At 34.8% G+C, this 72089-nt stretch overlaps 3 protein-coding genes across 4 annotated transcripts; 2 read left to right on the top strand and 1 right to left on the bottom strand.

The window, feature by feature from the left end:
* Positions 1 to 32416: 32416 nt before the first annotated feature.
* Positions 32417 to 40632, bottom strand: LOC100373418 (equilibrative nucleoside transporter 4-like). Of its 2 annotated transcripts, none has more exons than XM_006817625.3 (7): positions 39851 to 40632; positions 37032 to 37106; positions 35640 to 35878; positions 34050 to 34233; positions 33566 to 33753; positions 33109 to 33349; positions 32417 to 32968 (listed from the first exon to the last, which is right to left on the bottom strand). In XM_006817625.3, the coding sequence occupies exons 1-7, from the start codon at positions 40359 to 40361 to the stop codon at positions 32826 to 32828; spliced, it is 1581 nt and encodes a 526-aa protein (XP_006817688.2). In that variant the 5' UTR covers positions 40362 to 40632; the 3' UTR covers positions 32417 to 32825. The 2 variants fall into 2 exon arrangements, with proteins under 2 accessions (XP_006817688.2, XP_085359114.1); XM_085502988.1 differs by having other exon boundaries at positions 34050 to 34200.
* A 3872-nt stretch (positions 40633 to 44504) lies between these two features.
* Positions 44505 to 63644, top strand: LOC100373266 (hydroxyacylglutathione hydrolase, mitochondrial-like). The gene is made up of 9 exons (XM_002735631.3): positions 44505 to 44589; positions 51448 to 51632; positions 55968 to 56032; positions 57705 to 57822; positions 58713 to 58818; positions 60985 to 61088; positions 62386 to 62487; positions 63130 to 63209; positions 63385 to 63644. Exons 1-9 carry the CDS (start codon positions 44526 to 44528, stop codon positions 63479 to 63481), a joined length of 921 nt encoding a protein of 306 aa, XP_002735677.3. The 5' UTR covers positions 44505 to 44525; the 3' UTR covers positions 63482 to 63644.
* Positions 63645 to 66462: 2818 nt separating this feature from the next.
* On the top strand, positions 66463 to 71476 carry LOC144353779 (essential MCU regulator, mitochondrial-like). The gene is made up of 3 exons (XM_078010065.2): positions 66463 to 66558; positions 69809 to 70031; positions 70248 to 71476. The coding sequence occupies exons 1-2, from the start codon at positions 66478 to 66480 to the stop codon at positions 70007 to 70009; spliced, it is 282 nt and encodes a 93-aa protein (XP_077866191.1). The 5' UTR covers positions 66463 to 66477; the 3' UTR covers positions 70010 to 70031; positions 70248 to 71476.
* The last annotated feature ends 613 nt before the right edge of the window (positions 71477 to 72089 follow it).

Below are 72089 nucleotides of genomic sequence, written 5' to 3'. Positions count from 1 at the left end.
TCCATACGGTGTAATTTCTTTTTTGCGTCTTTCAATGTCTGGCGCAATTCTACCATATCCGCGTCGCTCACTATATCTTTCACTCCATCGTCAATTCTATCGTGCGCATTCTGGACAAATTTTTCTATTTCGGTTATAGCCTTCATCATTCCTTCCAACTTCTCAGTCATTGGGCTAATCTATGCAACTTCCGTTTTAATTTCGAGAATATTTTTCAAAATCTGCGTGATCTTCTGGTTATTTGGAAGTGCCAGTGTGTCTTCGCCGTGGTCGCCGCCATCTTGAAGTTCTCTTTCTAAGTTTCCCGATTCCTTGTTCTTCCAGTCTCGGCCATCATCTGATCCTACTTTCTGTCATTTGACCTTTTTGTAGATTTAGTTGTCGCCATTTTCAAGTCAGTTACTCTATTTCTTCCTGTGTAATGCGTAATAAATTCATTTTTTTGGCGGAGCCGAAATTTGGGTGACGTTTCGTGCATACTTTGAGGTATTCTCGTAATAACCTTATAATACGTGTTCTATGCAATATTCAAACAAGGCAGCTTACTGGCGAGACAGTGTAATAATGACGGTTGTTTTCTTTTCCCATTGTCACGTATTCATGTACTTAAATAATGAACCAATACTTCGATAATATGCTACATATACTAATTATAATGTAATGATGTAATGCATTTCACGCCGTGCCGTGTTCGTTATCCGTCAAATCCGTGTTAAGTACATTGTTTAAAACGAATTTGAACACACCGTGCGTGACAGGACGTGGATCCAAAACAGAACATGATCAATTACTTGCGCAACTAACCGGGAAAACATTATTCCTTATTGAACGTAATTGCAAAATAGCAGCCTGCCAAGGTGTACATGTGTAGAAAAAGTCGGTCGGTCAGTCAATTTGTCTGACTCATCCCTGTGACTAGTAGGGCAGACAGGTAGTATAATGGGCGGTAGTCGTCACGACGTGTTTGATATGGGTCACAGAAAAGAGCACTGTTTATTCAAAGAAAATTCACGCGCTTCAAACACATCAACCGCACACAGTGTGTAAATCACTTTGTACGTATTATTCAAAGTAGCAACAGAAGTAAAAAAAATAATAATTGATCTGCGAAACAGACATTCGCTAAACGCTCATATAATAGCCTGTACTTCACCTGGAAGCTTAGATATAGTCGAATACGATACTGCACATGACGTGTTTGGGGGATTAGCTAACTGACTGTCAACGTCAGAATCTCAGATTAATTTAATTTACATTGTTCTATATACAATTTCAGGAATAGCACAGTGCATATAATTAACTCATTTTATGGATAATTTATCAATATAATTAATCATTTCGAACAGAGTTTACTGCGTTATAACATACATTAACATATTATTGCGTACATGTCGGTACCATTACCAATAAGTGTATTATTCTTCGCACCGTGACAACGGAACACCCTGAAAAACATTAAGCTGAACATTCATATTAAAACTATGCTACACATTTGTCGTCTGCACTGTTACGTGTACCGGTTTTTTGTCCCGGGTGATAAGCCTTGTGACATCAGTAGCATGTTTACAGTTAATCACGTGATCATATTATAACCAATTACGTGTAATGTAGTATAACTGTTATGTCACAAATATGTATAATTCTGCGACGTGGAGACTGATTTTTTATTCCAAAACATATTACCTATCCATATTGTACTGACGCACCACGTCCTCAAATCGCTGGTAACCGACCGTGTGTCAACGGGGAGCACCGCGGGAAATTTCATTCCAGGATTCTGTAAATTAAATTAGTAAAACATATAATATAACATAATATAACAGTTTGATATGCTTAAAATGTATACCCCATAGCTTCTTATTATATAAGAGGTTATATATTCCGAAATCTTTTAATAATCTTCTTCAACCTGTAACCTGACTCGCAACCTGTGACCTTCGTTCATATGCTGCCGAGACTGATACATATGTTGACAAAAAAATAAAATGTGAAAGGCGATTTGATTTCTGCATTGCCTCCAGCGTAATTTGCCGCCAAACGAAGATTATTGTTATTAAATACTGAACAAATATCATGCACATCGTATCTATATCTGAAATTGGTCCAAATCAGTTTGTACAGCTGAAATCTGTATCTATAAATTCAGGTAGTCAGCACTCTAGATATTCTACTTATTATAATTTTGTGCGCTGTGGTCTCATTGGTTAAACCCTGCTGTCAGACGATAACTTGGCAGATCTTGAGGTCAATGCTCGAACATACGAACAAGACGGTGCGTGCGTACAATAATCACTACGGATTGTGTACGGATTGTTTGAAAATAACGTGCATCTACCATGATACTTCTAAGTTGAGAAATTTCGTCATTTTTTTTTCTCAATCTACTACTGCACATATATTTTTTTTACCGTTCGAGGTACATGTATTTAAATGAAGAACGCCACACTGCTCATCACATACGTAATAACGGGGCTCTAACCGAGGGGGGGGGGGTGTTCGATATTTTTGTCTTGTTATTTGGCAATAATTGGCAGCGAATCGTTCTCCATTCCCTTAGTAAATAATTTACCTTATTACCTTAAAGTAAACAATTTACCACCATAAAGCTGAGAATATATTGAAATCGATATCCACGCAAGTTAAACCGAGTTAACGACGTCATAAAATTCGTTATTTTTAGAACGTTTCATCAGTATTAGCTTGTTATAGTGCATAGGAGTGGTGCCGGGTACTTAACAACAATTAGACACAAATTAACACATAAGTGATTGTTTATATTGACTGTGGTTGAATAATGTGAACATTAGCGTAATGCGTGAAACTCACAGACTAAAAGAGTACTAGTTTTCGATGACATTAAAGGGCGGTGGTCTTCTCGCCGCATCCGTCTGCTCGATATGGGACTCATAGCGACGTACACAACGCGTGTAAAATACATTGTTTGTTTACATAAAATTCGAACGCGCGCTGCTCGACGACCACCGCGCTTTAAAAGGCTCGAGTCGAAATGTCGGTATATTTTCATACGATGAGAGACAAGAGTTCGAAATGTCATGGCAAAATAATCAAATTGGTAATTTTTACATTGGTTTTTATGGTGAGATTATTTAGTCATATCTTACAATTTTTCACAGTATAATGGGATGATAAGGTCATATATATTATGATTGATATCAACCCTAATATTGTGAAAACATTAAAATACAATACGGCGTTGTTTATAATACTAACCTAGTAGTACAGTAGTATGAGATATTTTAGTTATTTTTTATATATGAATATTATGGTGATAACGATGACGTAATTTATAACATCATTGCAATTTGATTGGCTATCCTAAGCACTAAGCAGTAATTGATAAACACGATAACCAGATAGCCAGGATCGAAGCTTCCCAGAGTCGCACCGTCACCTATGGTAGAGACACAGTCAGCTGACGACACGTGATAAATGCGAATAATTTACCGATATTTACTATATATGGGGCCGCCATCTTGAATACGGCACGAAACTAAATAATTTCAGATTCCTACAAATCAGCCAAAGGATCCGTTTGGCCAACCTAGTTACACAAAGAACATAGCACACTTTCCCGGGGTATTTGAAACCGAAGATGTCATCTAACTGTAAGGCCGTCGCTGATTGGCTCTTGAATTGCATATGATATACTCTGATTTATTTGACTATATTGAATAAATTATGATGTAGTCATTGTTAAAAAAGGAAGAAAAAATATTATATTACATAACTGAGGAAAATTCAATAAAATAAAGATTAAGTACATTGTTTATTCACACTATCGATATTAGTTATCGATTAACGACAAAATGTGTTTTAAATGCATTTAGTCAAGTATTTAAAACATATATATACAATTACATAGTCTACTTCATATACGAAAAATAATTTTAGTGACATGTTGTAAATGGAGTTGTCGGTTGGTGGCGCTAATGTGGTTTCATCTTGTCAATTCGAATTGCATGATGGTCTCAAAGTCACAGTACTCCCGTGAACCTTTGACACGTGTTGCTCTCCAAGCGTATCTACTTAAATATTTCACTTGTGGGATTTTGGTGCACTCACTCAGTATTTCTTTATTCTTACTCATCGCCCAACTCAACAGCTGACTGAACAGGAAATGGCTATTTTATGTCTCATGGTATCACAGATTTATTATAGTTTTCTTTTCAATAGATCCACTATAAATTAGTGATAATATTCAAACTGCTGGAGTTCATCTTTTGTCTAAAATTGTGTGAAATGATGTCTACCAACAACAAAAATGTCACATTTTTATACAAAATGCACGTATAATTACCAATGTGTTGTAATGTTGATTCTATAAATTCTTCAGTTGTAAGGAGACTCTGTCTAAGGGTAAATGGACCCCTATGTGCAACGAACATTGACAATTTTGTAAAAGCTTTTATCACACGACTATGGTGCATAGAATAATTCACAGTGGTGACATTTAGAGTGAAATATTACTAACTGATATTGTGTGGTTAAATCCACGGCACGCAAAGAGTATCTGACCGCGACAGAACTGTACAAAGGGATATCGTATTATCATCTATTATGGAAATGGTAACACTCAAATGTGCATATTACTTTTACTTCAATTATTACTTTTACTTCAATTAACACTTTTGATTTAACACTCTGTTTCATACTTTTATATGTGCCTTGAATTTGATTCTAAAGGTTGGCCGTTAAACTATACGACAAAGGGAATTCACTTTTACAATCAACAATTTTCCACACCTTCTCAGTTTTATCGCGTTCCAATCTTACTAAAGCTTTGGTTTTCTTTCGTTTAAGCGATTGATCTAAAGGTTTAATAGATAACGACTAGACTTAAATTTCAAAGATTTATTATAGTTAAATATAATAACACTGTTGCACAGATGATCTCATTTTACATCAATATCACTTGTCTGATGTAAACATCGGGTTTCATAGTTACATAAACCATTTTTGTCATTTATGTCTCTGAATGATATGGGGTGGGTCCTGCACGTGGAACAGGGTGTATTAATCGCAGCACCTGACTTGTGTTTACCGTAAGAACTGATTAGAATACTTCTTTTTATTTAACCTGTAGATTATTTGTCGTAAGCTTGATTGTCTGTTGATTTGTTTTGTGTTCCCGGACTCGTAAATTCGGATAAAGAATAAGTATATCGATTATGTGTGTTATGTATTATGTGTTATTTTGTTTTGTTAGACAATCTTTTGACAAACCCAGTACTTAATAATTAAAAGGGTCGAACAACGTTAATTATTTTTTATTAAATTTGTTACATAAGTAAATATGATTATTTTAGTCATATTATTACCATATATAAATAGCTGGTTATTTATTACACATAGTGTTTGTATTTGTAGTTAATCATTGTTTCACGACACTAGTAATATATCACGTACATTAAAAAAGCTTCCTTGTAATCAAACAGAATCATTCGGATAACTAAAAGTTAATGCATAGAAATTTCAATTATTGCGACGAGTGTACCATTGGATCTATTTTAGCTTGCTATTTTAGCTACTATCTGACATGTATGAAAATACAATAAATAGATTTGTTGAGTCCTTAATCCAAGACACAAACACAAACATCATCATTCTATCATATATGGCTACGATATGAAACTGTATATATTATGTCAGCCATCTTGATCGCCATTTTGAATAATAAAATCTCCCCGCCAAGCAGATTCCCAATCCGTTGGTATGTGACATAAAATCAGGAAAATTAGGTAGATAATTTTGGCTTATGGGGTTTGCTGCTGTACTTTATCACGATTGGCAATAATGTTCATTATTCAGTTATAGTGCGTGCCTAAACACATTCAGAATGGTTACCATTATATAAAGATTTATATTCACCCAAATGTATGTAATGAAATTACATACTAAATACACCAGTGAGTTTTTGCAAAACTGTCTCTAAATAACATAAAATAAGTAAAAGTATCTTCTATCAAAACATTTGTGTTTTAGTATGTTTAGATTAGTGTTTTGGGGAGTTATTAACACACTTTTTGATGAAAATTATGCACATGTGTTTATTACGTAAACACACCAAAATCCACTTTTTCAAAATAACACACTTGTTTTATGTGTCATTAAAGTGTTCGTTGATAGGACAGTTATGGACTATTACAACCATCTTTATGCAAGCAGTATCAACAAACCTGAGTGAAAAGTCTGGGAACTCATAAATACACATTATGATATATATGCCAACTAGACAGTCATCGAAAGTGACGAAATTCAACGCATAATGAGAATAACGAGTTTTATGTCAAGCACCAGGTTATGGAAGAATTAATTGTATGTCAGCTTATATGGTGTTACCATCCTACAACTACAACTCGAAATCGTACTTCGTGGCATAATGGATTTTGATACTCCGCATTTGGTGAACGGTGGCTGTAGTTCCAATCACATCTGAACTGAGTGATTTAAACATTTTTCTCAAAGACTGTTCAATTTGAAACATTTCAGAGATCATATTCGCCAACGATGTTCCAACCCAAACCACCAGACTCTAAACTGTTTTATTTTGAAGCACTTCGGAAAACAAACACATATGCAATGTTCCAAGGTACAACACCTAACTATGCATTTTTATAAGTGTTTATGTATACATGTACACAAGTTCATGAGAGTAACTAAAACACTTTTCCTCCAAACTATATTATTTTGAAGCACTTCAAAAATAAACAAACAAACGCACATGTACATGTTTCTGGTAAAAAAAAACACTTTCCAATACGTGTATTGGAAACACATTACATAATGTGTTATGTGCAAAAACATTCCTGAAATGTTACAATAAAAACACTGAATGCAAGTGTTTATCATATATACTTTTCGTAATTATGCAGATTATATGTTTTTAAAGTGGAGACAACAAGATTAGATAGATTTACAGAGTATTATCGGGGATTATCCCAGAGATACAGGAGATGAATATGAATGTAATGTCATCTACACTGCTCTCTATAAAGCTTCTGAGATAATCCGTATAATGATTGAATGTCTACAGACCTTTCCGTACAGGGAATAATTTAAAAAAGCAATGATTGACTTGCCCTGTATAACTTTTCAATTCATCTTTATCTTCTGACACTGCTCCAATAAATTCATTATTGTTAAAATACTTCTTTAAAAAATCGGCCTTTGCTGAAAATTTATCATCCAGTCTCCAACATCGTTTTGATATTATAAGCACAGTTTTACTGTGGTCCATTTACTATTTTAGAGATGTCGCCTATTCCAATACCTTGTTTGACTCTCCAGCATCAACGTCACGATCTAAATTGTTATCCGGTGTGCTACAGGGTTGCTTCCTCCACCTGATCACGCATACACTATACAATGTGCCCCTTGAGGATATGTGTACTCGTTATAATATTGATGTTTATTCCGTTGATTCTCGGCTATTTGTAGCACATAACAAAACATCTGATTCAATTTATCGCATTGAAATATGTATCAAAAATATTCGTTGTGCATGGCTGAAATCAAACATGTTATTTTCAACTTTAGTAAAACTGATGTTATTCACTTTCCATCATACTTTGAATGTTAAACACCATGAGACCAACTTTTTTAGTTTGGATTTTTAGCATTGAAAGCAATCCAGCGCTATGTCAACCAGATTTGTAATTCGCGTTTTACAGCATTGGTCAAATCGGACTGTGATAAATAAAGCAGCTACAATGAAGTTAGTTCATCGAGATTGGTCAATTGCAAACTCTCAATTGATTTTAAAGTACTAGTACTGTTGACTGTGTATACATTTCAAATAATTAACTTATTTATGTAACACTGAGATGTTGTAAACATTATGAAATTCTGTCGTTTTTATGTAGAAAAATACAGTATGTGTACGTACCAAGTAATATCATATTAAAGTTTTGTTTATACATGAGTTGTTGAACACACTACATAGTTTGTAATTTCATTCAACTTCTTTCAGTCATAATTCAAGACAAATAAAAGGCAAAAATATAAACAATATAGCAAATTATCTTTTTTCTGTAATATTCTTATGTAATCTGTAATTATGATAATTATTTATAGGTGCATGATAGGGAATATATTTCGTTATAAATTATTCTTAATATATATTTCTGAATTATCTTGTCAAAATATTTTTTTTTTCATTTTTTTTGTTTTTTTGTTTTTTAGGTAACAAAGTTGGTGTTCTGTCAGCAGCAACGACTTTTTCGAGAACATAACTTCCACTCTCCATTTGTCAGTCAGAGAATTTGTTTCGAAAAATCGTTTTTTAGACAACAGTTCAAAATTTAAATCTGGTTTGGTGTTCATGTACTGTACAACGGCAAGGGATAAAGGAAACATCGCTATAAAATCCTTGTGTGCATAATTTATCAGTTTATGTATTATTGACCATATAAGGTAGGCTAACAGGCTATAACCGGCAACAACAAATTGTATTCCTCTAATAGACAAAAATATGTGCGCAAACATAGGATAGTCTACCCAGGTGTTGCAACAAGGGTTTAAAAAAGTGAACGATAGTGTCCAACACAAAACACCATGAAATGTGTTTTTTTTAAATATAAACAAAAAATCAATTTATAAAGGTACATTGGTCACGTGTAATTGAACACACTTTTAGAAATATTTCTCGCGTAATTTTGCAAGTGTCACAGTCACAATACCAGGAACCATCATATAATTGATTATTTAGTATGTCAGCATCCCTTATTCTATGTTTTTTGTCATATTTCCTCAAACCTTGCATAAATAATCATGGAAAGAAACGGTGTGCATTGCCGTGTGATAATTGTCATACATGTGATTGACAGGTCATATATTTTTACAACCCTAAAAGAACAATTAGATCTACCAGGTGTGCTTAAGATTCACATAACAAAAGTGTTTACAATCTACTCGCGTGTCTACATGAGTGCCTTTTATGTCATCGTGAGACAGCTGCTAGCAAGACCTCATTCTTATTAGTTCATGTGGTACCCCGGGTGGTGTACCTGAAACTGGGTCATTTATGTTCTATAAATATAATAGATTGAGGACAGACGTGGTGCACCATTTCAACTAAGTACTCTGTGTGTTGTTGCTACGATACAAGACAAGTGATACAGGCTTCAATGCTTATTTTGTGAGACTTGTATGAACTGCTCTGCTATCACCAGTGCCCTCCAGAATAACAGCGTTTTCTCGCAAGTAAAACTCCTGTATCTCTTCGCTGTTGTGTTGCAAGAAGCCATTGACTGTCATCCACTAAGTGTGAGTTATTAGTGAATTTATATTCATTGTGTTATTCTGTGTTTTGTGTTTGTATCATTAAAGCCGGGAGCTGTAACTTGATATGTGTGTATTTCATTTCCAGTACTATTGTCTTGTCTACCCCATTCTAACAGTGAAAGAACCCCTTGTCCAATGTGTGTTCTGTGGGTGGCCCTCCTAATATCAATAAGCAGACCTTTCACTTTGACACAGTATTTCATTCAATAGACGATGCATTCAGGAAGTTTTAGAATATCCCAACTTTGGGCCTACAATTCCCCATGCAATAGTTGTAATCATAAAATTCAAAGCATGCGTGTGAGATATTATACTAATTCATTAAAAGTGCTGTGTATACAAACTTGTCTTGTGGCAGTATATATACTGAATCTAAGTAGTGGCATGTCTTTAAAGGCTAGCTTTAGATCTGCCATATTGGGCAGGTATAATAACACAAATATATAATAATTAAGTGTGAGAGTGTTCTCTATAATTATTGTAAAGAATAATATCAATCGCGTGTCTTCAACTTATGTGCAGCTGAATAAGTGTGTTTACTCAAATTTACTCAAACCTTTTGTGAAACTGTAGATACAATACCAAATTATGAACATTAACACTTCAAAACAGATGAGCAATGAACTGAAATAAATAATAACGTATTTAAATCTTTTCTTCATTGATATAAATGAAAGTGTCCAAACTCTTCCCATGTGGTGTTGTTGTCTTGAATGCAATCTCTCCGGGATATCAAATTCCTCGAAAAAAAAACAACATTAATTTCAGAGAAACATGCTATAGAAATTAATTTTCTCTATTGCAATCCCTTTCTCACTTCAATCTGCATATATGTACTACATCCATTTTATTTCATTTATCTTTGACTTTTCTATCCGTCAATATTAGCAATATCATCTTGTTCGCTCCGATCTTTCTCTTAAATTCTGAAAAGTATAATAATATCCAAATCCAGTGAGTAATAATTTATTAATTATCATTATTGTTTCAAGTAATGCGATAATTGAATCAGACATATGTGATGTAAAGTAACGCACATGTAATGTGAAAACGAAAGAATGACAACATAATTAACATTTCTATGATTTCAATTGAGAACTTAGATCATGTCGACAAGGAAGTTATGTAGTATGCAGTTCTTTGGTACTGTACATTCATGAACTTGAGTTTAATCAGTTATGGTAACAACCCGCACATAATGAAATGATTAGAGGCCCCTGCAAATAACAAAACAGCACACAACTGCCGACGCTGGTTCTATCAATTACTAGTACACGTTTCCCACGAGTAACAATATCATCCTACCTCCAGGTTTTTAGAATCACTTCCGGTTTCCTTCTTTGCTCGGAAAATCCAAAAAGCATTATTCACTCCAAGTTGTTGTTGCTTCTTTAATGAATATGCTACCTGTTAACATATTCCCGGCAGTATATTCCAATCGTTGAGTGATCGTGCGCGCGACACAAGTTACTAGTTACTTGAACACATAACATATAATAGAAGTGTTCATCATGAACACAGTCGTTTATGAAAGGTATTTCAAAATGTTTTCAAAGAAGTAGCAAATTAAATTATTGTTCAATATTTGTTTCCATATTGTATTAATTCAATTTCTAGATAACAATTAAATAGTTATGTATTATCAGCAACTTAGAGAAGCTCGTTTAAATTAAACGCAAATTTGCACAGGTGTATGGTAAACACCATATTAGATTGAATTCAACATTGAGATTCCGTCAATATAATAATAGCTATGAAGAAAATGAATCTAATGATTATATCACTAACTGACTCGAACATTGATAAAAGCACCGTGCTTGATCCACCTAATCTAACAGTACTTGTGATAGGTACATGGTATGCACCTTCGCAAAGTATACGAATATATATAACTATTTATTAATGAAAATAAATCGATAAATTTTTCGCTATATGCACAGTATGTCTTCTGACAATAGTGACACGTATGGGAATTGTAATAAATATACTATATACCATTGATAATAAACATTGTGTCTATTATATGGACTGTATATGAACACTTATATAAAGTGTTTTAGGAGTTGCTTCAAAATAAAACAGAAAAGTGTTTAAGTTACTCTTATGAGCTTGTGTACATGTCATGTACATAAACTTATATGAAACATACATAGTCGAGTGTTCCAGGTTGAAACTTTGCATGTATGCTTGTTTTTTTGAAGTGCTTCAAAATTGGAAGAAAAGTGTGTTAGTTACTCTCACGAACACAAATGTGTCTTATGCATTAACACTTTGCGAAACGTTTATAGTCTAGTGTTTTAGGTTGAGACATCATTGGTGATTTCTGAAGTTGTTTCAAACATTTTTCGAGAACATTTTTTACATCATATGTACCAAGTCCCAGATGTGATTGGAACTACAACCACCGTTCACCAAATGCGGGATATCAAAATCAGTGTGTGTTAATGAAAAACAAGAAAGTGCTCCCAAGATTTACAGTGTAAAGTTGTCGTACGCAATGGGGTGAGCACTGTTGGAATCATCCGTTCTCAGGACAAAACTATCAACCATAATACAGAGATACAAAATGTGTAGTGAATTCAGTGCATCTTTTAATTCTATTAAAGCAATTTGATGTTTTTGTTCCAAGAAAACTAATTTTCATTGACCTTTTCTAAAAAGGGCTTGAAGATGAGCTCGTATATCATTGGGTAACAATTTTCCAGATTAGAAACAACACCTATTTTGGTTTTAAGAGTGTCAATTTCGCTTTGTCCAACTTCTGGAAGACCTTCGCCGCCATATAACCTAAACATTCAAGTTTGAAAAAGCCAAATAGCGTTTTGTGGGTTTTACAGTTTCAAGCTCTGCCAACACAATTTCTTTATTGTTGAGGGATTTTGCCCAAGCGAGGTCCTAAAGCAAAATTTCTAATAACCTAATCAAAAGTTGCAGGGTTGTTGATGACAAGACTTGTTTGTTGTGAGAATTGCAAGGGTGCTTTAATAAAAGCAGATTTGGTAAAATACAGATTATTATAAAGTTCAAATATCTCATTAGGATTTGTATTTTGCCCTGCATCATTAACACTCTCCGAAATAAAATTGTTGTTTCTCATCTGCGCGAGACTTCGGTACTTTGATCATGATACCCCCACGAAAATGCAACTTGGGGTTGTTATGCGGCGGGCGGACAAAAAATGAAGATAAAAATATGTTTTTTTAGCAATTTTTTGCACTTTACAAGTCGGTGGGCGCGAGAAATTACGCTGAAATAAAATTTAATTATTATTTCATTTTCGGCTCCTGTTCATTCGGCAGGTTCGCGAAACAAAGGATAATAAAATTCTGGTCTAAGTGTTAATGCTTTAAATTCGTCTTAATATCTCTTGTTTTTTGGTTCGTCATCTTTTTGAATAGGCAAGGCAATTACTCAACGTTATTTCCTTTATTTCTTTTTTTTTCTTGCATACGCAAAGTAATTTCCTGATCTATTTCTTTATTGTGCAAAGTGATTTCCTGGGCACTTTTTTATGTCGTTTTCCACTTTCTAAGCTCTTCTCTAATTTATATGTTTGTTTGTTTCTCGTCGTTGCCCATAGCTAACACTTCCTCGGTAAATCTGTCTTTGCCTTGAGAAGTTGTTCATTCATCAGGTAGGCGAACATCTGTTGGAGCTTAGTCAATGAAAAGAAGAACTAATTGTTCCGAAATGTTGAAGTCAATTGGTCTAATATATGTGTTGTATTATTTAATTATATGACGGACAACTGGCTAACTCCAAACAAGAGTTTGCATTTGTAAAAAAATTGTGTAAACCAATTTTTGAAAAGGTAACAACTGTTTTTTTTCGATACTCGGTAGATATGTATGGATACTGCATAAAACATATTGAATGTTACAAAAATCACGTTTTCTTTTATCCGTAAGCCTTAACCAATTAAAGATCGGTCTTCGTGCATAATTTTCGGTATCTTCGTAATAACCTCCTACTATGCCTAACTATTGTTGTCTGAATAGTATATTTTGTTTGAAATTGAGTATCTGTTCTAAAAGCAAATTGCTGTTCATAAACAAATTAGAGGTAGAGTCCTCTCAATTGTAACTGCACATATTTGTCAATAATTACACAATTCTATTCCGCTGTTTTAAAGAGAAAAACACATACCCGATAAGGTGCATATATATATAAAGATATTCACCACTGTGTTAGATAAAAAAACAACACTGCTCCTGTCTGAGACGCCGGACGGGTATCTATGTCAGTATTACAAAGAATTAGTGGATGTAGTAAATGTAGTGTAGTTATTTAGCCATATTAAGTTTTGATGATTAAGTAAATTTTCCACCATCAGCAGCAGTAGATCTTTTACAGTGACACTATCGGAATATTTCACTTTTCAAATCTTGATTCATTTTGGTAATTGTTTTTACCAAACTACGTATATTCGTAGAGGAAAACGAATAGTATGGTTTTTCACTACACATAGGAAATTGAGAAAAGATGGGATTGCTGAGAATATCAGACAACAGGTTAGAATGTTTTGCATTGATGGAAGAACAGAAGCATATGACACCTACAAAATATCCAAAATGTCCACAACAAAACATTGGTATCACCAGTTTCAAAAAGATGAAGCCACGCAATGTGAAGAAGATATCTGAAACAAGTAAACTCACTTTGACAAGTATGCTGCAATGACCAGAAAATCTTTAAAAATGGTGAAGCAATCTAAAATCAAAGTTGTAATAAGTGTGCGCCCAACGCAATATGTCAATATTGCATACAGATCTATGATTTAAAACCAGGAATGTGATACCATTAGATGGTATAAATAGGAAACATTAATATTAAAAGCAGCATGATACTTGAGGGAATAACCTCCTGTCTAATAAAAGGAACAAGCATCACAGATTACTTTACTGAATATAAGAAAGTTCTCGACCCCCCCCCCCTGTACATCTTCTCCGAACTGCATGACAGCACCAACAGACGATTGTATTTAATTTCCACCTTAAACGGCCATTTTGAATCTCATGAGAGTTGTCAAGCGTATCGCTGGTGCCGTGACATCTACATTCTGGAACACGGCAAGGTATATAAGCAGATATGGACACGTCAGAAATGAAAACAATAAATAACAACAGATGTTGTTAATGCATAAAGTATAAAAACAGCTGGTAAAGTTTCTGTGGTTTTCAAAAGAATGTAGCCTCAATTGATCTGTTATGAGCTGAGTATATAAACTAGATTTGACCTTCATTAAATTAAGGGTAGATTTGATTCTTCTTAGACGATAAAAGACGACAAATTTTTGGTCTTCTTAAAAAGACTGCAAATGTCTGGAAAAGTAGCATTTTGCGATATTTTGTCATTTGGATGCCATGAGCTAAAAATGTAAGATACTGGTGAAAAGGGCTTTGATATAACCCGACCTGAACTGTATTTTATATGTGACTAGGTGATGTGGATGTTTTATTAGTATTTTAGCTATCACAGTAAGCTATTAAATAATATTGCATCATGAGAATATGGGATAAATCGTAGCTGGTGAAGTACCAATTTTCACGTGTTCACCCATCTTGCATATGCTGGTAATTTAAAAACTGCATAAATACACTGTATTCCTGCCAGCGTTCATGTTTATGGCAGTAGATGACATTCCTGAATTTTGTTTTGGAATAGATACTCATTCTCGTTAATGTTCCTTGCTGCTGACTCTACCCATTGTGTGAGGGAATCCATCCAGACAGCTCTCTTTGTACAAGTTGCAGATATTCACTGTAATTGTCTGGTAGCGTAGTCACCATTAGTGGTATATTCAGCTGTTTTAAAGAGAAAAAAACATACCTGTTACAGGTGCATATATATAAAGATATTCATCACAGTGGTAGCGTCTGGTAGCGTAGTCACCACTGTTTACCTGACACTCTGGGAAAATACACGGTCAACGTGCAAAGATTTGTTTTTATCGAGTTTGAGTAACTGTATGTGGGTATGCGTATGGAATAAAGTGCATTGTTTAAACCAAACTTGACGATCAATTGGAATAACTACAATACTGCAATATGTACTACGCTATCTCGTGTTTGTCGTTTGGCTTTGTGTTTATTTTTACAGATTAAGTATGAAATAATTGTATCGTTGAGTGATTCACAGCTTGATTCGATTTTGGGAAAACATATACAAGCCATCGTTTTTGTACTCAAATACTATAATTTGTACAATAATGAAAACAACATATCATTTTACTACACTTTTAATCTAACAGATATTAGAGGGCATATTATCAAAACCTGGTTCTCATTAGGCATAGAAAGAAAGGCAAAATTTGCAAAGCAATATGGGTTGAGAGTACCATTAAAGCATTTTTACATGTGGTATACTCGAAATAGAGTAAGTGAATTATCAGGGGCATTGAAGGAAAGCGTTCAGCAACATATAATCCTTGAACCATTTGGCTGTGCATGGTCCCGCATGTGTTTAAATTATGGTGTACTACTTCGAAGTCATTGCTTATTCACTGCAGATTAGGGGATTGGGGTATGATCTGACAGGCAGAAAATGGTCGGCAAAAGTGCGTCAAGCTTTTAGCTGCCATGACCAGTTTTGACTTCATTATGTCTATTGTCACAGTATATTGCATACTGCCTCACCTAGATGACGTTAGCAAATAGCTATAAAGCAGCATTAAAGATGTATTCCTAGCTGGTAAGTAGATAAGATAATATTTTCTCTCACTTACAAGACAATGCTGATATATTTACGACGTATTTTCACTAGATCTATATATTATATATCACCAATCGCTAAACTAACTATATACTTTTGTTTCTAAACTGACAGGTGGCAGAGGTCAAACAGACATACATGTGAGGGAGTATATTGAGTATCATTTTGGAAAAAGTCACGAAAGGTTGTTCGTGTTGCCGTGTGGTAAGGCGTCAGTCACAATGCTTAAATTCACCCGAAGAATATTGTAGGCTAAATAACTTTAGTTATTTCCTTTACTGTGCAGTGTCTTACATTACTTGATTTAAGCATATGCAGAGTAGAATATGTTTAATCACTGTATTTGTCTAAAAGTGATTGCACTTTCTTCCTTCCAGATTTATCAGTAAAATGTTGTCAACTATTCGATAAGTACCGTCTGTGTCGTTGGATAATAGTGTACATCCACGGTTAGCAATGATCATTAAAACATTTTTCCGAGACATACCATTAATGGAATTGTTCATCACGAGTTGTATAGATGGGAAAAGCGTTCACATGTACATAAAGTAATTTGTTCTTACATTACTTGATTTAAGAATATGCAGATTAGAATATGTCCAATCACTGCATTTGTCTAAAAGTAATACCACTTTCTTCCTTCCAGATTTATCAGCAAAATGTTGTCAACTATTGGATAAGTACCGTCTGTGTCTTGGATAATGGTGTACATCCACGATTAACAATGATCATTAAAACATTTTCCCGAGATGTACCATTAGTGGAATTGTTCGATCACGAGTTGTATAGGTGGAATAGGCGCTTGCAACACAAATTCAGTGACAACAATTTATCGCAGGGTGTTGCTTCTGCACTGGAAGTATGCGATGAATCATACTAACCCAACATATATTTTTACTACAACCTAATAGCTGCAATCGTCCAGTGATAAGCTGTGAGTGTGAGCACATTTTTTCCGCATTGAGAATGTTGAATACAAATATATATGTAAACGTTCCTGCAAGAGAGGTTGGCATCTCTAGCTTTACTCCATGTTCATTATGATAAAGAAATCGATATTGATCGTATTGTGGATATTTTCGTAAAGTTGCATCCAAGGTGGATTGACCTTCAAAATCCACATTTATTAAAATGCTTAGACAATGATCCTAAGATACGCACGTCTATCCGTTTAGTCCTTTCTAGTCCTATCCTTGGGCGTGCCATTTCCTGTGCAATAGGCGTAATAATATTATCCAATACATGCGTTTGTAAGATCTCATAATAATTAATTAAATGGGTCATCAATTCATAAACTTTCTTTGTAGCAGTATATATAATAAAGGTAATTAGGTGTATGTATTCAAATACCAGCTTAATATCTGTACCATCGGGCGAGTATAAATATGTATATGATAGTCATTTAATACTTTAGAAACTGTACATTATTACGTTATGTATGACGTGTTCTTAATCAGCCCCCAAGGAACCTCAGCCATGCACGTTTCCATGTAGACTAAAACTGTTATTTCTCTCACTTAAGCTCGGACTGGCATTTACAAACAATATGGAATTTCGATTGATACACTAAAGTCATATTTGATAGTGAAAATAACATACCTGGCCATATGATATGATGAATCGCGTAGCTTCCTTTCACTTGCAGCTTTACTAGACCTGGCATCACATTCTAATGGAGGTGATTTAATCAAAGAATAATATATCATGACCTCGCCCTGACGTTTGTGGGATATATAAGTTATTCTCATAGTATGGATACATCGCGTGTTTATTACGAATATTCCTATTTGAGACTGGAAGGGAAATGTATATGCGTTTGGAAGACATGATATATATTCGTTCTGTTAGTGAATTTGTAACATTCACCGTGTGGTATTGATGTGTAAGTAAGCCTCGACGTTATCTCCAAAAAGAAATTGTATTATATTACTTTTATATTTCACAGAGAATTGTGTATTTGTGTCACAGTCAGCTGGTGTACACGTGATAAAAAAAAGCAATTTACCAATATTTACTATATCGGGCCATCTTGAATTCGTCTTGAAAATGAATAAAGAGACAAGTTGACACGCAGCATGGCCCCGTTATGTATAATATATGAAACGTGTTTGAAAGCCGTCGAAGAAAGACAAAGATCATATTTTTCAAAAGAAAATTTAATAATTGATTCAGAATCATTTTTATTTAAAACATTGCTATTATTCAGCCATTCATTTGATAGTGACACTAGACAGTTGAATTAAGCAATGCAATTTAATTGACTGTAATTAAATCGTAATAAAATTGCATCCAGATATAAACTTGAGAAAATAGGAATCGACAATGTGATAAGTTGGTCGTAGTAGACCCTTGTATTTCGATTATGCGCAGAGCATTCACGTGCAAACAACATGCGAAAATACGTTGATAGGAAATTTTCGAGATGAAGTAATCAGGATTTTCTAATTCAAATGAATCATGGAAGGTTTATTGTACATTGTATGTTATTATAAACATATGCTCGCTGATGTTAAAGTTTCATCTGTCAACAAAGAGGACATAATAACAATTCTACATTTCTAGTGAATTCCCCCCAAACAACTTTCATTACAATGCAATTTGCAATTTGTAGTGTAATTTTGTTGAAAACGAAACTATTTGAACCTTGGTTAATGCATAAGAAATGACAGGGAGTACAATATCTTCAGTCAGCTGAGACTTCTTGCGTATCAGTCTGTCTCAAACCTTATTCGACAACCATTCATGAGAGTTAGGTAAACATATTAATAAAAAAGAATATTCCTTAACATAAATCTGAGGTCTGATCTGTTGTTGTGGCTTGATAGTATTAAAATGATTTCAGTGTGAAACCATGGATTTGCGATCACCCCACGACGGGACAAATAAATGTACCGATACAACTGTGTAATGCTATAATCCAACTATCGTAGAAAGCGTTGTTTTTTCTTTCAATTGTCAGACACGACAAACAGACCACACAAGGTAAAGTTCGTTTCCCGCCAAACCTTTTATATATTCTATATATCTTTCCCTTTTAAAGTATTCATCATCAATCAGTGTCTTCTTCAATTTGAAGCTTGACAACAAGACTGCGCAACAATTTTCTGCTCTCAGCACTCTCAAGGTTAAAGTATTGCCGGGTGAAATTCATTTTGTTGCTGTATACAAGGCAATCTATGTAGACATCAAAGTTTCGCTTGACGGTTAATAGAACATTTAATATTTTGCATTCTTTCAACTGAAAGTCGGGAATCAATACATTAACGATTATTACTAATTGCTTTCAACCTTATAAACTGACCAGTGTCTTGTTTTTCTGAAGATCAAAGTAGCGACATTAGTCAATAAATATGATGCAGACATCGATTGATTAAAAAATAGACAAAAGACTTGCGTGTATTCAATTATTAGTATAGGGCATTTGGACGGAGTTGCTGGTGGTTTACATGTAATGATATTTGTGAAAATAACAAGAGTACTAAAAATAAATACGATCATGTTATAGCAGATATTGGGCTTATCGGATAATATACACTTGGGGCAACAAACACATGATATATAATTATACACTATTATATACTGCCAGAATTTACACAAGGTTTTTTTCCGTTGACAAATATTGTGCATAAATATTATCAAATATTATCGTCTTCCACCCTGTATGGAAATTATAACATGTGAAGATAATTCGATTCATCACGCATGACCATCTCGCCGCAAAAATCTACAGTTCTGCCAATTATGATCATAACAAACTTGTGAAACATATTCGAGTCGTCATTTTTCTTCTTTTCTGTATTGTTGAATGAGCAATAAATAAACATAAATACAACATACCTTAGATAAAACATAACACGTATTCCTCGTTTAAGTTCAAATATTGCTCCACTGATCTATGTAACTAATTATTTCAGAGGTAGAACGAAGTCTCGTTGGTTTCGCTCGTTCTCGTCGAGGTTTGGGCGGTCATATTCGTCTAAGGTCTATTGTCGACATATGAGTCTTGTAATAAGAATAGCATTTAGAATAATATCAATGTTATTATGATACTGCGACAGAATGTCTATTCATTCCGTGCGTTATTTAAATTAGTGTACCAGATGAAATCAGTAGCGACTATGATGTATGACTTAATGCTTTGGGGAACCATGTTTTCCACCTTTAAAAACAAAAGAAAGAAAAAACAATGTAGGTGAATGTAGGATATAATAATTCTTAGACAGACACAAACAAAATGTCCCCATAACTGAGTGTCAAGATAAATGCATCTGAAATGTTTAGCAAGGAACCAATATCATATCCATACAAACATTTAGAAGTGTGATGGTTTGGCGTGGAATGTCGTCATACAAGGAACCAATATCATATCCATACAAACATTTAGAAGTGTGATGGTTTGGCGTGGAATGTCGTCATACAAGGAACCAATATCATATCCATACAAACATTTAGAAGTGTGATGGTTTGGCGTGGAATGTCATCATACCTAGTTTTGTCTGTAGTGTACCAAACGTATTCAAGGATAATCGCAATGACTAGTTACCTGTGAGTTAAAAGCAGGCTAAACGTCAATATATTGACTTAATTAAAACAAAAAAAGACCACTACAAAAAAGTGAAATAAATCATTACAACGCTTGCCTCAAACGAAACCAGAGCACTTTGGAGAATATTTAATAATAAAAACAATTCAGATTCTGAAATCACTAACAAAGACTGCCATGAAGGAGGAGTGCACATGCGTGACCTAGAGTAACGTCACCCAAACTTCGGTTCCGTCAAAAAAGTGAATTTATTACGTATTACACAAGAGTATTTGACTTGCAAATGGCGACAACTAAATCTACGAAACGGTGAAATAACAGAAAGGTGAATCAGTTGATGGCCGGGACTGGAAGAACAAGGAATCGTGGAAACTCGTGGAAACGCCAAGATGGCGGCGGCCATGGGGAAGACACACTCGCGGCACTTCCAAATGACCAGAAGATCACGCAGAATTTGAGAAATATTCTCGAAATTAAAACGGAAGTTGCATAGATTGACCTAATAACTGAGAAGTTGGAAGGAATGATGAAGGCTATAACCGAAATAGAAAAATCTGTCCAGAATGCGCACGATAGAATTGACGGATATGGAAGAATTGCGCCAGAAATTGAAAGACGCAGAACAGAAATTACACCATATGGAAATGAAACTAGATGATTTAGAAAACAGAGGTCGGCGATCGAATATAAATTTTCTGAACATTCCAGAAGGTGCAGAGAGGAACAGTCAAAATTGTATTGATTCTATTCGGGAATTTTTTAGTCGAGCACATGGGGATCAAAGAGGCCGATCAGATGGGGATTCAACGCGCTTACAGATGTCCTCCTGAGTCGATATACCGGCGCAATACCAGTGTAACCACAGAAAGAAAACGTCAAAGACCGATAAAGGTACCGTTCGTCAATGCAGGGGATGCTCGATCTATCCTGATGTCTGCACCAAAGCGACTGGGGCGTCACCCATATCAAGGTAAAGATGCACTTATTACGGACGAGGACGATGTTAGCCTTCCGGTACAGGCAGGCAGGAAAAAGCTTATTGAATACAAGAAGAAGTTTCAAGAGGAAAATCCCGGTAAAAGATCTTTTGTGGCGTGGAAGGTACCAGCGACTCTGATGATTGAATCTAAAGACAGAGGGCGATGTGAGACTTTTAACTTGAGACTGACTATGTGACTAATTTTGTAAGTAATAATGCCCCAGAAGAAGTTATTTTTCATAGTTCAATGATTATGGTGGAAACATTTGCTTAATGGCGGGGATTAATGATGAGAAAATTGTAAAACAACATACATTTTCTAAGAATGTTTAATAATTATAGGAAGGGGTGTTGGTACTAATGGATCATTTGATTATTAGTGAGTAGTGAAGCCCCTGAAAGAATTATTCCTCTTTGTGAAATAATTATTATTGATGTTTATGTTTATGTATATTGGTGGAGCTGAGGGTTAGCATTGCACACTCTACATCCCAACTGGTGTTTTTGTGTCTCTCTTAGCTTTTCAACCAGCAGTGATATGTGGTACTGCGTGCCAGTTGAAGCTGGCTTAGTTTTTCACTGCTTTCTTTTTTGTTCATTGCATTTGTCCTTTATATTTCTTTTCAATCCTCATTCTTTATAACAAAATATGTAACATTCATTTAAAACAAAAGTGCTGTATGAAACAATAGTTGTACATATGTATAAGAGGGACTCGGGTTAAAATTCTTTCAATTAATGTTCGTGGGTTCAGAGAATACAAAAAGAGGAGAAAGCTCTAGGGACGGATGAAATCTAAAAAGCCCAACATTGTGTTTTTATAGGAGACTCATAGTAGTCAGGCAGATGAAAAATATTGGTCTAATCAAGTACAAGGTGGCCACTATGTCTACTCTCATGGTAAATCTAATGATAATTCTAAAGGATCTCAGGTATGTGTTAAATTCTGTACAAGTGAGCGATGCGGGACGGTATATTATACTCGATATAAGTATTGATGAAAAACATATTTTATTGATTAATATATACTGCCCGAATGATACTAAAATGCAAGGCCAATTTATTGATGAAATTTCTGAATTAATCACATTATGTGATGCTCCTCCAGATGTATAAATAATTGTAGGGGGTGACTTTAACTTTACCTTGAAAGCACAGGACAGATTTTGCTCACATAGTACTACAAGAAAACAAGCAGAGCAATCGATGACGGAATTGATGGAGACATAAACTAATGGTTATACGTGGAGAAAGAGAAAACCAAATATTATTCAAAGTAGGATTGACTATTTCTTGGTGAGTGATACACTTCAGCAAGACATTATAACAACTGTAATAATATCATCGATTGCCTCTGATCATAATGCAATTACTTTAGTACTCGAGTATGATCATACACCATATGGTCCTTTCTACTGGAAACTAAACAGTAGTTTAATAAAAGATGCTAAATACATCGCTCAGCTCACAGAAAATATTCCAATGTGGATTCAGAATTATGAAAATATAGAAGATATAGGACTCAAGTGGGATTTAATTAAATATGAAATAAAAAAATTCTCCATGGTCTTTAGTAAGAAAAAAGCCAAACAAAAACGAGAATATCTTCAAAAACCTGAGAATCAAATGTCAGAGCTAGAAATCTAGCTAAATATAAAGCCAACTGATTAAGAGAATTATGAAGAATTGGAAACGGTCAAAAGTAAACTTGATATTGAACAAGAATACACAACAGAGGGAGCCATTATTCGATCAAGGGTTGCATGGCATGAAATGGGTGAGAAGAATAATAAATATTTTTTAGGACTAGAAATGGAGAGGAAAAGGAATAGTTCCCAACCCAAATGAGATTTTAAAAGAATTAAAAGCATTCTATTCTGACTTGTATAGTACAAAAGCTGACCCTAATAGAAATATTAAAGCACACCCTCTCCTGCATAATCCAAGTATTACACCCTTAACGGACATTATGAGGAATAATTGTGATAAGGAAATAACACAAAACGAAGCATTCAATATAGTAGATGGTATGGTGCGGAACAAAACACCCGGTAATGACGGAATTCCAGTTAAGTTTTACCTTCAATTTTGGCCTTTGGTTGAGGAATTGCTAACAGCATCCTTAAATTTTGGTTATAAAACAGGTGAATTATCAAACTCTCAAAAACAAAGTGTCATTTCATTGATTGAAAAGAAAGGCAGAGATTCAAAATTCATTAAGAATTGGCGGCCCATATCGCTTATAAATGTTGATGCAAAGATTGGGTCTAAGTGTCTCGCAATAAGATTGAAAAAAGTATTACCTCATATTATTAACGACCTCCAGGGAGCATTTGTTGCGGGAGGGACATCAGTTACTGTATTAGATTAATTGAAAAAATACTTTGGTTTACAGATGAAAATAAATTTCCTGGAATGTTAATTGCAATGGACTTCCAGAAAGCGTTTGATATGCTTGAATGGGATTTTTTGATGGAGTGTCTGGAAGCCTTTCAATTTGGTCATATTTTTCAAAAATGAGTTAACACACTGTACTCTTGCATACACGTGTGTAATGATTAATGGTTTCTCTGAGGGCTACTTTTCACTGAAGCGAGGAGTGAGGCAGTGCGATCCATTGCCAACCTATCTCTTTATTATAGCTTTGGAAATTTTACTAATCAACCTCAGAACCGACCGCAACATAACATGTATTAAATATGTTTTATTTAACAAATGAAGCATCATGTACTGTATTTTTTGAAATCTGTTCTCTGGACTTTGTATCAATATGGAGAAAACTGAAGGCATGTGGCTGGGTCTTTGGAAGCAGATAAGAAAAAAGCCTTTTAAAATTAAATGGCCAGAAAATCCAATCAAAGTTCTCGGAGTATATACAATGTGAAGAACAATGTCAATATGAACTTTGCATCACTTCTGAAACAAATGGAAAAAACAATTAATTGTTGGAGAAATCGGTCTCTCACTTTAATTGGCAAATTCTTAAGACACTTGCCATATCGCAAATGAGTTATATTAGGAGAATGACATATGTGTCTCCACATATTCTTGACAAAGTTGAAAGGGCTGCTTTTAAGTTTCTATGGAATGGTCCGGACAGGGTGGCAAGGCGGGTCATGGTGACAGATATTGGGAAAGGAGGACTGAATGCTCCTGATGTAAGAGCTATGCACAAGATGTTTAGAATTGGTTTCTTAAAGAGATTTTTGGATGAGAACATCCAACACCCTTTAAAAAATTCTAAACAAACGTCTTAGACAAGTGGGTGGCACATTTTTATTCAAGTGTAATTTTGAGACAAAACTGCTTAACCTGTCCTTGCCACAGTTTTACATTAGAAGCTTGGTCGTCATGTAATACAATTAATGATAAAACTGTTAAGTCCCTGAACAAATGATTTTGAATAATAGGCACATACTAATTAGAGGCACATCTGTGTATTATAAGGATTTAAGTGTTAAGGGATTTAGATATGTTTATAACTTGTACCGTAATACCCATCTAATGCAGTGGCAAAATTAAGAAAGTTCTGCAAAGTCAAATGATTCTGTTCCTATCAGTGAGGGCTACTATGAAAGAAAGTTTGATCTAACTAGAGATTGGAAAGCCACATATAACTTGCCATTTAGAGTGGCAATACATGTTAAGACCAGAGAATTTCAGTTCAGATTACTCCACCATATTTTATACACTAATTATGACCTAAAGAGAAGGGGGATACAAATATCTGAATTATGTACATTCTGTGGAGGTGAGAGTGAGACACTTGAACATCTTTTCTTTTCATGTGATGCAACAAAATTATTCTGGTTAAAGTTCCTCCAGTGTTTCAGAGATGCATTAGTAATGAGGGAAGTGCCAACTCTTAGTGAAATTTTATTTGGGAAAGTGACTTTGTCTAGGTTGCACAACCACTTACTGCTTCTGGCTAAAACACACATTTATCTTATGAAAATGAGAAACCTAAAACCCCACTTTCCAACTTTTCTGAACCAAGTCAAGTATAACTATTATCTTGAATACAACATTGCTGTGAACAAAGACAAAATTGAAACACACTGTAATAAGTGGATTAAAATCCACCAAATTGTTATGTCTTGAATGCACTTGTATATTAGTCTGTATATGTACACAGTGTATTCTGCTTGCTGTATGTATTATGTATAAACAAATAAAACCAATAAAAACTTATAAATATAAAAATTAAAAAAAAAATATAAAGGCCATGAACATTTCTGATCGTTGTATCATAACATATATCCGAGACCCCATCATTCTGAGTTTTTATCATTCTAGGAGGAAATGCGTCAACATGTCCAGGCAAGGATTGCAAAAAAAATGACGTCATTATCGACTCGCCAAATGTGTGGATAACAGTATTTTATACTCGCTTGATCAACCATTCACCACAGAAGGAATCTGTATAAGCATAAATAATCACCTTGTGTTGATGGTATCTTTTCCAAGTTCTTTAAAAAAGAACTGGCGATATTTCGTAAGGGTATTATATTTGCCATGCCTATCAAACCTAATTGAAATTACAGAAGTACTGGGCGAAATCAGCTAAGACAATGTTGTTTACATATGGTTTTGAAGAAGTCTGGTACAGTCAGGGCGTTGGCGATGCAAAGTTATCGATTATCAAAACTGGCATAATGAAGTCGATAAATATATCACATTAGCCACATACGCACTTTATAAGTCTAAACTTCAATAAAATCATGTTCTAGACGAGCAATTATTGCCTTTCGCCACGAACTTAATATCGAGCGCAGTATACGTGACAATATATTTAGACATAACATAATTTTAGATTAGCCTTCCTTAGGCTAAAATCCACACCCAATTACGATTCGAAACTTAAAAAACAGTGTATATTCCTCATTTGACAGACGCAACGCAATTATTAATTTAAAAACATTGTGGCCATTTACAAGGTTTGTTGTATTTAACAGAAAAAACAGTGTTTAACCACCTTCCATTACGAACCGAATAATATACGTTTATTGGGTATAATATATTAACCAACGCACATTTGGAAAGACAAGCTGCTTCCAATTCAAGCATAGGATATTGAATCTGTGCTCAAATAATTCGGCCAATGTTGTAGATAACTAATCGAACTAGAACATCCAATTATGAGTGGATGAATGGTTCTGCATTTCAACTGAGGCAATTTTATTTAGACAATAATACAGAAATATTATCAATTGGCAATCAACGTAGGTCATGATCTCTGCTCGATTACATCTGTTATTTTCTATATTTAACTGAAATTAATTTATAATGTACACACAGTGGGATATGGAGCCGTATCCCGACTTTGTGTATGTGAATAGAATTTCTGGTGGGCTTATGTAGAAACACAACTGGGATCGGATATTGTGGCTGGCGGTTAGTAGTTAGTTAGTATCAGTGATATTCTAATTCATGTACCACAATGATGAACGAATCATCTAGTTCGAGATAGTGCAGATAGTCGATTGAGAAGTGTGTAGACACTCCAATGTCTTAAATATAGTGCATTTATTCACGTAATGTTTAGGGGTGGTTATGACTTTTACAGCAAGTAAATAAATTGTATGACTATGACAACTATCGCCACATATTATAGCGTATAAGCGAACAAGGCTATGATAAGATAACACGCTGTAGATAAGATACTCCATACCGTGCTGGTGGCGCTATATAGTTGCTGGGTGGGCATACCATAGTTTTTTTTATGTTATCATATACTGATCATTTTCACAGACAAGATCACAGAGTATTATCGGAATATTCATAGTGCTGAGAAAATACCATATATCTACAACTGTTTTTATCCTGCATAATTGTATCTATTAAACCATATTGATGGTGATGACCTTAAGGTGAGACGTAATTTTGAATACAATTATCTTCAATTCACTCATCAACTCATATTTGGCTCTACTCTTCCATCGTCTATGCTCTCCTATCTGTGCCTTATAATATCAGCTCGCTTCTGACAGTTTTGCAATCATAGCAAAATGATCGCCACTTTATCGTCTTTTCCTACCTCTGCACTTCCATTATCTTTTTAATGTCTTGGTGTGCCCACGCTGATATCTCTGTTCTACTCTTTCTCTCTTTTTTCTTTAAACACATTAATTCCTCAATTTCATCAAATGTTATTACACAAATGCCGCCTGAATGAGACATTGTTCCACCTAGTCAAGTGAATATCATATCAGTTTGCCTACAATAATTGTATAACACACTCGTATAACTTGTATCAGTTTGGGACGTGACAACCAAATTACGACCAATAAAAGATATATCTCATTTCAGATGAAGCAGTTTCATCAGTTAATCTCATCTTACACTGTTTGACATAGTTTGGGTGATATTGGGTTCATCTATATTGCATTTGAATGCAAAACAAATGCGATATATGTTCTGAAAAAAAAAAATATTGTGTAAAAGGGTCTATGGAGACGGTAGAACATGTTTGCTAGGAAAGATTATTGCAATGAAGCACTATTGTTTATGTTTTGAAAGTTGTATTAGATTATCATTATATTGTTCTGTATGTGTTGTGATAGTATGGGGATTTAAATTACTTTGTACAGTGCATTCAATAAAGAAATTCATTATTGATATTATTTTAGACGCCAACACAATACTAGTTAATGTACAAGCTGTTACAGGTAATGAAATTGATTATTTTGATCGGTGAGTCTAATTATAGCATTTCGCAGAACACATCGCCTAAGCTTCCAAATTTTGAGACGCAATCAAATGTAGTTGTCATGTTTTAAATTGAGATGAGATTTATTCAGTTTGAATTAAAGTAGAATCTCGCTGTCATCACGGGTTTCGCCTAAAGGTGAATTTGTTTAAATAACCAGCAAACTCATATAAAGAGTTGTTGATGTATTGTCATTACAACCATGGAGGAAAAAAAAGAAGGAGCACTGACGGAAATAAGCCTATTAAATCCAATTGTTTATTGCTAAGTTAAGCTCCTTATTCCTTTGTGCTCCTGGTCTTTGAACTCGATGATAGTTGGCGATTGTTTTAACTAGTGTACAGACGGTAATATTCAGATTACACAGAAACAATTTTCCGATGAAATATTAAATCAATTGTGCAGACCATAAATGAGGTCGTTACTCATGCGCAGTGACCTTTGTTGAAAACAAGAGGTCACCATTCCCACTACACACCGGAAACTACACACTTGGACATTTAATCCCGTTTTTAGTTGAAGATTGACTATATTTTATGCTCTCTGACGAGTCAGTTTTTGAAACACTTTATTTATATGTTCCACAGAATTCCGCAAAAATAATTTACTTTTTATAGAATCTTTTTTACCTCCATGTTACAATTTGGGTAATACTGATAGCAGTTATAGTGAATGGCTCATTTAAGTCTCTGTTGTTGTTTTTTTTAACCTCTTTACAGCAGAATTTTTTTTTTCTTACCGATTTGTCTGCTGTGGAGTACCAGAATGTGTTTTTTTAATTTGTTGTCAATCATTTATTCTGTGGGATTGTCCATTGTTTGTCAGTCATTTGCTCTATGTTTGTAAATAAGTTGATTATGTAGTGTTGTGTTGTTGTGGTAATTGTGGGCACTATGTTCTAATACTGTAAAACATGTTGAAAACGAGACATACTATTTTAGCGAATTGTGGTAAAAATACGTAATAGCGAAATGTTGATTTAGCGAATCTCTCGTCTTTATTGATTTTTTGTTTTCACAATACTTTTCTGGCGCCTGCCAAAACAAATGCGCAATTATAACCTCCATAAAAATAAAGAAAAAACTGTCAATTGTAATAAGAAAGCGCTCCAGATTATTACGTGTTCTGTGTTGTTTACAAAGTGTGTGTGTGGAGAAAAAGACGTTGTTTGGCCGCCATTTTGAATTTATAATGAAGTCATTAGCGACATTTTAAATTAGCGAATTAGTTCTCTCGCTAAATAGACATGCTCGCAAAAAGACATGTTTTACAGTATTATGTTCAGTTGACTGGCCATTTACCAACAGAAATTTAGTAAAGGTAGTATTACCATGTATAGCCACCATAATTTACAACTGATTGGTCTCTTTTCCATTGAGACTGAAATCCAGGTCTTTCTAATTAACGCTCAGTCAGTATGACAGTTCCCCTCGGTGCACCTTATACACAATAAGCAGACAACGTTTTCTAAAATCTATTCCAAAATTGTTTAATAAACCAATAATAAAATGTAACAGATCTGACCGAAATTCCTTAAATGCTGTTATTATCTCGTCAGGTACGTCGTGAAATCATTTTGACTATACAACAATAAACAGAGATCAGAAATCAATTCGCATATTCATACTCAGAAATAATAAAAAAACAATTGTTTGCTTACAACGGCACAGAGCAGTATCCAAAACCACATTGTGGCTGTCCCGTCAAAAATAGTGTTAACCACATAGTAAGTGGCTTTTAAAAACAAGTCATAAGACTATTTTGATGCTGTCTGCTCTCAGTAGGCCAATCAGTGACCATGATTTTTTAATAGCGTCTCCTGCGTCAAAGACAAAATATTATTAAAAAACTGATTTCAACTACAGAGGGCGTAAATCATGATAGGAAAGACCGATTTCAAGTAAAATGGTACTATTAACAACGTGGAGCTGAAATTAATTATACGAACGTGTGTCATCATCAGTCATTGCTATGCATTCTAGCTTACCGTTCTCTTGGAATATACGTATACAAAGCGTGTTCAATGTTCAATAAACGATTTTAATATAATACTTCGAACATAATTGCCTTAAAACCAGTCTGGTATTTACTCAATACACCATTATTTCGCTATTGAGTGACAGTGAAGGGACATCATACGAACTATGTATCTGGTTGTTTCATACTTTGGTGGGTTCAGGGCTCTATTTCTTCCGTTTTTTGTTCGATATGTAACGGGTCTTTTTTTTTCTGGCTTTCGAGATTATCCTGTCCTCCTTCAATGTATTTATCTGCTTATCCACACGGCCACCTCAATTATATTATTCTAGATAATTAGCCATGTCATACATATAATCTTTTTCTTAGTTAATAATATTATCACCCTTGATAACATCAAAATGCCCTTCTTCCTGCTTACAGACACCATCATTCCTGTTATCCACATATGTATTCCCTTGGTTACCCAGATAGTAATACTTGCCATTATCTCTCAAAGTCCCACTTCCTGACTATTTAGAACAAGATGTCTCATTTATCTGTGTATTGTCTTGGTTTTCCATACCATCACCTTTGATAACATCGAAATTCTATTCTTCTTGATTATCGAGACCATCAATATATGTATATATTCTTAGATACCCACTTGATCTTGTCATCCCTATATTTATCTAGTTTGATTATACATAAACATTACATATTACATCACATCACATCACATCGCATCGCATCGCATCGCATCACATCACATCACATCACATCACATCACATCGCATCGCATCGCATCGCGTCGCGTCGCGTCGCATCGCATCGCATCACATCACATCACATCACATCACATCGCATCGCATCGCATCACAGCACATCGCATCGCATCGCATCGCATCACAGCACATCACATCACATAACATCACATCACATCGCATCGCATCGCATCGCATCGCATCGCATCACATCACATAACATCACATCACATTAAATAGAACCTAACTGAACAGCTGCCTCACCCAGCTCATATCTCAACTTTTGTAATTTGGCTGATTTCAAAGAGCAAGATGGCTGCAAGTCTTTCGTCTTTTTTTCTGATTACAAATTTAATTGTTATGAACATGTATTATTGTGTGCATAATATAAGCAATCAAATTGGATATGCAAATTGCTAGTCATAAATTCAAACTCAAATAAAGTGCATGTCTCCAGTATTGTAAGCAAGTGCCAGCATATTCATTATGGCGTTACCCAATGGCACTTTTTTCTAACAATGTTTTCATGGTGTTCAATTAAGGCACTTTACAATTTAAGGAGAATGAAGCACGAGTCAAACATGAATGTGCATCATGTGACTAACATGCAATGTATGTTTGAGAATATACAACTTGGAGTGACATCAGCGTTAACTCGTAATCTGTTGTACGAGCTAATATGTATCTCAGGATGAAATATTGTCATCCATGAATTCATTTTCAACCAGACTCACTCTTGTTATTCAAAATAATCTATGTACATTTTTTAACTATAAACATTTAATACAACCTTTGGACGATATTCCTACAAATAAACATATAGGCATGTATTATGATAAATGTGACAACAATATGAGACTGTACATGTGTATCGGGATACAGTAGTATGGTCAAAATATTAACAGCCATCTTTGATCTGATTATGAAACAAACTGACATGAACATGTATCCTAACATGTATAATGTATGTACCAAATTTTAATGAAAATGACTAAGCATGTCGTCATGAACATGTATTATAACATGTATAATAACAATCTGACAAAGCATGTTCAAGATACCACATTTTTTTTAAAAATGTCTGTCAGTCAGCCATATTTAATCGAATTACTCAACCACTACTTGTGAATATAATCATTTCAGTCTATACATATGTCATAGTTCATATACATCTTAATTCATTAAAAATGTTATATTTAATATAAATCTTAACCAACACGCATGTCATAGTTCATATACGTGTCGCAGTCATATACAATCCAGTTATATGACATATGAGTGCCATAGCTCGTATACATATAATTCCATACATACATTCCATGTCATAGTTTATATATAATTTAGTCAATATATTGTCATTGTTAGTATACTTTTGAACACATAAACAAGCCAGCTCATAGACACACAACAATACTGCGAGCTGGCAGAATTAAATACAATTTCAACCAGTGTTTCAATATATGATTTATATATTTATTTATTTGTTTATTTATTGCACTATATATAACATTACACTTCCTCGTCAAAATCCCGTTTTTGTCATTTGTTATCGTATCGTAGAACCAACGAAATTAGGCTTTAATACATACACATAAATATATACATCGCATCATGGGTTGTCAATGAGGAATTAGAAATCTGGAAACGCATTGGTGATATGCGATTAAACATACGCCATACGCCATACGTCCACTCGCGCACTATTAGTCCATCCAACAATCCCTCCACGATTTCTTTACGAAAATAGATTTCGGGTCGCACAGTTTGAGTACATCTGGCGAAAGGACATTATAGGCTACATACATTGTTACTTAATACATATGTACATCGGTTTACATGCAACAAGTGTCCATCGTGTTATTAGGGTGATTCAGTTGCGACATTAATGAATTGATGACACTGTGTGATCGCTGTAGACGCAGGTCCGAGAAGATAATTAAGCGCATACGCCACGCCAGACCCAGCAGTCAATCCTATATTATACGACAACGTCATTATATTGCCTGAAAGTAAAAATAATATATTATATTACCAGACTCAATGAGATGATATACATTATAATAAATAAATAAGTAAATAAGTAAGTAAATAAATAAATAAATAAATAAATAAATAAATAAATAAATAAATAAATAAATCTGACCTGAGAGCTCTTTTTGTTCTTCTGGTACAGTGGCCGAAGCTAATATCATAGGTACACTACCAAAATAGCCATTGGTAAGTCCTAATAAGATAGAGAATATCATGGACCACGACTCGTGTGACAATAATGGTGAATTGCGTGGTGCAACACAGATCATCATAAGAGGGACAATCACAATACGTAGGGATGACGCGAGGACCAGTCGGTTCGGATTCCAGTTGTACGGTATTGCTGCCACGATCTGTGAAGACAATAAACCAATGCTTTCACAATTGTGGACAATTGAAATTACGGACGTAAATACGAACCAAATTTAAAAATATTTTCGTAAATCGTGTCATGACATAAATAAACGACCATTTCTCCAATCGTCATTGTAATATTTCAACATTGTAGCGCTGAGAAAGGATAGTTATACGCTCATACAATAGAAAACGTATATATACATCAAACACACCTTGCCTATGAAGTCACAACCATTGAATAGGGCCATTAATATGATAGGCATCCAGTCTCCAAGGTTACAGCTAATAACTTCCGATTCCACGCCCGGAAATAGACACAATGTAACAAAGTAGGCCATTCCAATTGACAACATATACGGCCAAATGGTACGAGATGCATCTAGCCGCAATGCAATGCCACCTACAAGTACAACGAAATCCTGTATGCGTTAATATGATTTTATTGAAAGGGGGTTATTGTATGTAAGGTAGTTTCATGTTGATAAGATAGTTGTGTTCCCACTGACAAGTTGAAAGATACATGGTAATTTGCAAATGTCATTTACGTTCGATTACGGTGTTACTTGCATCCTATTACGACGTTACTTAAGTTTATTACGATGTTACTTATGTTTGATTACGATTTCATGCATTGTATTACGACGTTACTTACGTTTGGTTACGGTGTTATTTTCATTTTATTACAATGTTACTTACGTTTGATTACTGTACCCATTCCAACGTACTTCTTTAGAGCATTCGCTGAGAGCTGAATGTCCACAGTCATGACGTCACTGTCACATGATGGACTGGGAGTGAGTGGTTCGGTGCTCTCATCGTATAACTTTGTTGTGCGGTCACGTGGTACCTGTGACGAAGATGACGAACTTACTAGAGCGTGCTGGGGAAAAGCGAAGAAAGAGACAAGACGAGACAACTTGCAAGTGTCGTTTTTATAGTTAGGACATTTAACACGACACTACTAACTACAACTCATGCAGTGTTATGTAATAGTCTATATGGTGTGTTATAATAGGGCACATAGTATATTATAATAGTGTATTTAGTATATTATAATAGTGTATTTATGAATATATTATAATAGTGTATGTATGTATGTTATAATAGCGGAGATATACAGGCCTAAGTATGATTTTATGATGAAAACATCTTTTAATGGTGTTCTTGGTATTTCGTCATATGACACATCGTGCAACTAATATGCATACCGACACAGTCAGCTGACGAACAAGTGTACTAAAAAAAATACGATACTAATACTAATGCTAATTTACCAATAGGTCCGCCATCTTGAATACGACTTGAATCTATAAATCCTACAAATCAGGCCAAAATACTATCTTTCACAGCTAAACGAGTAGTTGGTAGTAATTTTAAACCAATCAACCAACGTGATGAGACAATCAGCATTGCTCTTACAGTTGAACGATAATTTCCATTTCAAATACCCCGGGAAAGTTTTCCAAAGTTCTTCGTGTAATGAGTGTTCGAATTATGAAAGGATTTTTCCACGCAAGAGAGCCGCAAATGCGGTCGAATTTCGTTAACGAATCCTTTAGTTATAAAAGTCATGGCCCCATGTAGGAAATATCGTTAAATTAATCGTGTTTATGTTAGTACACTTGTACGTCCACTGAATGTGCATACCAAGCATGAATTTGGAATTCAATATCGTTATGCAGAAATATTAATTTTGCTCTAATATGGGATACGAAATATGTTATTAATATGTTGCTTTTACCAAAAATGATAAAACTGAAGTAAAGCCATCTATAACAGAGCGTCCCCTACCACTGGCATCTAAATATGGATCGTGCTTCTCAACAGGAGTGTTTTGTTTCTTTCGGAGATTCTCATACCTAGGCCTGGTATAGTATAATTTAACACTGTGTATATTATTGTTGATGTATGTATGATAGTAGATATAATTAATTAATTACTATAATTAAAGGGCGGAGGTCGTCGCACCACTCATGCGCACGATATGGGTCTCATATGAACAAAGATGGCGACTTTGACTGTAGCGCGAACCAACGAGTACAAACTGAGACGTTACAAAGCTTTAATTGGGTAATTTTTTTAGTGTTTGAAAGGTATAGAAGGAGTCATCGATATTACTTTAGTGCACATCGCGCCCAGGTCAAAACTCGTACTCGTTATACCCACTAAAAGAGCGCATTCAATTATGGGAAAATCAATGTTTATCAACACAAATGTCGCACATGCGCGGCGCGACGACCACCGCCGTTTAATACCGTGAGACATGCTATAAGAACTATTCCTTACTATTCTTACATCGTCGTTGTCATCTGTCACACACTTGGCGTCATCTGGCAAGGCAGCGTCCCGAATTCGTTTCATATGATATGTGATGAAATTCGATCTCTTTGCAACCCAATGAACCCAAAAGCAAACAATCACAAAAAATATCGAAATGCCAAAGAAAATAAGAGTGTTGATTGTTTTGTCTTTTAGCAGCAGTTTAGTTATTATTCGATTTATGGACGTCAGGAGACCAGCGGCACCTAGTGAGATATAAATATATTTTATTTTTTAGGATTGAATTATAAACTTCAGTTATATATACATATTGACACACAATTTAAAAAAAAATCAAAATGGTCGCCTCAAGAATTAGGGTTTAACGCTACGGGGGAAATCATATTGCATGGAAACACGTTCGGACAACTCTCTTGCTCTTTGCCATATGTTTGACAGACCTTTACACTCAAAATATGTAGAATTTGTAGTACGTTTAAAGCGCGACAGTCGTCACCTGCGCATGCGGCAGACGGTCATATCCATTCTCCTTCCCTGAGATCTTTGCGGCCAGAACACCGAAAGTATATTCGTAGAAATAGAACTCTGCCTGGGAGATTGGGTCATAGCATGTCGTTGTTTACAAACAAGCGTCTACCCGAGAGCCTTTGCGTTCTAAGCGTGTGTTGTTATCATCGCTTGGGACTCGATTCTCGCGCGTGCGCGGGTAACGACCCTCCCGCTTGAACCGCGTCCATCGTAACGCATCACAGTCACACTGCATCGCGTTCGATATGAACCAATACGACGAATACAACGCGTGTAAACACATGTTCATACACACACTCCGTGACAACTATATGGAGTTTTAACTTGAGTTACTCTCTTCGCAACAATGGCATTCCTTCATCTTTATAAATACTTTCAGAATTCAAACTGAAACGAGAGGTTTTTATTAGCCGATTGAATGACATTGGAACGTTTTCAAGTGACGTTGTTGCGCGCTGCCCTCGTTTAGCTGGTCTGATTCAGATGCCATTAACATTTATAAATATTTATAAAGATGAGGAAATTCCTTTGCTGCTCCAAGAGTAAATACTTAAAAACTGTTGGTTCGTAAGAGGCTGGAAAAAATCGGATGTGGCGTGTAGGGACTGTGAGCAAACGTATACTCCCGATTCTACTGTAAATATTAATTTACTATAAGATGCATGAAAAGGTTTACATATGCTGAAATAAATAAACAAACAATCGTAAATTAACAACATACTGTGAGCTACATCAAAACCTTCGTTACCTAAATTCGGCTTGGACTGTAATGGTTAGATTTTTCCGAAATATAACAATGTAATCCACACAAACTTTCTCCATAATGTGTCTATTCAAAAAATGTTTGTTAACAAAAAATGGGAAACTTACTTTCACCAGTCATCACTCCTTGCGTGAAACGTTTTGGGAGCATGCCAGCGTATCCATAGAAACTAGACTGTTGAGCTGCCAAGAAACGGACAGGAAAATAGTCATAAAGAAATAATCTAATGTTGAATGGATAACGAATGTATTATGATTGACATTGCGTCACGTGTATATATGCATTTTTCAGCATCAATGACCTGTTACGTCATAATGGCATTATGCGCTTAAATCATTTCACTGTCGGTTGGGGTTAAACATAGTGTATCAGTAATGTTATTGAAATTATGATTGTACGTCTGTGAGTCTCGCCCTGCTGCGGTATATATATATATATATATATATAGCTAATTACTGTGGTCACGTGTCCAATAATTTAATAATATATATCAAGGTAGAAAAGCGTTGCCAGGCATCCAGAGATGAATAAGGTAACAGGAAATAGTATGAGGAGGCGCGGAGGCCTATATGAGAGGAAATTTCTCAACTACTGTACTAGACACCAGAGATCGTTGTTTTCGCGTTTTATTTCATCCGAAGATTTTATAAGCTATTTCACGGTTGCACCAGACATTAAACATTTCTTTCTTAATTTGAATAAAGGTTAATATTTTATGCTTGTTTAAATATGTAGTCAAATTCATGGTCAGAAGCTAGAGATTTTAAATTATTTGAAGTATCTAAATAGCCATTTAATTATATACCGTTTTGCATGTAGATTCATGTGAAATATGTACGAGATTAGTACAACTCTTTGTAGACTATTCAACCTGTCACACACACATGTTATACTAGTGATGCATACAGTGAACAGGGACGTCAACTGAGCCGTGTTGTTTTCTCTTCGGAAACTATCATAACCACGTGACCATTAACGGCGACGTGTGATTGGCTACTTATCCAATGACGACAGTTAGCGATTGACATCTGACATTAAGAGATCAGGGCACTGACGATACAAAAATGTGCGATGAAGCGGTTGGATTTGCTTTAGAATTGAACTCATTGCTTATTTATATCTTTTTATGTTTCAAAACGTGCACTGCGTGAGAATGAATGCATCACTACTAAATACGGTAAGCGACGCGAAGGTACTAAGTTCTAAGTAACCAAGACGTGTCCAACCAAATGGAATCAACAAATCTCAACAATAATTCTCTATATTGCGCCCAGTTTTATTTCGAACTCACAGCGACGTACACAACGCGTGTAAAATGCATTGTTTGTTTATATGAAATTCGAACACGCGCTGCGCGACGACCACCGACCGCCCTTTAAACAAATACCAACATCATTACATTCAAATGAGAAAAATACGGTGGTTACAGAGGTATTAATTTTCTTTAAAAAATGTAATTGTATCATATTGATGCCCGTGTTTGCACATCGCCGATGTTACGTAGTAATCAACTAATCTGCTGCTAAACGTAGACCGGGCCAGTGCCATGACGCAAGGCGGTCCAGTCAAGCGATACTATACTGACAGGCGGAGTTGTACGCGGTGAATGCGTAATCTGAAAATATGGTGTCAAAATATTACAAGAAATAAATTCCGTCTGTCACGTAAAAAAATATCTAGTCAGTTCCCGGTCACGATGGGTAGCCATCTTCATTTTGTGAAAGGTCGGAAGTATAATTGGCACTTAGTACAGTTGAATCAATGTTGATGACATTCGTACCTGGGATCATGGCAACAACAAACGCGACATTGCTGGCAATAGTCAATACCCCTTCCTCCCCTCTTCTATGCAGAAAGGAACCACACAAATTCAAGAGTGGAGTTTGCGTGGTCGAACGTTACGTTGCGTTTGGGGTCGATTGCTTTCTGTTGGGAAATTCCTTTCATGTCACTGTGTTATAAATTTCCCATTTGTTGTATTAACTTCTATTACATTCTCAGGACCGGAATGAAAGTACCCTGGGGGATTAAAATGGTTACATTGAACATAAAGCCTAAGTAAATACAACTACAATACGAAATACAGCTTGAATATCTTAAAAGAAAATAACGACTGATACAATACGGTGAAATACATCATCACAGAAATAAAAACTTACAAATAACAAGCTAAAAATAGAACACCTATAAAAATTCAAATCTTGACGGTGAGGAGTATAATCGTAATCATTATGGGGGTGCATTATTGATTTATTATTATAACTTTGTTTTCTTCCGTCAGATTTGTAAAATTTGTTTATTTTTTCGACGTCTTCACATATTTTATTGCCCTTCAAGTTTATTATTATAGATTTGTTTTCTTTCGTCAGATTTGTAAAATCGTTTATTTTATAGGCGTCTTCCACTGACGGATCCAGAAATTCGGTAAGGGGCGCTCGTATTGACGTGGGCTTGCTGGGCTGAATTTGTCAATTGGTTTGTCATTTTTTTTGCGAGCTGAGGGGCCTAATGCGGCCTAAATCCGCGCGTATCTTCACGAATTGTATTGTCCATTATTAATATAAATTTATTTTCTTCCATAAGATTTGTAAAATCGTTTATTTTTTTCGACGTCTTCACATATTTCATTGCCCATTATTATTATAAATTTGTTTTCTTCCGTTAGATTTGTACAATTTTTCTTCAGCTTCTTCACTTATTTTTTTCTGGTCTCTATATAAAGGCCATATCGTGAAAGAATGATGTTCTTTTTCCATTTCAACATTCCATGGAGCTTATATATCGTATATTCATTTTACGATGTAATGAATTGTGTAGTGAACAATGAATAGTGTAGTGAATAGTGTATTTCTTAATGGGTGTTTATATTCCCCAATTAATAGTTAATTCGTCTAGAGAGTTGAACAATCATATTTGATTTACTTACCAGTACACCCGAGAGCGACTGCAGCAACGGCCGCCAATATAATTATATAGCTTACATCTTGCGTGAAGACGTCAAGCCAGACTTCAAATATAGCAACAAACGTCAGTGACAGAAACGAGACAATATATCCAAATGAAATACGTGTATGTAGAGTGAATGTCTCCACCAGTATGTTATTAAGTAGAACCGCTATAAACGCCACTAATATATATGTTAAACTCATATCGAAAACAATCGTCGTATTCGGGTACTTAGTGTGAAAATAGTCAACGGCAGTGATAAAACTGTTGTAAGGCAGTAGAAATCCAATCCCGGCTAATACCATGGCGACGTATATCATGTTGTATTTATCCTTGGCGTTGTCGGTTGTTCTTTCCATATCATCGTCACCAACGACGACGCCATTTTCTTTTTCTTGGGTATCTGAAGGTGAATCGAGAATGATTCTTCCCATTTCACCGCAGTCCATTGAGTCCTCGGCTACGTCGTCCATGTCGATTCGTTCATACATCCAGTATATTTTAAACTGCGGCACAAACTCTACAAATTGCAAATCGTCGCCGCGTTTCGTTTCTAAGCGGTGATCTAGATTCGGATAGAAGCATGTGTCAATTCATTCAATACTACGGCTTCAGCGAAAACATAAAATACCGGCGAATTATATAATGCTGGTTGTCTACATTGTTGAATAAATACGCGTGACACGTGACATTAATGCACGGCGAAAAATGAACCGCAGATCCAAAATAATATGCGAGTTGCATATATACACTGCGCATGCCTGGTGCGATTTATAAACTACCTTGGCGATTTTACATAACAATAGCAGTCCCGGTCCCGGTTTGAATGATGATTAACAGTTGTTCTGATTGGCCTATAAGGATAATTAATTTTGTCCTATTTATGGGATAAATAAAGGACGACTCACTGCTTATTATTGCGTCACACGTAACTCGGGGGGTATTTTAGCCGTCATCTCATTTTGATCTCTGTTATTACGCCTCAATAGGTTGTTCGGAGAATTGAATTTCGGTTATAATGCCTTCAAGTCAAAATCTGAAAATTGGGCAAATCCGAGAAGCGAAATGCAATCACGTGAATGTACGCGTAGATGTACCCTTGAAACCTCCAACTCGGGGGTTTTGACGTTTTATTTGCAGATGGAAATGACTTGAAATCTTTCAACGAAAGAATGGTTGTTTTGTTGTTGTATACGCACAATGGTACAGAGCGGAGTTATTGTCACATCATTACTGCTCACTTCTCTCTCTCTCTCTCTCTCTTTCATTACCAAGTTCACAGGGTTTACAGAGATTCCACCATGAATAGGCCTATGGCGTCTGCGTTCTACTTTTGGAGATAAATATTTTAAATTAGTTAGCTCTTCTCATGGACGTCCATGCTCTTCTCAACGATTCAGAATGCTTGGTTGCCGAGATTTTGTACACTGAAACGAGGCGTTTCTCAGTCTGATTCGTGCACATGGCAACATCCAGGGGGGTCATATTCTAGGGATTTTACATCACAAGTATTTCGGAATATATTATCCTATGCTCTGATTTATATTATGAATATTTACGGCTTGAGTATTATGCAATGTTTGAGTGTAGCGTCCACCTACTAAAAAGTGTAAGGTAAAGGATCTCGTGTGCGGAGTTTTCTCTCGGAATATAAAGCTCCCACCTCACCAGCTATACATGCCTAAGCCCACGGTATCGACACTTTAATAGCGGTCTATACAAATCCATGTATTGCTTATTCATACTTTATAAGAACATTTGTTTTCGGTTGCTCACTGATTTGTTTTATTGTCGCCTTTTTTTCTTGAATTACTCAACTTGAATTATTTCACTTCATTTTTTAACAATCTATTAAAATTGTAGATATTATTGTCAGTACCGACAGATCGATATGCGCCATTTTGTTGTGTATGCAGATAAATTATATACTAGACAGGTTTTGCATAAAGGACAAATAACACTGATGCTATTTAGTAATTGTGAATCACAGATTTTAGGATAAATATATCTTACAAGTCGTTTATACTCAAGTAGAAGACATCAGTGATTAATTTACATCCTTTTTTAATTACTACTTTTAGTTGAGATAAAATATCAAAATTATGAAAAAAATGCTTTGAAATCATGCTGGTTGGTTTTGTGTGTGATTATAATATTGTGAATATCATTATTTTATAACTTGTCACGGAAGCAACACAGATCGAAACACAGATTAAGTCTGTATCGAAAATATTCTCTGAAATGATGTCAATGTCATTTCTATCAGTTTGGAGTGTGTTCGAGACTCACGGTCAGCAGAGTGTAGTGGTAATTGTAGAAGTCTGTTCAGATAAGACGAAGGATACATGGTTTAGATTACACATTTTCAATCGCCCCCGGCATGGCTGTCGTCTAAGAATTGTTAAAACAAATAGTGGAAGTTTATTTTAGATTATTTAAATATAAAAACACAATAAGTTGGAAATAGGAACGTTCTCCAAAGCCGCGTCACAGTCCTACAACCATGTCTAATTTGTGCAGCAGTGTTCTCCTGGTTACGTCACCAAGGAAATACATGTATGCAAATGAGGGCTAATGAAACCTAGCTGGTAGTAGACAGTAACATTAAAAACTCAATTTTTTTGATTAGAATATTCATTTTATGCTCAGATTTATATACTATGATGATATTCACATACGAATAAGTGATTTTGAACATCAAGACAGCAAGTGTTTCACAGGCATGTTAAGACAATATACTTATTACGAGGAGAAGCTTTCACGTTATTACGTGTCATTAAACGTTCTACCCACAACTTAAATTAATATTTAACTACACCATTACAGGTTATTTTATTTTTGTAAACAATGTGCCAAGCGTCAGTTCGCTTTTACAATGTCAGCTACGTGAGCAATGACGTGCGCAATGACGTAGATAGAAGATCTGTAAAACCACTAGACCGAGGATCACCAGTATTCAGCTAAATTTCTCAAGAGAAAACATGACATTGGAATGAAAGAACTGATACAAATTTTCACGATGAAATCGACCATGAATGTCATGTTTTAGTTTAAATTAAGATTTTTAAGGTTACAAATATTTTTTTAAAAAACAAAAACAAAAAACGGACGCGTGCGTTTCAGAAGAAAACTATGCAAGCTATTTTTAAATTTGAATATACCAGCGAGCTAAGAGAAAATATACCCCAACTAATAATGAAGCATTATCCACGTGTATTTCGTGCTTCTGTGAAAAATAAGCGATGTTTCGATAAAAATGTACAACTTGTTCTATCCTGTTGGAAATTATTGATCTTTGCCTCGTTATTCTTAGTCCGGTTTCTATTTATAATTTGGTTTTCTAAGTAAGTCATAGAAGTCATGACATGATTGAAATGATGATTACGTAACTATATGTAACTATACTTTGCTGTTCGCTGAACTTGTCCTCGGACAATGAACTATCCTCAGACCATGAACTATCCTCGGACCATGTACTATCCTCAGACCATGAACTATCCTCAGACCATGTACTATCCTCAGACCATGTACTATCCTCAGACCATGAACTATCCTCAGACCATGAACTATCCTCGGACCATGAACTATCCTCAGACCATGTACTATCCTCAGACCATGTACTATCCTCAGACCATGAACTATCCTCGGACCATGAACTATCCTCAGACCATGTACTATCCTCAGACCATGTACTATCCTCAGACCATGTACTATCCTCAGACCATGAACTATCCTCAGACCATGAACTATCCTCAGACCATGAACTATCCTCGGACCATGAACTATCCTCAGACCATGAACTATCCTCGGACCATGAACTATCCTCAGACCATGTACTATCCTCAGACCATGTACTATCCTCAGACCATGTACTATCCTCAGACCATGAACTATCCTCAGACCATGAACTATCCTCAGACCATGAACTATCCTCGGACCATGAACTATCCTCAGACCATGAACTATCCTCAGACCATGAACTATCCTCGGACTAGACTTAGCTTGAATTATGTTGAAATAAAATATCAACAAGTCAGAGTGTGAATGTTTGCGTGTTTATAAGTAACAGTTCCTTGATGACATGCATATATTACTGATTGATTTCTAAAACTTTGTTACATGTACATTTTTGCGCGAAATTCCTATTGCGTCAGGGTTTATTTTCGTTATTATTAAAAGGATACAGGCATGGCCAAAAATTGACTTTATACAAATCTTTCATTTCCCAAATTTCAATTTTGAAACCACTATGACTATCAAGTTAAAACACCACGAGTCGACAATAAAGGCGCAAATTTGTCTAAAATGTTGACAGCTCACTCTTCGGGCGGGTACCTATAAACGTAAGTCAGAATTTAGACAGGTTTGTTAGAAAAAGACGCAAATCGAATTGAAGAGGAAACAAACAGAAATTAATTTCAAGTTGATTCGGAATAAGTGCATCAACAAATTTTGTGCTAATAATTAATTTTTTTATAGAAAAAAAATATGTAAAACATTTCGGAATTTTGATAATTTGTTTTATATGTCTTGAAGAGCATGAATAGACCAAAAAAATGTATAAAATGTCGGCGTTCAGGATTATCATGAAAAAATAGTTTGAATAAAATAGCCTATCAACATAGGAGTGACACCCCTACTTCCGGTGCAGTCCAATGTTGGCTTCCGGCGTTTGGAGAGTGTTCCAGAAGTCGTCAGTTTTAATCAAACCTTACACAGGTAATACATCGTGTTTGAAAGATTGTATCTGTAATATTGTGACGAGTTTAGTATATCGGTCACATTATTATGGAATCGTGTGTTTCTCTTATGAGTGTGACATAATCGTTTCAGTCACAAAATGGCAACTTGCAGGCACCCAGATTTGTCTTACAACCGAGCTAAATAAATACACGCACAGGCATGAAGTTACACGCTAAAATCGCAACCATCAGCATGCTAAAGTAAGAACGAAGCACGAAGTACCAAACGACGGTCCATCGCATGCTGTATCGAGCTAAAATCGTTCAGACATTGCATGCTAATAGTGGGCGGGGCACAATAACCTAGTGACTCCGGAGTGGACAGGTTAATCGGTGGTCGTCGCGCCGCATCCTGTTCGATATGAGATTCATAGCGTCGTATATAGCGTGTAAAATGCATTGTTTACATGAAATTCGAACACGTTTTTGGAAGATATAGATAGAAAAAAACTAACATTTTAAACATTTTTTGAATGCCAAGAAAAATGTCTTCACATTTCACAAAAGAAAATGTTTTATATTTTTCACAGATTTTGTTTTTCAAAATTGTTATCTAGAACTGCAGCTAATAGAAGATTATTACTATTTGTTCCAAAATGATAAAAAAAAATATTACAAAAAAATACTTAAGTGTTCAAAGGGTTAAATATAATACAATTTTTTTTCAATGCAAGAAATGCATTCCTTTTTCTTTATAGATACTTATTTCAATGGCAGTTGAATCAATCCAGCCAATCAACAACAAGCATAGCACACAACGTCACTTGAAAACATTACTCAATTGGCCAATAGAAACCCCAAGGTTTAGTGAATTTATAAATATTTGTAAAGATGAAAGGAATGTCTTTGTTGTGTCAAGAGTGTATTTATCATTACTCAAAAATATTTTTACAGAAAAATTTGATAAATTGATGAAATATATCTAGATCTGAGTAGCAGCAAACAACTTATTCTTGACTATTTCTGAAATTTTTTTAAATTTGCTAGGGCCATTATGTTTCCCCGTGGACCTAAATATCATTTATGCCATTAACACTCATGCCAACAAAAAAATGGGTTTATGCCATGCTTTCCCTTCCTTAACCTTCATCCTAAGCCCCCAAATTATATATTCCCCTTTAGATAACTATTAGTGTCTTTAACTGGGGCATATGTAATTGAATTTGGAAGTACTTGAGGGTAGGGTTAGGGTTAGTATTAGATCTCATTCCTAGCAAATTTGGCATCACAAAAAGAAATTTAAAAAAAATGCATTTTGGTGTATATGAATACAAAATGTATGAAACTGCAAAGGATGTTTCTCTGGTTGTCGCATCAGACTCATAATCGGTAGGTCCAAGTTCAAATCCTACCTTAGACTGAACATCAAAAGAGTCGACCCTTACCCTGGGTGAGTGTGCCACAGACTCAATGGAAAGGCCAATTCCACTGCCGAGATTCATTCACTAACGAATGCAACTTTGGGGGAACCTTGGTTAAGGTCCACAGGTGCTTGTGTTCGACGGAGCCTGATTGATGCCAGGATAGCGCATTAAAATTGCCATTTGATGGAGATATGCATGCCACACAGCCCTGTCATGTAGTCCCAAACATGAATATGACTTCTGTGGCAAAAATGCACTAAATGTCAGCACTAGCACTTGCAATTTTCACTTACAAAGAACTTTTGCCTGGCACAAAAACATTATAAAAAAAAAAAAAGGATGGTTCTCCAATATTTGTCTATTTTTACTGAGAAACTTCTTTCTCAATCAAGGCCAATTTACAGGGAGCAATTTCAAATGTTTTCAAAATGCAGTTAAAGGGGCACCTTCCAGTTAAGCCTAATCTCACAACAAATTTACTTTCTGAATTAAAATAACAATGAATTACAAAAGATAGATTAACATTGTAAACAACATAAACAATAGTGTCCCATGATTCTTTGGTGCAATCCATGGGATTGAGCGGTTCCCCTTTAAGTGTTTAAAATACTGTAAAATACTTTATTTTTGTTTGGAATTATTTTTCGTTGAAGGAATGTTTCAGTGTAAATACCTTGTTTCGTATATTTTTCATTCAACTCATCAAAAATCAGTGAAAATAAATTCCATGCAAAATGCCTGAAAAGTGTTTTCAGCGAAAATTAATTCCAGCTAAAATAAAGTTTCATCACTTTACTGTTTGGTTGTGAATCTTCAAATTGTAAAATGAATTCTGTGTCAGGAAGCTGGGATTGAAGCTGCAGTGAGATTCACTGGGTTTGAATTATGAAGGAAAAATAGAGTTCACAGATAAATTTAAATATTTACTTGGATTTAAGTTAGTGAATTCAACTGCCAGTAAAAAAGACAACCCATCGAATAATAAAACTCTATTCTCGAGAGTGAAATCCCGATATTTTCACTGCCTGGCAACCACAACCGGTACAAACAACAGTGAAAAACTCACAAAAAAAAGTACTTTTGGATAGTTGTTGAGACTCTCTATATAAAATTGGTTGTTCAGGATTTGTCTCATAGTTGAGTTTATGCCTTAATCTCGACTTTAGCTGTTTTCACCGGTTGTTCAATCGGCGTTCCGCAAAGCCCGTAGAAATACATTATACAGTGGTGTACATCTTAGCAAAATAGAATGTACTGTGATGTGCTACGGCTATGCAATTGATACAAGTTGTTTTTTAGTCCCCGTTCGGACGAAGTCCAAAAACGGGGACTTATAATGTGTCCGTGCGTCCGTCCGGAGTCATATCTCAGAATCCCTTGGACTGATTACGTTCATTCTTTGCATGTGCCTAGTACTTTATGTGGGACATCTGCACATGCAGTGGTTTAGCGATTCGATTCAAAACGGCCGACTGGCAGCCATCTTGTTTTTTGAAAATGTTGTATTTTGGACATGCTTTGTCAGTTGTCATTCAAACTTGGTACATAGATTATACATGTTAGGATACATGTCCATGACGATTTATTTCGCAATTGGATCAAAGATGGTCGACTGGCAGGCATCTTGTTTTTGTTTTTTTATGCGGTATCTTGGACGTGCTCTGTCAGTTTTCATTCAAATTTGGCACATACATGTACTTTATACATGTTAGGATGCATGTCCATGACAATTTGTTTCAAAATCTGGTCAAGGATGGCCGATTGACAGCCATCTGACTTTTTGGCCTTACTACTATATTTTCACAATTTATGTACCATTTTCATTCGTATTTGGCACATACATCATACATATCAGTGTGTTTCATAATCAGATCAAAGATGGCCGAATAATGGCTGTTTTTATTTTGGTCATATTACTATGACACGAAACACGTGTTTTGATGTAAATAAACAATCTGTTGTATACACCACTTGGAACTCAAGTTTCAAGGACACACCCCTCCGCTTTAATATGACGAGCACAAAGAGAACTTAACGGGGACTGTGTCATTTTCAATGACTTGTCTTTACAGTATTTTATTGGCATTAATAATCAATACAAGTAACCTGTAAAATACTGTGTGGGTAATATTTTTTATATTGATTTTTGTTGCATTTGCAGCAAATAGTTACCAAACAATGAGAAATCTATAGGATTGAATATACCCCACAGCTGGCTTCACATGCATTGTTCATAGTTCATATGGTGCTTACACCAGGATTTAATTACAGCACCTAGGCGGTATGTGGTTACAGCTTAATGTTCCGAGTAATCGCAAGAAATTGACATGACAATAGAAATTCATTAAAGACTGGCACTCCCATGCAATTAACAGCGAGTGAAATTCCTAGGATTGAAACATATATTTTGATGTCACTGATGTAGGCAACGAATAACTGCAAGTTGACATAAAGACGAGGTAGTTTATTTAATCAGTGGTCAACTAGAGGCTGAAATTATAATTAATTTGTTTATTTCAATTTCTCCTGACGTCAAATAGAACTGTGGGTGAAAGGATGTTTTGGGGTGTAGTTTACATTGTATATGGAGTGGTAGGGTCGGGTGTAATGTGTTCATTTCCAACTATTATGAAGTCACGTAGAATTTCACTTAATTTATTTTTGCTGACATGTTTTCAAGCATTACATGTGAATCCAATTTTCACTGCGCTGTGTCTCAATAGAGTATGAGGGAAATGGCATATTCACTGGAATTTATTTCAGGGGAAAATGTTTTCAGTGATAATGAAGTATTATGACAGATACCCTCCCCATGGCTTTCATTGCGTATGGAAGTTATTTTCACAAGTGATGCGGTGTATCCTGCTGCCGTACTTTCACGAGCGAAGCCACGGGGAGGGTGTGGGGTTCTGTCATTATACATATGTCCCATATTTGATTATTTCATATTAAAAAAAGAACGTGCAACAAACCGGGATAGAAATTTAGGTCGGGGAACCCAATTGCCAATTAATATGCTCCAAGACAGTGCTGCGACCTAGCAACGCTTGTCAGTGTAGAACGCGTGTCGCTGTACGTGTGAAAATAAAATAATCAGACGTCTAATTTGAGTCATTGTCCGAATAAATATTAAACTCGTGAATGTTTAAGCGAGGTGGTCGTAGCGCAGCGCGTGTTCGAATTTCATGTAACTACGATACACGGTTTATGTTGAAGTTAAAAGTTCCTCCACAGATCTGTGCATTGGCAAACATGCCGTGCAACTGCGGTACTCCACTGACGGAATGACTTTCGTTGACATCGGTCGTCGCTGACTCGTGAGCTGCACACTACAACTTCGTTTGTGATGTTGCTTGCTGGTCGTGGATAGACTGAGTCTTGGTTACCGGTTAAATGTTGCTAATTTGGCGTTGCTAATCTTTATTTGGAACTGAGTAACGCCGCAACGTCGCCAGCAGAAACCTCGTGGTATATCGATGTTGATGGTTGCGACTCCATATTAATCGGGAGATTTTACTGCGGGTCCAGGCAGCGGGTGGATCTTCCGAGAGTCCTTCAAGATTTATAAAACTCAGTTTCCAGGTGGTCAACAAACAGTAAGTTCTCCCAATCCTATGTGATGTACATCTAACATGCCAATAATGCTGGTGAACGATTTGAACCTCACAAAAATACTTGAAATAGATACCAGGAAGGGGAGGGGGGTAAAAGGAAAGTTATATAACATTTTATTATTCAATAATTTATTAAAATACATAAGTTTGTCCAACTCCCTGTGATACAACACCTCAGACATAGCTCATTGTACTTGGCTTGAGTGTGGGCAAAAAGTTACTATTTGAATTTTTGATATCTTTTTTCATTAATGAGAAAGTTGACCCCGAAGTTAGAGTAACTGTTCAACAGGAATGGCTTTTTAACTCTTCTGTGATTTTTTTTGGCTTGGCTGATTTTGTTCATACTTGACAGGCAGGTCGTACCATCGCTAATTGGAAAAACAATCCTGACCCACCGCTACCATGGCAACAGCCAAAATCTGTTTTTTGAATATTTTCGCCAAATTTATTGCCTCCTACCAGTCTTGTAATAGCAGTGCCCGTTGAGCACTGGTAAGAGATCACCGGCGCCGACGTTGTTACCACTGTCAACGTAATCCCAACGCAACTTTGAACTTTGAATAAAATGTAAATGCTGCCTCCAATCTAGAAAATATTATCGCAAAACGGTTGGAAATAATACATTTAACGGCTGAATACGTCCTAACAACAAAATAAAGTGACTTCTAATGACTGCCATGTTATTTTGCGAACCTCATATAAGGTGCCTGGTTTTAGTTATAAACAGACGTTAGCTTCACGTTCAAACATATTGCTTGTTTTTTACCGGTTTTCATTGGCAACCGAAGTATTTTTATTTTGTCAACAAGGTTTCGTCTGCTATTTTTATTCAGTTCAAATCGTTCAGCAACATTTTTGGCATATTAGGTGTACATCACATGGAATACTACGATTGAGAGAACTTGATGTATGTTGACTGAGTTTTATCATAGTACGAGGTTTCTGCTGGCGACGTTGCGGCGTTACCCAGTTCCATATAAAGATTACCAACGTCAAATGAGCAACATTTGACTGGTAATCAAGATTCATGTAATCCATGGCTAACAAGCAACATCACAAGCGAAGTTGTAGCATGCAGTACTAGTAAGTCATCCCGTCAGTGGAGTACCGCAGTAACACGGCATGTTTGCCATCAGCATTGTATTCAAACGAATCACGTGGTGTGCCGTTCTCGTTCAAACCCGGGATTCGATCAATAGGGGAGTCCCAGTAAAAAAAAACACATTGCAAATCATGCAAGTTCAACATTTTCAAACCAATATACTAAAACAGAAATGCTCAGAGATGCAAAAGAAGGATAGATATTACTTTTCACTATACACATCTCTGTTGATACTATCCCTCACATATTCTACTCCCAATTACTCCTGCGTAAAATGGACTAGCCTCTTTTCATGTTGACATTCAGAGTAAAATCATGTGACAGGCTGTTAAAATTGGCTGTTGCATACTCTTTCGCCGGTCTGGAAAATGTGTTTAATTAGCTCACATTCAAGCAACTATGCAGATTTCCCAGTGGGAGTGAGACTATTCGACTCTGCCACTAAAAAATAGGGGTGTTTTCAGCAAAAAGCGAATAACCCTGGAATACACACAATATACTGAATTTCGGAACAAATCGTGCATTACTTACAGCAGCAGAATACCACAGAAATATCAGACAAAACATGAAAACACTATATATTGTATTTCAGCCTGAACCCTCTATATTGCAATTCAAGGAATTAACCCCATATGTGCATCCATTTCCCACCTTGGTATCACCCACCCCTGAAAACAAACTCTTAATACCACGCTGAAGCGTTTGGTAATGAGTACCGGTAATGATTTTTATTTATGTTTGTTTTCCTCCAGATTTGGGTCACAAAATATTTAACAGTTTTTTTACCAAAAAATTGTTCCATTCCAAACCGCTAACCCTAACGCATTCTGACATGAAGATTCGTCTGTTACCAGCCTTGGAGGACAACTACATGTATCTATTGGTGGATGAAAACACCAAGCAGGCAGCTATCGTTGATCCAGTTGAACCCGATAAGGTACAACAAAACTTAGTTTGGCTTTGGTCACAAAGTACAGACATTAGACATGTCATAGGAAAAAAAATCTATTGTATTTTTAGCTTGGTGTTCAGTTGACTGAATGGAGCTATAATTAATACCTGGTACTTTTTTTTTCATTTTCATTGGCAACAACTTCATATTTTTATATGTTACTGTATTATCAATTGTTTTGTCATTTTTAGTAAAAAAATGCCATTTTAATATTTTTTCTTGAATTCCACTTTGTCTGCATGTTTACATTAATACCTGATATCTAGGTACTTCCATCACATATGAGCATAATATCCTTTAACATTAGTGACTATTTTTGTCAATTTTGGTAAAAAATGCTGTATTTTATATATATTTTTCATCAAAAGAATGATTCATTCAAATGTAATAATTCTGAAGCTGTATCACTCAAAGATCTGTCCAATGAAAAATATAGACATGTCCATTAATGACTGAATGTACTAAACAAGCAGCAATTAATAAACCAATTGTTGTTCATTAAGTTCAACAACTCACAAAAGAAATGACCGAAGCTGGTTTACCCTATGGAAAAAAAAATTTAATTCTTCACAACACAATTTTTCTAACTTGTCCTAAATACTTGAAACAAACATTAAGAACCGTAGAGCATATTTAGTCTTATTCTCTTATATTCTAACTTTCTGATATTGTATACATTACATGTTAAGTTGCCGTATTTAAAAATATTAAATTGAATGTATTGTATTTGCGCACATAAATCAAAAAATTCCTTTTCTCATATTTCACATACCGGTAATTGAGAAATACGAATTATTTTGAACTCAATACTTACATCTGTCATTTATAAAGTAAGTGCATAGTAACTGTATTTTCCCCATATTGCTTTGTAACCTGACCAGGCAGTTGTTAATTGTGCCGTATTTGATATGGGTCCCATGCCATGTATAGTGCACATAAATTACATCGTTTTTGACTCCCATGTGCGAAGCACAAAATGGGAGTCTTTGCAGTTAGTGTGTCTGTATGTGTGTATGTGTGTATGTGTGTATGTGTGTGTGTATGTGTGTCCGACTGTTCCACTGCTATCTCAAGAACCATACATCGGTTTTTGATGAAACTTGGTGCATAGATGCTCTGGGCCAATGCGCAGATTTGATTAGGTTTTGGTAAAAATCCATGCTCGTTAATTACCTAATTTGCATGATAATTAGCTATTTTTTAGCTGTTCTATGACTGTTCCACTGATATCTAAAGAACCACTCATTGGATTTTGATGAAACTTGGTACATAGATGCTCTGAACATATGCGCAGATTTGATTAATTTTTGGTAAAAATCCGTGCATATTAATTACCTAATTTGCATGATAATTAGCTATTTTTTAGTGGTTCCATGACTGTTCCACTGATATCTAAACAACCACTCATTGGATTTTGATGAAACTTGGTACATAGATGCTCTGAACTAATGCTAGGTTTTGATTAGTTTTTGGTAATAATCCGTGGATACTAATTACCTAATTTGCATAATGATTAGTCAATTTTCGGTTTTTCCACTGATATCTCAAGTACTAATCATCACATTTCAATGAAACTTGGTACATAGATGTCATACGACACTGCACAGACCTGATAGTTTTTATGGTAATATCAGTACATATTAATTACCTAATTTGCATAATTAATTAATTTTCAGCATTTGATATAAGTAGTTAGCATTACATTTCAATGAAACTTGGTACTTACATACTCAAGGACTATGCAGAGATTGATTGTTTTCGATAAATATTTGTGCATATTAATCACCTAATTTGCATAATTAGTTAATTTTCAGCTTTTCCACGGGTATCTCAAGTACTAATCATCGCATTTCAATGAAACTTGGTACATAGATCCTTTAGGACTATGCAGAGACCTGATTAGTTTTAGGGTAAATAATTGTGCATATTAATTACCTAATTTGCATAATTAATTTTCAGCTTTTCTACTGATATCTAAAGTACTAATCATCACATTTCAATGAATCTAGAATTATGCAGACCCAATTAGTTTCCGGTAAATATTTGTGCATATTAATCACCTAATTTGCATAATTAACCAACTTTCACACTGATATCTCAGGTACTATACATCACATATCAATGAATGTACATGGATGCTGTAGGACAATAGACAGACCTGAATAATTGTGGGTTAAAATCTGTACATATTAATTACCTAATTTGCATAATTAACCAATTTTAAGCTTTCACACTGATATCTAAAGCACCGTAAAAACTCCAAAATTTCGACCGGTTTTAAATAATTGGTGTTAGAAATGTGACGTGTTTTTAGAGTCAAAATTAATGTGCATTTTCGGACGATCGAATTTTTCAGAATAGAAATCAGCAAATGAAAAAATGGGGATGATAGACAGTGTGCTTCATTAGTTTTTAAAAAATGCAATGTCCGTCAATTGACGTAAACTTCCTCATGTTTCACGGTAAAAGCAAAGGTCGTGGCCGAGTTGTAACTCAAAATCTAAACAAAGTCATCAATCAGTGAGTATTATGACAAGCAAAACAAAACATCAAGACGCGGAGAAGAGGTCAGCACAAAACTAATAGGTCAAAAGACAAAGCTGTCTCGCACTACCTAGGAAAACTTGCGAATGTTCGAAGTACAGGTACCCATTGGACAAAAGATACATGGAAGTTTAGCAAACTATCTCCCCGACCCAGTGCAATGTATCCGGTTAGAATCAAAGCTCACGTGTCCCTTATTTGAGGGACCAAATTCTGCCGTAAATTCGCCCTTGGATTAAAAAATAAAATGGGATTTAAGAAAATAAAATGGGACTATTAAGGTGTATTTTGGCGTCATTTTTTGGACATTTCAATCAATCCTGCCGGCTAAAATAGAGTAAGTTTTACCGTAGTCATTGACGTCTGTCTATTCAAGAGTACACGTGTATGATTTTTATCGTGACTAGCGTGAGCGGGTAAGCTTCCTTTCGAGAATGAGCTGTTATCACTGTGAACAATGTTAAATTATTCTTCAGATGACCAGTTTATTTTTTAAAAACAACTAATTTTTTTATTTAAAAAAAATCATGCCGTTTTCGCATCAAAATCCAAGCCAAAATATCGTACTACAACACCAATCTCTTCCGCATTGCGTTCAATTACATTAACATATTTAAATAAGCTATGGTAATTTGAACACGTTGGCATCATCCAGCTTTTTGATTGGTTAATTAGCGATTTGACCTATTTGACCTAAGAGAACATGGCGGATATCCTACAGCATCAAACGTTTATACGAGACCGGAATCATTCGCTTACGATGAAACTAAGTTGACTTTTATTTGTATTTCATAACCATTCAACAAATTTATTTTGTGTACATTATTATAATCACTACTGAGTACAGTAATAATCAACAATTCAGAAACACAGCATGCCGAGATTTTTGTGTTCGTTTTTATTTGAAACTTCGTTTATTTAGAATATATTTTCGTTAACAATAAAATAAAAATCTCTCAGTCAATCAGAAACCCGGATTCATGCCTTTGAGGAAGGTCCCGTTTGAACGCTCACATCGGTTTTTTTTTCGTTTGGGGGAAAACTAAAACTGGTCGCAATTTTCGAATAAGAATGAGTCGGCAATTCTTAGTGGAGTCGAAAATTTGGAGGTAAATAAAACACCGAACCCCGGCAAATAAATAGGCGGCCGAATTTTTAGAGGGGTCGAAATTTTGGAGTTTTCACGGTACTAATTATTCCATTTCAATGAAACTTAGTACAAAGATGCTCTAGGACAATGTACAAACCTAATTAGTTTGGGGTAAAAATCTGTTCATATTAATTCCCTAATAAGCATAATAATTCATAATTTTTTGGTTCTAATCACATTTCAATTAAACTTGGAGACATATATTTTCTGTTACATTGCGCAGACCTCATTAGTTTTACACTCAAATCTGGTCATATTAATTTTCTGATTTGCATAATTAGTTTTCAGCTAAGTAATTTCGAATTATATTTAATGTGTCTCCAATACTCTCAGCACATGGGAGTTCTTTCTAAGCTTTCTTTGATTTGATATAAAAGTCAAACATATGCTGTGATGACCACCGCACTTTACTGTTTCCATTTGTTATCAATATTTTTTCAATTGTCATTTCTCAGTACCTAGCATGATATTTCTAAAAAATTACAGTATCGATATATCTAACCAGTATTTGCTAACCGAGTCATCAGAATAAAATTTTCTATGAATGAGAAATGAGATAAAATAGTTGTTACTTTATTACCAGAATACACTAATTTGCTAATTTTATTTGTTGTATTTGTAAAAAGGTTGTGAATGCAGTGAAAGAGGAAGGCGTTACCCTGACAACAGTACTAACTACACATCATCATTGGTAAGTGGTCACTTGTTGTTTCTTTTCTCTTTTGTGAGAAAATCTATGTAAAACGCTTCGTGTGTTGTATCTGAATTTTATCTATGTATTTTGAGTATGTGTTACTAAGGATATCTGTGTAGGTGTTTCCCACAGGCTAATAGACCAACTACTCTAGTTCATTATGACATATATCAGTTTTTAGCTCCGCTGTCGACTTTGTCGAGCGGAGCTTATCATATGAGTGATTGTCCGTCGTTGTCGTCCGTCGTCGTCGTCCGCCGTCCGTGTCAATGTTTTACTTTTTTGACTTCTTCTTGAAAACTACAAGCCTGAATGCTTTGATACTTGGTGTATATGTACCTTGGGTAGACCTCTCTCAGATTTGTTCATTTCATGATGATATCTTCAATTCTCTAATTTTGGTGAATATTTTTGTCATTTTTAGTAAAAAGTGATATTTTCGACTTCTTGTTGAAAACCGCAAGTGCAATTGCTTTGATATTACATATATAGGTACTACATGTGGACCTCTCTCAGATTTGTTCATTTTGTAATGATATCTTTAATTCTCTAATTTTGGTGAATATTTTTGTCATTTTTGGTAAAAAGTGATATTTTCGACTTCTTGTTGAAAACCGCAAGTGCAATTGCTTTGATATTACATATATAGGTACTACATGTCGACCTCTCTCAGATTTGTTCATTTTGTAATGATATCTTCAATTCTCTAATTTTGGTGAATATTTTTGTAATTTTTGGTAAAAAGTGATATTTTCGACTTCTTGTTGAAAACCGCAAGTCCAATTGCTTTGATATTACATATATAGGTACTACATGTGGACCTCTCTCAGATTTGTTCATTTTGTAATGATATCTTTAATTCTCTAATTTTGGTGAATATTTTTGTAATTTTTGGTAAAAAGTGATATTTTCGACTTCTTGTTGAAAACCGCATGTCCAATTGCTTTGATATTACATATATAGGTACTACATGTGGACCTCTCTCAGATTTGTTCATTTTGTAATGATATCTTTAATTCTCTAATTTCGGTGAATATTTTTGTAATTTTTGGTAAAAAGTGATATTTTCGACTTCTTGTTGAAAACCGCAAGTCCAATTGCTTTGATATATTATACATATAGGTACTACATGTGGACCTCTCTCAGATTTGTTCATTTTCTAATGATATCTTCTGTTCTTTAATTGAAATGTGCATTGCTAACAGCGGAGCTATCTCAGCCGACAGGCTGCTTGTTCTAAATATAGTGTGTGAAAGCTAGAATATAATTCAATCTATTTATGTGATTGGGCCTTCTAATCTAAATCTTAGTAGGAAAAACCTGTCTGCATTTGGCAAAACATGAAAATACACAACTTATAAAAAATATCAACAAGTAGTATACACCAAAACAGTCAATGTGTTTAAACTAGCAGTGTTGCTGTTTTGGTGTACAACACATTACAAGATGGTGAACAATAATTGAGATGCAGTTGCAGTTTTACAATTTGATCTGATATATATATATATATACAACTGGCAAAAAATTGTTTTTCTCAGAGTGCTAAATCCAATCTATAGTGATGATCTAGTCAAAGTTAATTGGTAAACATTTCTTAAACATCTCAATGTCAAAAAGCTGTTAGATCTGAATGACTGCATGTGTCATTATACAATCTCTCTTCAAACAGGGATCATGCCGGCGGGAACAAAAAGATGGTTTCCATGGTGACTGGTTTAAAAGTTTATGGAGGAGATGATCGGATTGAAAAAATGACAAATAAAGTGAAGCATGGCGACGAGTTCAAGGTTAGGCAAAGCAAAATAATAAGTTTAGTGTTTCTGATAATCTTATTTACTTTATTTCTTGGTAAATTGTAGTGTATCTTATTTATTATTTATTCAAATGAAAATTAGCAGTGGTCATTGCACTGACGTTGTTATTTATTTATTTTCATTTCCTGTTTTCTATGCAGCAAATGACTAGCACACAATTTTACAAAAGAAATAAGATGTCATTTTTGACATCTGCAGTTATGACTATGCTCAAGCAATTAAATAAAATAAAATAAAATAAGACGCCCTTCCTACCAAGTTTTGTTTTCTAGCCCTTCATTGTAAACACCAACATTTTTTTCATTTCTTCTAAGTTAGGTGACACTTATGGTGGTATAAAATTCTACAGAAACTTTTCTGCTCTAGTAATAAAAATAAAATTCTCAATATTTTGAAATACTTTGGTGATATTTCATCCCCTCACTAAATCTGAAAAATGAACACAAGACTTGATTGTTACCTACAAGCTGGTGCTGTACCATAAAGCTTGTTGTTTGTCTTATCAGTATTTTATGAATTGAACTTTCACTTTATTTGAACTTATACCCTGGTACAAGAAAGCAATATAGACCTTATAATATTATGGAAACTGTCAAGACATTAGTAGTAGAACTCTTAGGTTTTCATTATTTTTTCAGAAGAATATATATTGCTACAGTGTTTTCTCTTTTATAATATTTTAGTACATCGTAGTTTATGATTAAATAAGTAATATTTTAATGGTTCAACAACAAATATGATTTTTGGTTTAAATACACTTCATAGAGCAAATACAGTATATGTGTAAATTAAATCACTTTTTGTTGTTGTTTGATATGTTTTATGTAGATTAGTATGTTTATATCATGAATATTCTCTTTTAGATCGGTGAATTGAATGTAAAATGCCTGTCAACACCATGTCATACATCTGGACATATTTGTTACTATGTGACTGGGAATGGTGGTCAAGATGGAGCTGTATTTTCAGGTAAAATCTTCATCATGTATAACACTTCGAGAACCATTATTTTCCCACCAAATTATTAGTCCTCGTTCGGACGAAGTCCGAAAACGGGGACTTATAATTTGGTGTGCGTCCGTCCGGAGTCATATCTCAGAATCCCTTGGATCGATTCTGTTCATTCTTTGTCTAGTACTTTATGTGGGACATATGCACATGCAGTGGTTTAGTGATTCGATTCAAAATGGCCGACTGGCAGCCATCTTGTTTTTTGAAAATAGTGTATTTTGGACATGCTTTGGCAGTTTTCTTTCAAACTTGGTACATAGATTATACATGTTAGGATACATGTCCATGACGATTTATTTCACAATTGGATCAAAGATGGCCGACTGGCAGCCATCTTGTTTTTTTGGAAATGACGTATTTCGGACATGCTTTGTCAGTTTTCATTCAAATTTAGTACATAGATCATACATGTTAGGATACATGTCCCCGGCCGTATGTGAGTTCTTGAGTCTGTTTGTTCGTCCGTGTGTCCGTCCGTCAGTCTGTCCAGAGTCATATTTCAGAATCCTGTGGGCCGATTCCGTTCATTCTTTGCATGTGCCTAGTACCTTATGTGGGACATATGCACATGCAGTGGTTTAGCGATTCGATTCAAAATGGCCGACTAGCAGCCAATTTGTTTTTTGAAAATGTTGTATTTTGGACATGCTTTGTCAGTTGTCATTCAAACTTGGTGCATAGATTATACATATTAGGATACATGTTCATGATGATTTATTTCGCAATTGGATCAAAGATGGTCAACTGGCAGGCATCTTGTTTTTTTGTTTTTTTTATGCGGTATCTCTTTATGCATGCTCTGTCAGTTTTCATTCAAATTTTGCACATACATGTACTTTATACATGTTAGGATGCATGTCCATGACAATATGTTTCAAAATCTGGTCAAGGATGGCCGATTGACATCTGACTTTTTGGCTTTACTTCCACAATTTATGTACCATTTTCATTCGTATTGGCACATACATCATACATATCAGTGTGTTCATAATCAGATCAAAGATGGACGAATAACGGCTGTTTTTATTTTTGGCCATATTACTACTACACGGAACACGTGTTTTGATGTAAATAAACAATTTGTTGTATATGCCACTTGGAACTCAAGTTTCAAGGACACACTCGCGACAACCCCTCTGCTTTAATATGACGAGCACAAATAGAACTTTCCAAAACTTAACGGGGACTATGTCATTTTCAATGACTTGTTTTTACTGTTTTTATGTATTTTTCTATAATTTCTTTAATAATTTTGGACCAAAGTTTTGATCAAAATTTTAGAATAATTACAAAACAATTATTACAGGTTTAAAATTTTGGAATGGTAATAAAAGTTGGCTTTGGCACTGGTTGGTGAAAACATGATCGTTTATCTTCCACACGGGATGAACTATTCTCAATGTAACATCATGTTGGGAATAGTTCAGTGGACTTATTTACAGAGAGCTATGGCTATGGCAGTCACACTATGACGTGTTTGATATTCGTCTGAAAACAACATTGATGCATGTAAAATACATTTACATGAAATTGAAATATGAGTTTGCATGGGGAAATTAATGTATATAAATGCATGTCCTCATTCAATGATCAAAAATAACACTGAACATTATATATAGCCAAATAAATCACAAATAATGGAATTGCAGAGATAATATAAACCTTCACATCTATTCTAACAATTGGGTTTATGGTATATATTCATCCAATAACAAAGTGAATGGGGAATTCATTTTGTTGTTGCAACCAATTATTCATTGGTTTTTAATTTTGCTTTGTTTACAGTAAAATTTTCCAAATTTAATCTACGTGAACAATAAAAAATAACAATAGAACTCATTGTTTCCCTGCCAACTTTTAACCCTATGAAATTGCTCAAAACATCAAAATAGTGAAAAAATAAATGGTTTTACCGTATATACAGGCAAAACCATTGCAAAAGTTTTAAAGAACTATAACTTGTGCCAACCAGTAGTGACAATTGGTATTCCTTGAATATTAACACATACAATTAATATCTGCTATTTGTGGAAGCTATTTCATCAGGCAATGTGTTAAATTTCTGTCTCATTACCAACATAGTTCTGTTGTATAATTCATCCCTTCATTTTATTGTTTTCTTAGGTGACACATTGTTTCTAGGTGGATGTGGTAAATTTTTCGAGGGCACAGCACAAGAAATGTACAGGGCATTAGTAGAAGTATTGAGCAAGCTTCCTGCAAACACAGTGAGTAATATCTTTTATTTTTCCTTGTATATTTATTGAAATGGATGAAAAACATTGAAAAAGCAAAAAAAAAACAGAGAAAATCAGTATACTTTCTGCAATTGATATAGTTTTCATCGTTAGGAATTTTCCTAATTTGAAGATTTTATAGCATTATTAAAAACAAAATCTTTGGACCCTAGAGAAATTTTCACTGCTACAAAACAGTATTTTTAAAGCAAGACGCCATTTTAATCATATGATATCATAATCAGGTTATAATAGCAGATTATTAAAATGACATGTTCTCATTGGTCGATTGATACCATATGGGTCCACATATCAGGCAATAACTATTCAGTGCTTGAAATCAATGCACTACCACATAATAAACCCAGAACAGATGGGTATTCAATATTTGTCACATCTGGAGACTTTATCTGAACTGCAAAGCTGCGATTTCTTCTCTATAAGGAATTATTATAAAGGTCATTGAACATATTTGCGCATGTTGTTTCCTTGCGTTCATTACAATACATTGCACATCTCCATTCAAGGCCTGTTATTCCTTGGATCTTAGATGGTTTGATTCCTTCATGCAGTGATACATACAAAGTAGGCAGGGTGGGTGGATGTATGGCAATTATTATACTCTGCTTGGATAATAAGGCAAGACTGTTTTTAGGTCCTTGTTGCTCGGACATTTTTAGATGACAATTCAGGAGAGGAGAACAGGCGGTTTCGAGCCTTAGATGTTAGCAAGTAACATGATGCTAATTTAAGTCTTTAATACAAAATGATGATTTCCCTATGTCTACTTCAGGGTTTTGATCCAACTGTTCGCAATACAAAACAAATTTTAATTTTATTTTTGGTCAGTTGAATGCCAGTTAACACGAGAAAAAAAAAATTATTTCATTTTCAAAAATAGATTATCATGTATAGGAGGATCTGAGCATGAAGGTCTATAAAAAGACTGGCCTACAGCACAACATATAAATAGAAGCAACATGCTTATAGGCTGTTATCAGACTACCACCAACTACAAAATGTATGGGAAATTGCTATGGTAACAGTGACAAACTTAAGCTGCATCATAGAGTTGCCATGGAATTTATTGTCATATTACTGGTAATACCAAATTTCGCTTCAGGAGAATCACAACATCCAAATATATTTTGAGTTGAATTCTTTAGACCATGACATATACTTATGTTTAGGCCCTGCATGAAACTCCAGTATCTACTCATCAAAAGGAGCAACATTTTGTGTTGTTAACAGTGTATTGTTAAATCATTTCTTGCTATTTCACTTTCAGAGAGTTTACTGTGGTCATGAGTATAGCGTCAACAATTTAGCATTTGCCCAGCATGTAGAACCAGCTAATAATGCAATTGAAGAGAAGTTTTCCTGGGCCAAAGTGAGTGTAACCTCAGGCAATTTGTCATGATTAAATTTAATTTGTTGACCACTCTATATAGTCCCTGGCCATATTTAACCTTAATGTTTATAACCCAACATACTGTGGAATACTTTATTTTTGCTGGAATAAATTTTCGCTGAAAAGGCTTTTTGGGCGTTTTGTGTGGAACTTATTTTCACTGATTTTTGATGAGTTTAATGTGAAATATAGGAAAAAAAGTATATTCGCTGGATTTTATTTTCACAGAATCATCCCTTCAGCGAAAATAAAGTATTCTACAGTACATTGTAAAACATGTAAAAAATTTAGCTAACCTGTAATTTTGCTAATTCAAGATGTCGCTAATTTAGAATAAAGTATATTATCACAATGAGATTGTTGACACTTTAGATAAATTAAGATTCTGTTAGTTCATGTAATGAGTCAAATTCGTTAAAATGGCATGTAGCTATTTCCATTTGTTTTACAGTATACAATCCATACTGTCTATGGGTCTCGTAGGAGACGTACACAATGTGTGTAAAATACACTGTCTGCTTTAATATGAAATTCAACACGCTGTCTGATGACTGATAAAATTAGACGATAAAATCCATGCTATATAAATGCACATCATTTTATATGTTATTTTATTTGCAGACACGCAGATCCAAGAATGAGCCAACTATCCCATCCACCATTGGTGAAGAACTAACTTACAATCCATTTATGAGAGTAAAGTAAGTCGACTGTAGTATCTTTTAATAACAGCATCTATAATTTCAATTTCTTGATATATCACGAAAACAACCACATGTACTGTCATACCACAATGATAATGTAATACTTATCCATAGTGTATTACAGTACTATATATTAATTAAATGAATAATTAAATTTCTTATTATATTTCAGTGAAGAATCTCTACAGAAACACACCGGACAGAAGGATGGCATAGCCACAATGGCGGAATTACGCAGAGAAAAAGATAGTTTTAAATCAAAAGTATAATATGTGTGCACCTAATAATATAAATTAATAAACGGGAAAACTTACCTTTTAGTTAATTATTAGTTGTAACTTTTATTTTACTTGCTGATACTTTGTGAATATGGAATCCATTAATCATGGGAGGAATGAGAAATAAAATATGATATAATTGTAATAAACGGAATGTTTCTGTCATTAAGAATGTTTATTCTTGCTGCGATAACTCGCATGATCACTGTTTGAAGCAGTGAGAATCAGGTGAAGACTTACTTGCGCAATAAACACAGCTGATTGAAGGAATTATTTTGAAGCAGTGTGGCATTATTCATTCATACATTATTAGAGAAGGACTGCCTCGATAGGTGAGTTCGAAGTTGTCACCTTGATTCCAGGATTAATTGATGGTCCTGTGTGGGATTGCATAAATTAATTGAGATTTCTTATTGGACGTTTTCTGAAAGTATAGCTGCCTTGTATTGAATTGAAATAAATTTAACATTTGTATTTGTACTCAAATTTTAATTACATTCTCAGAAGATGAAGAAGGCATTTGGAATTTGAAAGGATGTTAAGTCTGTGATTTTACTGTAATGTTTGTTGATGCTTCAAAATTTGGATGGCAGAGAGATGCCTAAAAGCTTGAATAATGATACGTCACTCTTGATAGAACCCGATTCTTGGGGTTACCGGTAGATTTGATGGCTTATATCATGGTACACGTACACTGTAGTTGTATCAATACAGAAACATGTGTGATTGAGTATCCTGCATGAGAAAATAAACAGTGATGTTGACCTAATATAGTCTGATTTAGTCGCAATTTTTCATTTGTTTGTAACGGACGCCTTGCTGGGGGATTGTGATTGGTTGTCTTTAGTGTTACAAAGCTAAAGGTCATACAAATTCAAATCTGTTGTAGGGAGAATGCCAATGGTGTATAACAATGATAACAGTACCCAGCAACATTCCTGGAATGCTGTCTCCTTAAATGTTTTCTTGTTTTTTCGTAATTCTTATGTGAATGCAGGGAAGACTGAACTCCTGATTTGTGGTTCTGGGTAAACAATCAACTCAACCATCTCCCTGGTGTACCGTCACTCATTTGGCAGAATGCACTAGAGTCAATCCAAAAACTCGTCTTTACATATAAATTAAAAACCTAATTTTTTTTCCCATTTGAAATCATTCTTATTCAAATCCAAGCATAGTGATTGGGTTTGATAATAGGATTAGTGGAGCAGATAACACAATAACCTTGTTTGATTGATTGAAGGCAAAATTTTGTATGTTTTTAGATATGGAGCACAATCAACAGCGCTCTCTAGACACCAATGTTGTCAAAGCTTTTTTTTTATTTAACAGTTTGTAAAATTCTGAAATTAAACGCTTTTGGGTTATTCATATTTTGAGTGGCATAATATGCAACAGCGCCACCTGGAGGCCAATTCGAGTAAACTATGCATATTCTTTCAGCACAATATTTTTTTCATCTTCATTGTGTCCATATTTATAAATATCAATGGAATATGATACCAACTAGCCAATCAACAAGTGACGAGCATGTTTATGTCTTTTAATAATATTGTAATGTGATTAAATCGGCCAATATAAACCTTTTGCTTCAGTGTACATTGAATGGTTTTGTTGTGCGGATAGTAACCTGAATGTCGAGTGAATGGTTTTGTTGTGCGGATAGTAACCTGAATGTCGAGTGAATGGTTTTGTTGTGCGGATAGTAACCTGAATGTCGAGTGAATGGTTTTGAGGATAGTAGCAAGAATGACGAGAACAAATTGCATATTATATATAATATATAATAAAAAGATGTCAGATAAAGAAATATTTACTAGTTTAGATTTACAACATTGAATATTTATTCTTGCTAGCATTTCGTGTGAAAACAGGACGATGTGTGGTGAATGCAATAAACAATACAGTGCGATTTTTTTGAACAATATTCAGAATTGTTATTTTAATTCTCAGCCCCAAGTGTACCAAGACACAGAAGACGACGTCGTGCACTCATGCGAAAATCATGTTTTTTTCCCACTAAGTTCATAACTGCGTGCTGGCGCCCTCTGTTTTATTTAACCTGAAAACCATGACTGCTTATTTTGACACTGAATACCGCCAGAGACTGAATTATTTGTCATGCCATTTATTTATATTCTAGTGGAAAATCTCGGTAATTAACCACAGTATGCAGTTTTGTATTTTGTAATTCTGTAATAAATTACCATATACGTGTGCTATACATTAATGGTAGTGTCGTGTATGATAAAATCAACTTTATTACTTTATTACAGCTGAAGAAGATACATTTCTATTTGATCGGAGAATGTGAATAAAGTATTAAAACATAGTCAATGAAGTCTTCAAAAAAAAAGAATCGCTTTACTTATTGTTGTCTCTAACTTATAGAAAATGCTGTTTTGATGAAATGAAAGTTTGTCTACAATTGACATTCGTGCTGTAAATAAGTAAAGTTTGTCTATGTTTTGTAACAATTCAAAATTCTCACAATTTTCTGTAAATATTTTGAGTAAAGCTTCTTTCTTTTTTCTGTGGAAAAAATGCATTGCGACCGGACAATGAATTTGTCGCTTCTCTACTTTTTGTGTTTTATTTATTTGTTTTTTGTGTTTTCTATCATTTTCACTGCAGGATTTTGTTTTGCAAAATTTATTTCTGTGCATTGTTGTATATATTGTTAAGGTCTATGATGTGATATAATTAATGATATTATAATGGTTGGTCACCATGGTCGCTAGACTGGCCACCCAGTTATGGTTAAAAGTTTTATGATAATTGCTTTTATAAACGAAATCTCTGGCCCTGTGAACAGGATTTCGCAACAAGATTCAATAATATAAAACATTTATCATAAAAATAAAATAAAATTGCCACGGCTGGGCCAGTTGCCAGCAAATACTATTAATACTTCTCTTTTGTTATCGGGAGCTATGTTGTCATTATAACGTCACTTCCGGTTGATACACAAAGATTTGCGAACCAAAATGGCGTCTCTCGGCTTGTTGTTGCAGCGAAGCCTTCGCCTGCTTTCAAGAAATTATACAAGGAATGGACCTAAAAGGATAGTGAGTACTGCTGTTTTTGAGGTGTTCGTACAAGCAACCAAACGTTGTTGTCAAATTTTAACTGTGTTAAACTGTTCCTAGGCTACAAAACCGTTTTGTGTAGTGACCTTCCGGCCGGGCCTCTAAGACTGACCTCGATCCGTACATTGAATTTATTTATTTACTTATTGACTCTTACACAATCCCCGGAGGGAAAGAAAATGGTCACAAAGTACAAGGAGAAATATATTTATAAAAAAACAAAACAAAAACACAATATACTAAATAACAAATACAATCACTAAATTACTAAATAATACAAAATCTCTAAAATACAATCTAATAGTAATATAAAATTACAAAATTGACAGCAGGCATTAAGATGTCAAGTAAGACCCTGCTTCCTGACTTCAAAGCTTTTACTTATGAACTGTGCTACTGGTATAATAATGTTTTCATTCTGTAACAATTCCATGAATTTTTTCTCTGCAGGTTCATTTTCAAATGCTGGGATCATATCCTTAGCTTTATTGAACAGTTTGGCACGCAACTCATTATATTTGTTGCATTCCAGCAGAAAATGCATTTCATCCTCAATTAGAATATACACCACCTAACACAGAATATTATATTTGTTGGTAGTGTATGTATGTTTTCCACAGTGATAGGCGATAATAGTGCAATTCATATGTTTGTTTACTTGTACGTTGGAAAATGACGTCATTATTGGGGCGTGTACCACAGGCGCTCGGAACGTTTCTTGGATAATAAAAAATGACCTAAAGTGAGATCGGCATAGTTAGTCAGTCGCCGGTAAATTCCCCTACTACTCATATAATAACACAAGGTAGGAAAGCGAAAACACCATGACATCGAAACTTCCCGAAAATAGCACGATTTTCCAAATTATATTTCGATCCGCTTCACATAACTCAAGCATGATATCGGTAGAAACTATCGATCGACTTGCATTGCATGATAAAATGTATTATTTGCTGTTTTTTTTTTTTTTTTTTTTTTTGGCTGATTTCTAAGTGCGCTGAATTAAACTCATTGAATATTGAAAATTATCAATAGAATGTAAAGTTTCCAGTGAATTTAAAACCTAGTGAATGTCTGTTAAAATTAAACACAGTGAATATTCCTTTTTCTACAGGATTTGTGTAAAGCCACTTTTTCATAACAAATTGCAATACTGGCAGGAAGTGTTGGCTGATATAATTGCAATTATGCAACAAGAACATCCCTCATGAATGTCATTACATACCAGTTCTATATTTATCACTGGAACAATACCTTTGAATAGCTCTCATTTGAATTTTTGAAATCGATTACCATAACACCGATCAGTAACAAAGAGTAGTTCTATGCCTATGTAACAATGTGTAACATCTAATTACCATATTTGAGTTATATTGGTTTAAATAGAATCCATATTAGGAACACAATAACATTTGTTCTTCACAGAGTACGGTAGTACCGTACAATTGTTACCCATAATTACCAGTTGTGATATTTATTTGCAAATATTCTTGAGAAATATTTTTCGGCGTCTTCAAAACATTAAAGTTACTGTAGAATGAGAAATATATTAAATATAATTTAAATTTAGTGTATTAGATGCTACAGGCATACTTTAAATTCATTGGTTTGTGATTGAAACAATACATAATTTTAATTAATTAATTTAGTAAAATAAGAGACAGAAAAGCCAGCTAATAACTAAGCTTCTCCCTATACAGTACATCAACTGATAGACGTACCAGTGGCCTTGTAGTCAAGCACTTGCATGTGTGCATATCAAATGAAACTCAGTTACTAGTAATTCATTTCACTTACATGAAAGATGTATGTATGCATGAGAAGTTTTTCAGTTTCTTGTCTTGAGCACTTTTTCTTCAAAATCTGTGGTTCTATTTTACAAAATCTACAGCAATTAGTCAAAATGAAATAATTTGAAATCGGGGAAATGGAAATATTAACATGAACATTGAAGCAGTGATGAACTGATTCATGGGTATTGATCATTCTTACATGTTGTGGGCTACCCTGTGTTCTGACTTGCATTAGAAAGTCTCATCAGAAGCTTTGCAGTGCTAGAAAGTATGGATTCTCTTACAAAACGGTTAAACCCCTACAACCATGCTGTCTCAGTTTTAAATACCATGACGTCACACAGTTTATTGTGTCAATCATTAATTGGTCCACGACACCTGTTCATTGACATCACCCGGATACTTGTCCAGTGAAGTCCAGGGATGACATCTGTGGCATGTAACATGACACACTTTCTGATATCTGTTACCTTGGTAGTGTAGTGTCATGTGTGCCTAACTCTGGGTTATAAATTCCACCTCTGATTGTGGGCTGTTGTCTCTTGTGAACAAGACAGAATTTATTCTCATAAAACGATCCAGACGCTATGTATACTAGCTAATATGATGGCTGTATTAATTTTCCGAAAAGCAACTTAAAAAAGGACTGTATGTGATCCCATATTTGGTTTATTACATGTTCTAGTTCAAATAGTGCTTACGCTGACAGAGATGTGTTTGGTATAAATATGGCCATATTTTAATGATCCAGTATTACATATACAATAAAAAAATGCAAGTTTTGGTTTCTATAATGCATCTTTATCACAGATGCACTTCAAACATTAGAAGCAGACAGGGATAAAAGCATGAATGTTCCAAAAGCTATTGACATGATCTTTACTTATACAAATAACTGACTTAGATTATTGATAGTTTTGAGCTATGAGTACCCTCAATACTAAATGCTTCCTGAGTTGCTCACAGCTGAGTGCTCCCATGGGAATGATAAAATGAAGGAATTGGCACAAATCCTCCTTGATACAATAAAATACCTGCCGTGTATAGATCCAGCTGTGTCTGCAATGCCACTGATATCCCTCTTTCTGGTTATATATAGAGTATAGGTAAAATGCTTTATGCATGGGCAGATACGTTGAATCTATTGCAATTTAATGCACTGTCTGTCAAATCGGATCTCATACTAATGGTTTGTATTAAGTCTAAATCAATGAAAGTGTGATGGCAAGGCAGAATATGTATAGATGTTGCATGATACCATGAACATTTATTGGCATGTGTGGGTGAGAAAGGACACCATGTGGTTGATATACGATGTATTATATATACCGTATATTAAACATATTATTTATAGGAACGTTCACAAATAAGGTTGAAGTATACATTAGTGTTGAGAGCCTACGTGTACTGACAAGATGTGTTATTGTTGTTTTCAGACCCAGCAAATGATAGTAAGAAATGAAACCACCACACCAACAGGAGCTCTACATGCTAAGCCCATCAAAACTACATTGGGACTAACAAAGGCATTTATTGTGATAGTTCCATTCATGTATGTAGGAGCAACTATGAGTAAAGAAGGCGCAGCTTTTCTTGAAGAAAATGACATTTTTGTACCAGATGACGATGATGATTGATTGCTCATTTTATCTTTTTAAGGTAATCAAATTTTCTAATGAATGTCCTTCATGGTATTACAAAAGTTCAAAAGTACAAAAATAACACGATGTACATCCCTGTCCTCGTGATATCATGTAATATGGGGTTGCATTATAATTTATTCCCTCAACAATGTGCAGTCTTACATCATGTATGTAATTATGTCTTGGCAGGTAATGTGATATTAATTGTAATAATTTTTTTTTTTTTTTTCAGTTTATCTCTTCAAGCCGGAGTCACCTGCATGTTTGAAGAAGAGTTTTATGCTATTTTTTATTTATTTTAACATTGATCAGCTAATAACATCTACACAGTTAAACTAACATACTGTAAAATGACTAATTTTCACTGGGTTTAAATTTCACTGATTTAGTGTTTCAGGCATATTTAGTGGGTTTAAAATTTACGGTTTTATCATTTGGATAATGTGTTCCATGCTCAATTTCACATATTCACTAAGTTTTAATTTAGCGCATTTTTCAGTCAGCGAAATAAGCAAAATTAAAACCCAGTGAATAATTAACCCCTTTACAGTATACCGTACTATGTAGTATTTTTTTTTTTATTATGATATATTACTGTAATGTAAATAATGAGATGTATGCTGTAATTAAAAAGATAAATATGCTCAGTCACTCTTAATCAAAATTGTGTTTTACAATGTGTATTTGTTTATTCCGTCAATATCTGAAAATCAACATGGCTGTTTTTCAACTTCTACTTTTTACTATAAGTATTATTTTGCGAGTTGTTTGTAGTGAAACTATTTTGACCATCACGCTTGTGTGTGTGAGACAGCATGTGGTTATGATATCACAAATGCAATAATAGTTGAAATGAATTTTGGTGCAATTTAGAGTGATGCTTCAGTAATGCTCGTACAAGGATTATAAGAAATAGACCATTGTTGAGTTTCTGTGTCAGATATTTTTTTTTATCAACAATGTCAGAATTATCCACCATTCTTGCCGGTTGTTATAATAGAGTGGTTGCAGGTGAACTTTAATCTATTACTGTAAACTTGTGGAAATGCAGTTACCCCTTGTACTATGCCTGTAACGTTACTGATATAACAAATTATACAAACTTAAAACCTGCAAATATGTGTATTCAAATATGAATTAAGCACTGTTTTGTTGGTAGATCTAATTATTTACCGAAATGTTCAAGGCCATGGTCATGTTTAAAGTTGTTTGTACTGGTCATATTGTTGTTTGAGTTTCAAACATGATTTCAGTGTTTAATCACTGAGGGTGCTGTTCATCCAGAGAGGGATAAGAAATCTTGTTACCGGTATGTGGGGGTCGGCATAAAATTTAATTACAACAGTGTGCACAAATCACGTTCTTGCAAGTACCATTTTGTTGCTGGCGTTCAGTACAGTATTTTACAAATATTCCTAAATGTTTAATCTAGTAAATAAAATCTATAATGTTCAACAGTAATCCTTGCATCTAATATTATACTACAATAACTACAGTGCATCATGAAGTATGCACACTACTGTTCATTGTGGTCCTTTATCTTTTAATTTCCATGCTTGTGGCATGTAGGTACATTGTGCTAAAGCTTTTGCAGCCTACATCTGAGAAAACCTGGTGCATTGTTCAAAGTATTTTTTTTTTTCATATTATGCCATCACAATACCACATACTGGTTGCGAGTAACCTTTAACATGAATTGCCACAGTTATCAGTGTTGGATATTCATCCTATTTGATGTGTAAAAAAAAAATGTGTGTGCGATTAGTGCTTTAATATTTACATTAAGACAGATTGGCATTAATGGAAGAACTGATTTCGCTAGTTCTCTTTAAATTACTAGCAGTTCTTCTAATTTATATCGTCACTGAGAAATTACTACCACCACTGTTTGGATATATTCACATTGTCGGAAAAATTACACTGTTTTCAACAAGATGATAAACATTGGGTGGAAATTTGAGAGAACCTGATCGCATTGTCACATGTTAACAAATAAACTCTGCTGTGAATGGTTACTCTTTGATGGCTGTCACTATCTGACATTCCTGCAATTTGATTGGTACCAACAAGACAT

The sequence above is a fragment of the Saccoglossus kowalevskii genome, chromosome 8 (assembly GCF_978046115.1).
Source record: "Saccoglossus kowalevskii chromosome 8, keSacKowa6.1, whole genome shotgun sequence".
Taxonomy (NCBI): domain Eukaryota; kingdom Metazoa; phylum Hemichordata; class Enteropneusta; family Harrimaniidae; genus Saccoglossus; species Saccoglossus kowalevskii.
The sequence above is the reverse complement of the archived record's forward strand: the minus strand, read 5'-3'. Positions and strand labels throughout refer to the sequence as shown.

What these genes read in the sequence shown, in the direction of transcription:
- LOC100373418 (XM_006817625.3), bottom strand. Translation starts at nt 40,361, where the DNA reads ATGTATGAACGAATCGACATGGACGACGTAGCCGAGGACTCAATGGAC. An exon ending in AGGAGTGATGACTGGTGAAA is followed by an intron (nt 35,879 to 37,031) that starts GTAAGTTTCCCA and finishes ATATCTCACTAG; the next exon opens with GTGCCGCTGGTCTCCTGACG. An exon ending in ACAACGACGATGTAAGAATA is followed by an intron (nt 34,234 to 35,639) that starts GTAAGGAATAGT and finishes GCTTTTCCCCAG; the next exon opens with CACGCTCTAGTAAGTTCGTC.
- LOC100373266 (XM_002735631.3), top strand. Translation starts at nt 44,526, where the DNA reads ATGTTGGCTTCCGGCGTTTGGAGAGTGTTCCAGAAGTCGTCAGTTTTA. An exon ending in AGCATGGCGACGAGTTCAAG is followed by an intron (nt 57,823 to 58,712) that starts GTTAGGCAAAGC and finishes ATTCTCTTTTAG; the next exon opens with ATCGGTGAATTGAATGTAAA. An exon ending in AGATGGAGCTGTATTTTCAG is followed by an intron (nt 58,819 to 60,984) that starts GTAAAATCTTCA and finishes TTGTTTTCTTAG; the next exon opens with GTGACACATTGTTTCTAGGT.
- LOC144353779 (XM_078010065.2), top strand. Translation starts at nt 66,478, where the DNA reads ATGGCGTCTCTCGGCTTGTTGTTGCAGCGAAGCCTTCGCCTGCTTTCA. An exon ending in GGAATGGACCTAAAAGGATA is followed by an intron (nt 66,559 to 69,808) that starts GTGAGTACTGCT and finishes TGTTGTTTTCAG; the next exon opens with ACCCAGCAAATGATAGTAAG.